General features: G+C 37.4%; 1 long non-coding RNA gene, 1 other non-coding gene and 1 pseudogene across 2 annotated transcripts; 2 read left to right on the top strand and 1 right to left on the bottom strand.

Annotated features, from left to right (window-relative positions):
- Positions 1 to 3,907: 3,907 nt before the first annotated feature.
- On the top strand, positions 3,908 to 6,570 carry LOC122294679. The gene is made up of 2 exons (XR_006237689.1): positions 3,908 to 5,207; positions 5,800 to 6,570. It is a non-coding gene; the product is annotated as an uncharacterized LOC122294679 (long non-coding RNA).
- A 9,933-nt stretch (positions 6,571 to 16,503) lies between these two features.
- LOC122302053 lies at positions 16,504 to 16,607 on the bottom strand. Its single transcript, XR_006240301.1, has one exon. It is a non-coding gene; the product is annotated as a small nucleolar RNA R71 (small nucleolar RNA).
- A 189-nt stretch (positions 16,608 to 16,796) lies between these two features.
- Positions 16,797 to 45,240, top strand: LOC122301809 (annotated as a pseudogene).
- The last annotated feature ends 26,849 nt before the right edge of the window (positions 45,241 to 72,089 follow it).

Genomic DNA, 72,089 nt, shown 5'->3' with positions numbered 1-72,089 from the left:
GGGTAAGGACACAAGGATTTTGGGGAGCAAAGAGTGGCAATGATGCAGCATGTTGAATCCATGATCACAACATGTCAACACCTGTGCCCACCTTAGAGTTGCTTTTGTCTATGGTTGCATCCTAATTGACTTTGTAGAAATTGAGAGGGGGAGCATACCACTGGTCATAGATCAACACAAACCCTTTTGGTTGTTTAAGGCCACCCTTAAACTAGAGACAAGAAGTACTTAGCTCTGTGTATGATAGTTTGGAAGCCTGCATAGGTGGGTGATAAAGTGTTAGAATTGCATAATAAAGTTGGTTAAGTGAGTGGTTAAGTTTATCATAAAAGAATTAAGCACTTAATTATGCAGTAAATTCTAATACTGAACTCTCAATTGATTGAGGTCAATATTTTGGTTACAAAAATTCCGTATAGCCTTTAAAATAGTAAATATTTAAATTATAATTCAAGGCATTTATGGAAGAGAAGAAAATGAAATCTCAAGGGGCACGCCTGGCTGGAGACATTGGCTGGGACAGAAAGCAGCAGTAAGTAGGCTACAACACGTACGAATAGGAACCAACCAATCACAAGAAGGCACAGTGTAAAGCTAAAAAAATAAAATAAAGAGTGCCGCCAAGTGCACGCAAGGGGCAGGGCACGATTGCCACGTGCTGGGATGCGAGTGCGTGAGCTGAGAGCTGAAAGTGCAGGAGGCTTAACGAAAACACACTCTAGAAATAAAAGCAGAATATCACCACCAAACCTGCACAGCAGATCACGCAGAGACGAAAAGCTACGAGCTGGAAGCAGCACGCCTGGCTGGAACGAAATGCGCCTGAAGAAGCAGCGAATCAGCTGCTGCGCAGGAGGATGTATGCACGAAAACATGGGAGCTGGCCGAAAAGCAGAGAATGGAGGGCACATAAAAAAAAAAAAAAAAAAAAAAAAATCACGCCAAGTTTTTTTCGGCTGCATTTTATTTTTCTGGTTTTACTTGTTTCTTTTTCTTTCGATTAGTCAGTTACTTTTTTTTTTTTTTCCGTTCATTTTATTTGCTTAGACTCTTCTTGGAGTTGCAGTTTATTTTTCCATGGTTCAATGAGTTTTGGGCTAAGCAATAATTTACGGACAGCATTATCAATTTTTCGTCTCCTTCTTCTTTGCTTAGATTGTATTTTCAGTTTTAGTTTTTCTTTATATGGGACACCACAGCTTTTTCTTCCTTATCATACGACTAGTTTTTATTTTCTTCTTTGAGTTTTCGTTTTACCGGTAGTTGTTCTTCATCATTTTCTATCTTTTCCGTAGTTTAGTTTTCAGTTTTTAGTTTTCATCGGACGTTGCTCTCTCTCTCTCTCTCTCTCTCTCTCTCTCTCTCTCTCTCTCTCTCCATTTTTCTTAGTTTCTGTCTCCCATGGACGGCATTTTCTTCTTCATCTTTTTTTCCTTTTCTTCAGCTCTAGTTTTTGCTGGGATAGTGGTTGCTTCATTTTTTTTCCCTTCGACTCCCTTTTTTGTTAGTTTTATTTTTGTTTGGCTGGGCAGTGTTACCTCACTCTCTAGATTTCATTTTACTTTCTTTAGCTTTGATTTTCAGTTTTCATTTTAGTGTCTTGGTCGGCGTCAATTCCGTTTCCTCTATCCTGAGATTTAGTTTTCGGTAGTTTATTTAGATTTTTTTTTCTGACCATTTGTCTTGAAAGCAACTCAGAGATTCCATTTGGGTATTTTCTCTCAGATTTTATAATGACTCAATTTAGATTAGTTTTTATTGCTAGAAATTTCATGTGTAGCTAATTTTTAAAGTTTGGTTGTGGAATATGAGATTTGATTTGTTTTGAGTTCTAGTTTAATATAATATTTTGTCGATAAATGTTGATTTCACTATGTTACTAGTCGGATTTGAATTGAAAATATATTACAGCTCTTGCCCTTAATTTGTTGTTGATGTAAAGCACAACAAAAGTTTGAAAATTATCAAAGCTTCTCTCAGTCACTACAACATATATGGCCTATAGCGGCCAACTTATTTTCGGCAATATAAAGTTTGTTGCAAAAACTAACATCTGTTTGCAAAAATTAAGATTTTTCTACAAATATCATGTGGCAGAAAAAAAGAGTATATTTTTTGCCATTTCATTTGTGGCCAACCAAAAATAGCAGTAAATAGTGACCTTTTCCCACAAGATTTAAGACGTCGGAAAATATGTTCCAAAATATTATATTTTGCAACCAACATATATCTATTTGCAATAAAAGATGTGGCAGAAAATTCTATTATCCATTTTATTGACGAATAACATCATAGCAAATGAGGATGTATAAAACATTTTCAAATCTATTATCCCGACTCTCCCGGTCTCTCTTTAAATCCAATCCCCAATGTTGGCACTCTCTTCCTCTTTTCGGTTGGATCTCTCCCTCCCATCTCTCAGTCAAGCCAGCGCTCTTTTAGCTCCCAGTCACAAATTAATTCCCTTCACATCTTCTTTAGGCTTCGCTTGACGTTTCCAACACAAGCCCAACCTGGTGCTTTAGGTAAATATTGCTCTCTCTCTCTCTCTCTCTCTCTCTCTCTCTCACCCATAGATCCTCTGGTTTGAAAAAACCCATGAGATCTTCTCTTCAAATGATACCCACGAGGTGTCCATTGATGGCCGTGGATATCCTCTAAGGGAAGGCAAATCTCCTTGACTTCAAGACCTAATTTTGTTGTTCTCTATTGTTATACAATCTCTATTTGAAGTTCTCATCCTGTTCATGAAATTTCTATGTCATCGATGCTCTTATTTGTGAACCCTTATTTATATTCATCCAATAATTATTGGTTATTGTATATCTCAAATCTTGTTGCTTTTACAAATTTCGTAGAGCTATTTTTGGGTGGTTTGTGTCTAGGTATTGAAATAATGTGTCTTTTCTTTTTATACTCTTGGATATTTTGTTTTGGAAATATTCTGGGATTTATAACAGTTGACTTTATTTTATAGTATTGTTTCTTTCTATATCTAGGCAATAAAAGAACGATACGTAAATTTTCATTTTAATGTTATTGAGTTATGGAATCTTAGTCTTAGGGTTTTATTTTGTGGCATTGAGTTCTAGAATTTCAGGCTCAACAAAATTGGGTTTTTTCCTAGTACAACAAAATAGAAGAAGAGGAAGAATAAATGTGGGTTTCACTTTGTTATTTGATAGAATCATGGAATTTGATTTCACTTTGAAGAGACAAACCGGGTTGTAGTAGCAAAAAATCAGATGCTTGCAGATATGATTTCTTTTTCACTTCTTCATTTTATTGTTTTTTTCTTTTTCAAATAATATGCATATTATGACTTACCTCAGCTTGATAATTTTAATTTAATTTCTTTGCTTCTGGATCTGTGTGGGATATTATAGAGCCCTGAAGTGAACGAAGCAACTAGGTGTCTTAGTTGAATGCTCCAAGAGTATTTGGTTGTTGGAAAGGATGGTCCAGAATATGTTGGTTAAGTTCCTCTTCTTGGTTTTCTCATCCCATAGTTTTAGCATGATGTATGCATAGATGGATAAGTTCCAAAATAGATCATTTTTGTTGATACTAGTTCTTTGTTGAACTAACATGATTCCTTTTGTTTTCGATGACTCCTTTGGGTTAGTTCCTCTTATTTCAATATGTTTCTTATAACTTTTCAGTTATGAATAAAATGGTAGATGATGTTGCTCTTTAATCACTTCAATATATATTGAAACAAGAGGAAACAGATCAGCATGATCTTAAAAGTATAAGAACATCTAGTTATATATATATATATTTATATAAAGTATAAGAGTATAAGAACATCTAGTATAAGAGCATGACCTTAAAGGAAAAAGCATATATATATATAGCAAACCTAATTGCTTTATATATATATATTTATATGTATATTTAAAGCAAACAGAGCATGACCTTAAAAGTGATAGTTAGATGCCATTTTTTTTTAGTTACTTATCACTTAAAAGGTTGGGTTGTTATTGTTACCGTGGACACTTTTTTCTATGTTTCAGTTCTAATTGTATCTTGAACATTGGGTGTTGTGTTATATAGAAATATGGAAGCTTTACTCACTAAATATCTATGTGAACATTTTATTTGATTCTGAGTTAATTTTGATTCTGAGTTATATTCATTTTGGTGGTTCAAATGTCTACCGTGCTACACTTGGATTTGTACCTCAGTGGGGATAGATGGAAGGTTCAAATGTTGGATTTACTCTTAGATAGAGAAGGCAATTATTGGGTTTTCCTCATTCTCATTTTATACTTTTGTAATAATAGAGGAATTATTTTTCCTTTTAATTTTCTAAAATCTCTTGTGCCCTACAATTAGAGCATTTGATGCTAACAAGTGATCCTTACTTTTATTAGAGAAAATTAACTGATGGTATTTTACCTGAAAGTAAACAACCATATTTCTATAAGGTTTTTCGACTGTTGAAACTGTATTCTTATATATTTTCATAGAAATGGTCTTCATTTAAAGGACATCTAGTTTGTTTTCAGGCAAACTATATTCTTATATATTTTTGTTCTATAAAGGTCATCTAACATTATTTTTGGTATTTATATCAGCATCATATTTGATCTTTAATGCAATACAAGCCATAATCCTCATCCCCTATTCACCTGAGGTGAAATATTCTTTGAAATTTCTATCTAGATGGAAATCTAGAATTGTCCTAGTTGCTCTCAAATTAATGTCTTTTTTGTTTATTATTTTAACAGTGAATTAGTTTATCTCTTATGATTTCGTTTTGCTTTATGTCACATTTGTTCATAATGCATAACTAGTTCTGTATTGAAAGTTCTAACTATTGTTTTGCTCGTAGCCTTGAATCATTGTATGTGTTTTTATAGTTTTTCGGCAATAATTCCATCCATTGCTTGTGATCTTGGTTTCATGATTGAGAGGTAGATCTATGCTTTACTTATAGGGAGGCAGTCTTCACATTAGTCTCGTAGGAAGCATATCTTTCATTCTTTTTGCTTTTAAGTTATGTCACTGGCTTTATCTTTTATCATATTTTAACAATTTTAGCAATCTAGTGTTCTCTTTCTGTTAGTTGAATTGATTTTCATATCTTTCTTTTGTGTCGTAAGTTGTAGATTTTTATGTTCTTATGCAGAGGATGCTTATGTTACCTACTTTCCAATATCATTTGATGGTTGCAAAATCTAGGTCCCCTTAATTGAGTAAAGGTACTCTCTACTGGACTCTTTCTTTTGTAGTTATTTTCTAACTTTCCAAAAGGAAGTTATATCTGATTTTTATTTATTGGTTAAGGTTGGTATATTTAGAAGTAGGGAATGACCCTTGAGTGATTCAGATTTTTCATTTAGCAATGTCTAGCACTTTGGCTAACAGTTCTTTTATATATATATATATATATATATAAGTAAAGAAACAAGTTAATGGGGGTGAGAGAGGCTCGAACTCTCGACCTCAGGATAACTCAGAAGCTATAAAACGTACCCGCTAGCCAACTGCGCCACCACCCCGTTGATAACTTTGGCTAACATTTTTGTAATATGACTAACTTACTTTGGCAGTGAGGGGATTTTACTATATTAGATGGGACATGTTCAATGAATTTTTAATGTTAATTATTTTAGAGAGGGGATCCAATGGGATCAAGGCCAATAATTTGGATGTTAGCTTTAGGGAGCTACTCACTAGTACTATATTTATTTGTGACATCTTAATTGGATTTGTCTTGAAGCTTTTTGAACATTTTCTTTTTAAGTTTTGACTTATGTGGTTTTATTTTGGTGCCTTCTTCTCTGGTTGTAGGAAAGGAAAGTAGCATACATGCATATACAGGAGAATGGACCAACTGTGCATATTTATGCTGGTAGAATCTATTTTTTTCAATTGGGTGATTTAATATCTAATGTTTCTCATATCCAACTCTGTATGAATAATTGAAATCTAGTTAACATACTAGTATTTAATGTTTCTCATATCAAATTCTACATCAATAATTGAAATCTGATAAAACATGGCAAAGAACATACATGCAAGTTACAGCAAACAGAGTTACAACTTATATTTAGCTGTTCGATTAACAGACTTTGGAACATTTTTAAGAAACTTGATATTGGTTTCTTTGCACAAGATGGATATGTTGATCAAGAATAATGACTATAAAGTATGCATGTTGCTTTTGTCTTTACTCTAAGTGCTTCTTCTTCAATAACTCTATGCAGAGATTAAGTATGTCTCGATTTAGTAATTACTTCACGACTGTTTGCTGAAATTTTGAGGTCATGTTTTGCCATGCAAAGTGAGTTCATATTTGTGTTGAGAATATGCCAACACAAACATAAACACAGGTTGAGGTAGGAGCAATACACCATGAGAATATCACAAGATTACTGGTAGCTATAGACTTTTTGAAGATCATTCTGGTATCATGATCTTTAATCTATGTAATTTTATTTTATTTTATTTTTTTTAATGGATCAGAGTTGTTTTGATAACATTGAGTTGGTGAAATTGGAAGCAGAGTTTGTACATCTTTGTTTGAAATTGTTATATGATGTTTTGCTGAATTTGGATCTCCATTGCATTCATATATATGTTTTTAGGTGTATATTATGCCATTCTTTTTCTACTTTTGGACTCATTCTCATTTCATCGGTTTTATAGTCTATAATTTTTTTTTTTGGAATTTTTTTTCCTATTTGCAGCAACATGTTGTGGCCACAAATATGTTTTTCTACCAGAATAGCTTATTTTAAGCAATAACATAATGTTGCAATAGTAATTTGCGACAATCCTTGGGTTGAAGAATTATCGAAAAATATTTTTGCATACGCCAACTGATTGTGGAAAATAAAATTCTATGATAGTATCTTTATGTGGATACAAATTATAAGCCTACGATGTATCATGTCTCTTTGCGGAAATTGAGTTTCAGCAGCAACGTTAACTTGCCAATAAAATTATTTTCAACTAAACTTCTCGTCGAGAGTGTTTTTTTTCTTTGATGTCTCTTTGCGGCCAGTACATAATTATTGGCAATGTATGCTGCCAATATAGAATTTTGCAGCGATTATAATTTGTAGAGGAAAAGAATTATCGACAAATTTTTTTCTCAAAAAAACCATTTTATGGCAATATATCAACACGGAAAATAAGTATTTTGAATTATTAGAACCATTTATTTCTGGCAATTTTTGTTCTTATTTGCTACAAATTGAGTTGTTGGAATAAGTACATTTTGTGACAAACTTAAGTTTTGCCAGAGAAGATATTTAAATTGGCATTTTATTATCTGCAATCGTGCAGCCAATCTTTTTTGCCAATAAAAAGTTTTTGCAGCAGTTTTTTATATTTTTTGTGGCAAAATTAGCCCCCGCAAAAAGCAATATTTGTTGTAGTGAGTTGATTGTAAATATATGTTTGGATAGTAAAGTAGAAAATTCCTTAGGAAAATATTGTAAAACTTGAGCATAACTTTTTATATTCCATTTATCAATGCTTTGATTGGATTGTTAATCGAGAAAATTATTTACGAACCGAAACAAAGAGAGGCACATACCCAACCCAAGTGTTTGTTAATTTGCCATTTTGAATAGAAATTCTAATTCCAGCTTTGATTAAATTTTTGCGGAAATTGAATTCATATTTTTTTCTTAACTCATTTTCAATATTTTTCACATCGCATTTCACTTTTTTTATAACAAAAATTACACAAATACTTTGATAACCCTTTGTCCTTGTGAAATACGATCCAGGACTTATCATTGATACAACTTGACACTTCTGTACTTAGAAGTACATTTGAGACCGAGTCAGTGGGGACCAAAAAAATTCTCAAAGACCCAAGTAGTCCTCTTGTACCAAATCTATTTAGTAGTGAAAGATCTCAAAATTTTCCTCAACAGTTAGATAGGCCATAATGTTCTCCAGCATCTCTTTAAATGAAACATCATCAACTCTAGTCTTCTGAATCCTCCTCGAGGATAGGGTCCATACATCTCGAGCAGCCTTGCATGACCAGATAGCATGAGCAACATATTCAAGATGGAGTAGATACATTAAGCACAATGGGGACTATACTACCTTCCTTTTGTGCAGATTGAGCTCAGTGGGAAGCGATTCATTGGCAATTCTCCAAATGAAGGACTTGATTGCATTAGGCACCCTAATTCTCTAAATGTTTTGCCAAAACTTTGGTTTTGATTGGGTCATTGAAGACTCACCTAGCCTATTTTCTAGAATGGACCTTTGTAGATGGTAAGCACCCCTCACTAAAAACTTTGCATTAGCTGAGCATCTCCAAGTTAACAGGTCATGGTTCCAACAATGGCTAATGGGCAGCTTGCTAATTATGCTAGCCTCTTTATCTGAGAAAATTGTATGCATTAGAGGGAGGTTCCACTATAGGGTATTTAGGTTAATTAATGAGGATAGTTTGGCATCTGTCTCAAAGACACTGATTAGAGATTGGAAACGATAGGTAGAAGGACTGGGAAGCGATTTATCATCCCAGATCCTCACACTACTACAATTCTCAGTTTTCCAGATTAAGCCCTCTAATAGTAGGTGCCTTGCTAATAGAAAACTTCTCCAAAGAAAAGAGCCATTGCACCTTGGTCTACCCTAAAAAAAAAAAAAAGGTCAGATTTTGGGTAGTATTTAGCTTGTAAGATCTGAGTAGTGAGGGAGGACTAGTTTTTGATGATTCTCCATTCTTATTTAGCAAGTAAGGCAAGGTTAAAATGTTCAAAATCCCTAAAGCCTAGACATCCAACACTTTTATGTTTACCAAGGGTTTGCAAATTTAGCCAGTGTATTTTAGACCTTTGCTCCTTTTGACCCCATTGAATAATTGTTGTAGTTTCTTGAGGCTTTCGAGAATAGTTTTAGGGAGCTTAAAGATATGAGAATAACTTCTCACCGATTTATCCGACAAAGTCTTTTTATCCGAAACCAATAGATGATAGCCATGTAAGGGCTACATCTTGAACAACACTCATGCGCTGCAAGGGAACCACTCTGTCGAGACACCCCACCTCAACCCTCTCTCTCTCTCTGTCTCTGTCTCTCTCTCTCATGCAACACGGAATACCCCCTAATGTTGCTTGCAGTACTCTCCTTCGAAGTTTATACAAGCAAAATAGGTTTATCAGTTCGATTCTCTGCGTGAGGTCTCTCTCTGTCTCTGCTTGTCTTCTCTCTCTGATCACCGATCCATTTCTTACATTCGATTCTTTGCGAGTGTCTCTCTCTCTCTCTCTCTCTCTCTCTCTCTCTCTCTCTCTCTCTGTGTCTCCCCTTGTTATCTCTCTCCCAAGCAACTCCATGAAACTGAATCAGATGAAGAAGTGTTACCCTAACCTTAGCCCTCCCTCCCTCTCCCCCTCATTCATCCAAAACCCATAAAACCCTAACCCATTGAACTCTCTCCCTCCATCTTGCATGAAACGGAAACCCATAAAACCATAACCCTCTCTCGACTCCTATGAACCAAAAATCTTTAAGAACATAGCCCATGTTCAAATTCTTGTTCTAAATCTTCCCATTTCAATTTTAAATTACCGCACCGAAAAGGGGGAAACAAAATTACGGCTTCCCCCCATACAGATGTTCATCTTCTTATGGCATTGCATGGTGCATGCACGTGTGTTTGTGAAATAGTGTGAAAAGCTTGTGTATTGGCGTAAGTGGTCTTACGGGTGCGTGTGTATCACGACCCCAAGCCGGGATGGGGTATTATCCCAGTGGAGCTCCTCTGGTCACTCGGGAGCGGAATAAACTGAGTGATGTCCCCTGGGTTGTCGCTAGACGACGGGAGCGGGGGCTAGGGGTTGCTTGGCTACGAACGCGCTGGGCGCGGAACCGGGTATCGCTCTACGCACCGACTCCGTGGCCCTTCGCTGGTGAGGGCTAGAGGATGCTTGGCTACGAACACGCGGGGCGTGGAATTGGGCATCGCTCGTTAGGTGTCACATGCGTAGTGGTACTCTGCGGTGTGGCACTAGAGCCAAGGTGTGCGGATGACCCCTAGGGGAGGTCATGGTGCATACGGATAAAATGGATTCTGGTTTGAGTTGGATAAAGGCCAAATGTGACTTTTGGCGTGTTTTTCGGAAAGGATATGTTTTTGGGCCAAATGGGGTTTTTTTTTGGCGTGTGTGGAAAAATTATGTTTATGAGCTTTGTGCATTGGGCATGTTTCATGCATATTGTTTGAGTTCTATGTGTTTTTATCTGGTAGTGTTTGGGTTTTACTTACCTGCGGTACCATTTCTGGTTCCGTAGCTTTTGGTGCAGGTTTTGAGGATGAGGAGGAGGAGGCTAAGCTCGAGGATGCGGCTCCGCCGGGTTGCTGATGTTATGCCTTGTTTCTGTTTTAAAGCCATGTTAGTGTTTTGTAATATTTTATGTATATTTTGAACAGCTTGTATTACGTTAAGAAAAATTCTGGTACTTAGTTGTATGACTTTCGTTATCCGCTGCGTGTATCTTCGTGCACATATGTTGCCTTTGCACACACTTGGCACCCGTCGTTAGGGTGGTGACCCGGGTTGTCACCATCTGGACGTCTCGATTTCCTCGTATTTGGGCGTGGGGATTTGGGGGCGCCACAACACTCCTCCATTGGTCTCCGTTGTTCTACCATTATAGGATAAACTGGTCTGAAGCGTTTCTCTAAAGATACCCATGCAGTAGGTAAGGATGGACTGGAGTACTGACTTAAGTAAGATCTCCTTTCGCACCTAGGATAGCAAATTGGTCTTCTAGCTAGCCATCTTAGCTTTGATTTTGTCCAATACTAAGCCGAATGCTTTTGACTTGTGTCTCCCAGCATACGAGGGGAGTCCCAGTTAACTTTCAAAGGTGCCAAAAGCTTTAATGCCTGCTGTAGCAAGGATGGCTTGTTGGACTTCCTGTCGATTGTTCTTGCTGAAGAAAATTGAGGTTTTCTCTAGATTTAGTCTCTGGCCAGATGCTTCTTCATAAGTGCCAAGGAGTTGATGCTGCCTACTCCACTTAATAGGATTAGCTTTTGGCTGGAGGCTACTCTTCCATCAAATGTAGACCTTAGACACTAGACTCTAACATGCTTTATGACACCAAATTGGAAACAGAACAATGGCAGCCTCTCATATTTGAAAGGGATCAGGAGGCATTTATCACCCTATAACTCTAGTCGCTGAAACTCAATCACTCAATTCTTCAACATAGAGCAAGATCACACTCAAAGAGTGATGAAAACAAGAAAATAATTCTCTATAAATTTTCTCTCACAAGCTCACGAAATGTACTCTCAATAATTCCTGCCAAAAACTCTCTCGAAGAATTATCCACCCGAATCTCCTTAAATATTAAATATGGTAGAAGTTTCAGTTGCAGTAGGACTCTGTTTATGGAGTGGATTTGTTGAGAGATAGTAGTTCGATACGCCATTTAAGCTTCAACAGTAGTGAAGCGTTCAAAAGTGGCTCTAGCATTTGAAGTTTCTCGTGGAGGAGCTGAGGTCTTCCCAGATTGCACCTTTTCAGGTTGAGGCTCTTCCTCACTTGAGGATTGTTCGAGAGAGACTGTAGCAATAAATTTTTTCCTCTTTTGTCTCTTTCTCTTTGAACCTCAATTGGATAACTAAACCAACAAGGTTAGAATGAAAATAACATTGATTAGAATTAGTGGAGTCTGAGGACCACAGAGTACATAACATGATGAAAAACTTGGAATTAGGAAGTGTCTCAACTCTCCACAAAAACCAACCACTCTTATGTTCAAAATTTATGGATAAGAGAACAAACAAAATTATTAGCAAATAAATATAATGGTTTGGTTGAGGTATAAACACAAACACTTGATGGGCACTCATTTAAAACCGAAACGAATAATCCCATAACCTACCAAAATCTAGCCTTTATACATGAATAATATAGACCCATGTGAACATATGTATTAAATGCATACTGAAATAAAAAAAAAAAAAATCCAAAATCCAACTTCACATAGCAAAAACAAAAATCCCAATCTCCATATATATGTGCCTTGAACCCTAGAACTTGAAAAAGAGATGGATTTGAATGAAATAATCTTACCATGAGATAGAACAGTGGATCAAGATAATTGAAACTGGGTGTTGATTACAAGTAAATCAAATGAGATAAAGACGGAATGAGAAGCGGCTAGTGCTCGGTAAGGTAGTGTCGTGTGTCTGTGCATCATGGGGAATGAGTAAGGGAGGTATTTGGATGTATAGGGGGTCTAGGGTGGGTTTGGGTGTTGAGAAGTGTTGAGGAGAGTTGTGAATAGTAATAAAAAGTAGGTGAAAAGTAATAATAAAGTAATGAATAATAATAAAAAGTAGGTAAAAAGTAATGAATAGTAAAAAAAGTAGGTGAAAAGTAATAATAAAGTAATGAATAGTAATAAAAAGTAGGTAAAAAGTAATGAATAGTAAAAAAAGTAGGTGAAAAGTAATAATAAAGTAATGAATAGTAGTGAGAAGTGTTGAGAAGTGTTGAAGAGACTTCAACACCCAAACACACCCTAAGTCATAGTTGTCTGAGTGACTTAATTCACTTAATAGCTACCCGTACGCTACATGGACTCTAGGCATAGAATCCCACTGGGACTTATCCCATAAAAACATAAACCAACTCTCACTAAAGTAGAAGTCTTGACAAAATGAAAATAAAAGATTAACAAAAATTAAAACTAATGAAATATATATATATATATATATATTTATATATATATATATTATATTTTTCCCCTTTTGGTTAAAAAAATTAATCTTTTTCCTTCCTTTCTTTGTTTTTTATTTTTTTTTTAAAATGTGGCAATAGACATGATGCCTAGATGCATCTCAGTTTAAGCATAGTGTTACCCACATAGAGTAAAATAAATAAAATACACTCTTATTTGCAACAATCACAATAGTTGTTCACACCTTATAAGATCATCAATGTCAAAGTTTATGTGTGTATGAATGACCAAACTTATATAAAACATAATAACTTTTTATCTCTTTTTCTCTTAATATTAATATTATTATTATTATTATTATTATTATTCATGAGTATTTCCTTTTTGTAGATGTTTCCAAGAGTGTCTCTCACCTCAAAAGTCAAACTTTATTATAGGATCTAGATATATAAAAGAGTATTTTGTCCAGACACTAGTTTGCACTACACTTTGATATGTCTATTTTTGTTGCTCATTTTTTTTTTTTTTTTACAATGATTAGAGCAACAATTTTTTTAAAAGGACCTAAGGGATAGATCCGTGTATAGTGTTTTTTTTTTTTTTATATGGATCAACCATTGGTGTTTGGTAAGGGGAGATCTCTTTATTATTGTACTAAGTTCAACTAGTAATATTTAATTCAAAGTATGGACTCCCTCTATGGTGAGCATTTGAATGATAAATATGGAACATAATTACAATAAACATAAACATAAGTTCTTCATAGTGCTTGAAAATAAACTTTGTCAAGATGACTCATAGGGTTAGTATACACAAAGTTGACTGCACAAAATAGAGAGATGCATAAGTTCAAGAATTCACTATGTGATAACACAAGTGCTCAAACCTTGACACATGAAGTATGCACCTTCCTCCAAAAAAATTAAGTTAGAAAAAAACTAGAAAAAATAGTATATATGAGTTCTGCTACATACAGTCACTTTTGCGTACTTCTTACACACTTCACTGATGTGATTGGTCACAATAGTTATTTTCTATTAAAAAAATGACACAGTTAATCACATTATTAGAGTGCACAAAAAGTACGTAGAAATGACTACACAAAGAATTTTTGAGTAAATATTTTGAGTGGAGTAGATAGATGCCGTGCATTACTTGACTTGGAGGAAGGGCAGCACCAACTTGAGGCAGCCATCTAAAGATATATATATATATATGTGTGTGTGTGTGTGTGTGTGTGTGTGTGTGTGTGTGTGTGTGTGTGTGTGTGTGTGTGTATGTGTGTGGCTGGACGACAGAAATTGAAAAGGTGAAGAGAAGAGATAAGAGAAGTCGGCTGGAGTGCCATAAATATATTGCTGGATGAAGAAAAGAAATGCTTGACTTGTGAAGAGAAGAGATAAGAGAAGTGTCGTGCTTGAAGTAGAGTGCCATATTCAACAAGAGAAGTCGGCTGAAGTGAATTGTGGTTGGGGGAAGTTTGGTGTCGACTTAATATATAAATATATTGCTGGACGAAAAGAGAAAAGAGAGGGAGTCGGTGGGTGCAAAAGTTGAAAGAAGAAAGTGTGCAGCCGGTCAGCTGGAATTGAGAGAAAAGTGTAGGAAAATCGGTGGTGATTGAAAGAAAAAGGAATTGTGATTGGAGGAGGGAGTTTGGATGACTAGAAGCAGCTATATATATATATGTTGCTGGACGTAAAAGAAAGGGGTAGCAATCGGTAGGTGAGGATTTGAGGGGCAGGTTACGTAAGAGATAGAAGGGAGTTGAGGTGTGTTGGTCATGAGTAGAGAGGGAGAGAAGAGAAGCAGTTGGTGAGAGGTGATTAGCTGGAGTTAAAGGGAGTCGGCTGGAATTATTTTTTTCTTGGAGATGTGTAGGTCGGTTGTAGAGAGGGAGAGTGAGACGTGGAAATCTATAGTGAGTGTCGGCTGGGGATTAATTTTCCAAAGAAGGACATAGTCATGAGACGTGTAGGGAGTTGTATTGTGCTAGAAGAGGTAAGTCGGTGCTTGAGTCTTGATTAAAAGAAGAAAGAAGAAGTCGGTTTCTTAGTGGGAGAGCAAGTCGGTTTCTTAGTTTTTTATTGGTTGGAATAAATTCATGTGTTGGAATTGAATAGAGTAGGGGACTTGTGAGTGAAAGAAAGGGAGGTGTTGTGCTGTTTCTGTTTCCTTGCTTTTCATTCGCAGTGGATGTTTTTTTTTACTTGTGGCATAAAGCTCTTGTATTGATTCATTTTCATTTAGAAGAGACGGATGGAATTCAATCTCTGATTTATTCCTCTATATCAATTGGATTTCAGATTTTGTTGTTTCTAAGTTATTGCTTAGTATTTCTTGTGTTAGTTATTTAATGGAGAATACTTATATGATTTCTATAGTATTTGTAATAAATATGTTTGGCTAAATTTTCATACTAAGGTTAGAGGTGAAGTTTAATGATTTAAATATTGTTTCCGGATCTACATAAAATCCATTTTGCGAGCTTGATCGATTGAAAAATTTTATTATTGGATATTTTGATTATCTATATACTCGTCTTGATTCATTGTGATTTCCGAATATAGTGAATGCTTGAGGAATCCTTGTGGTATTCAAATAGATTTGTAAATGTTTTAATCATCAATCGTTCACGCTCAATCATAAGCGACTATTTTTCTTGATCTTAAATGTTAAATCCTCCAATTAAACAAAATCATTATTCTAGTTTAATTGAAGTAAATCGATCGGAAACAATATCATAAATTATTAAACGGATCCTCGAAACCTTAGTCTTTTTCCATATCAATTCATTTTATCATTTTAGTTTGATTCAGTTATTTTATCAATCTTCATTTGATTGTACATTTCTTTTAGTAATTTCGTTTCATTGTTTGAATTTATTTTCTTTATCACAAAAGTCAATCCCTATGGATTCGATCCTGTAAGATACTACAACACCTGTATACTTGCAGGTAAAACTGCACTAAATTTTTGGTTCATTAATTTGAGTCAAAGTTTAGGCGCAACAAGTTTTTGGTGCCGTTGCCGGGGATTGCAACGTGTGATAATTGTTTTTTAGAAAAGGAAAAAAAAAATAATTTTAGTAATCTTTTGCTAATTGTTTTTCATATTCTTTTTGCAGGTACGATTTTTTACAGAAAACAGAGCATGTAACATTGCTTCCATATTCATACCATTTGGTAATCTCATTCCAATTTTTTTTTTCTTTTTTCTTTTACTTTCTTGCTTGTTTTGCATTTTGTTTTTACTTTTTGAATGTGCTCGATCCTCTATGATGAATGATCTCATGGCAACATGATCAAACGGGTAGATTGAGAAGAGAGGAAATCGTTTTAAGAGAATTGGTTGGTACTTTGTCTGGTAATTCAAAAAATTCTCATTCTAGTACCATGGCTGACAATCATAGCATTCATGACGAACAAGAAAATGAAGAGGCACAAAATAATCCGCCAATGAGAACTTTGCGCGAATATTTGCAGCCTACAAGGACAAGTACTCCATCTTGCATGATTTTTCCTACGAATATGGGAAATTTTGATTTAAGACCGGGAGTAATCCAATTACTTCCCAAGTTTCATGACTTAGATTCAGAAAGTCCTTATTTGCATCTAAAAGAATTTCAAGAAGTTTGTGCAACTTTACAAAACCAAACTATCAATGATGATGTTGTTAAATTAAAGTTGTTTCCATTCTCTTTGAAAAAAAAAAGCTAAAAATTGGTTGAACTCCTTGAGACCAAGATCTATTGGCACATGGCAAGAAATGCAAAGAGAATTTCTAAAAAAGTTTTTTCCTACTCATAGGACCAACACTCTTCGCAGAAATATTATGAATTTTTCTCAAAAGGAAAATGAAACATTTTTTCAGTGTTGGAAACGTTTTAAAGAATTATTGCTAACTTGCCCACATCATGGCTATGAGACTTGGCGCACCATTAGTTTCTTCTATGAAGGTTTAACATCTCAAATGCGTCAGTTTGTAAAAATGATGTGTAACGGTGATTTTTTAAATAAAGATCCTGATGACGCTTGGGACTATTTTGACCAGTTAGCTGAAAATGCCCAATCTTGGGATAACACAGATCGTTCTGATCAGTCAAATAAGCCCAAACTCAGTGCCATGTCTCAAGAAGGTATGTATGTTCTTAAAGGAAATGATGATGTGAATGCTAGGATAGCAAGTCTGACAAGAAAAGTCGAAGCCATGGAGGTTAGGAAGGTAAATCTAGTTAAGGCCAGTGAAAAAGAAGAAGAAAATTGTGGCATTTGTGAGATTAGTGGACACCTAACTCAGGATTGTCCAACAATCCCTGCTTTTAAAGAGGTGTTGCACGAACAAGCAAATGTCATGAATTCCTATAGGAGACCATTTTCTTCTCCTTATTCGGAAACATATAATCCTGGATGGAGAAATCACCCCAATTTTAGTTGGAGGAATGAGTCCAATCAAAATCAAAATCCTCAAGGGTCATCTTCTTCTAGTCCTTATGTGCCTCCACATAAGAAAACCCTTGAGGAAACATTACAGGCTTTTATGTAGGGACAAGCAAATATCAACACTCAAACAATGCAGGCCATTACTGAAATGAGAAGTTCTATTAGCGACTTGACCTCTGCATTGCATGCTCAAGAGAAGGGTAAGTTTCCTGCTCAACCTCAGCTGAATCCCAAAGGTAAATTTGAGGTAAGAAATTCAAATCCCTCTAATTCAAAATTTGAACATGCCAAGTCCATCACCACTCTACGCAGTAGAAAAATAATTGATAAGAGTATTTCAACAACGAAAGTTGATGAGACCAACAACTCTTTAAATTCCAAGAGTGATGGTGAACTTGAGAAGGTTGAATTAGATATGCCTGTGAAAGCCCCAATACCTGCTCCATTTCCCCAAAGATTGCAACATTCTCACAAGTTGGTTCAAAATGCTGATATTCTTGAAATTTTCAAACAGGTAAAAATCAACATTCCTTTGTTGGATGCAATCAAACAAATTCCATCGTATGCTAAATTTTTGAAAGATTTATGCACAGTGAAGCGTACGATGAAGGTGCAGAAGAAGGCTTTTCTCACTGAGCCGGTAAGTGCCATCCTCCAGAACAATTCTCCACCAAAGTACAAAGACCCGGGTTGTCCAACAATTTCCTGTGTTATTGGAAATTTTAAAATTGAAAAAGCTTTAGTTGACCTCGGAGCTAGTGTTAACCTCCTACCCTACTCGGTATATGAGCAGTTAGGTCTTGGTGAACTTAAACCCACCAAGGTAACACTCCAACTTGCTGACCGTTCAATTAAAATACCGAGAGGGATAGTTGAGGATGTATTAGTTCAAGTAGGCAAATTTTATTTCCCAGTGGATTTCATTGTTTTGGACACAGAACCTGTCTTTGATATTTGCACTCAAATTCCTATAATTTTGGGTAGACCATTCCTTGCGACCTCAAATGTTTTAATAAATTGTAGGAGTGGTGTGATGATAATATCTTTTGGCAACATGACTTTGGACTTGAATATTTTCAATATTTGTAAACAACCTGGTGATGATGATGATGTGCATGAAGTAAATCTGATCCAAACTCTTGTTCAAAATAAATTTGATTTTTCAAGTTTTTCTAACCCTCTTGAGGCTTGTTTGGTTCATGGTACAAATTTTGATGATGATTTTGTGCTTGCATCTAGAAATTTTTTGCTAGAATCTACTCCTATAATGGACACTGATAAATGGAGAACACGTTTTGAGAAATTACCACCTCATGATGTCATGTCTCTCCCTTCAAGTGTGCAAACACCAAAACTCGACTTGAAACCTCTACCTGCTGATCTCAAATATGTATTTTTAGGTCAAGTGGAGACATTACCAGTGGTCATTTCATCAAAATTGGATGAAATTCAGGAGAGCAAATTGATTGGTGTTCTCATTGAACACAAAGAAGCAATAGGATGGACCATAGCTGATATCAAAGGTATCAGCCCTTTGATTTGTACCCACAAGATTTATCTAGAGGACAATTCTAAACCCTCTATAGAAATGCAGCGTAGACTGAACCCTAACATGAAAGAGGTTATCAGAGCAGAGGTGTTAAAACTTCTGGATGTAGGGATCATTTACCCTATTTCTGATAGCAAATGGGTTAGTCCCACGCAGGTGGTACCCAAGAAATCTGGTGTGACTGTCGTTAAGAATGCTGATAATGAATTGATCCCAACTAGAGCTACTACTGGTTGGCGTATGTGCATTGACTACAGAAAACTGAATTCTGTCACCAGAAAGGATCATTTTCCCCTACCATTCATGGATCAAATCATTGAACGTGTAGCGGGCCATAAATTCTATTGCTTCCTAGATGGTTATTCTGGATATAACCAAATTGAGATTGCTCCTAAAGATCAAGAAAAGACCACTTTTAAATGTCCATTTGGTACCTTTGCATATTGAAGCATGCCATTCGGATTTTGTAATGCTCCTGCTACATTTCAACGATGCATGATGAGCATACTCAGTGACATGGTAGAGCGTTTCGTTGAAATATTCATGGATGATTTTTCTATTTTTGGTGATTCATTTGATAAATGTTTGACTCATTTGGAAAGAGTGTTGATTAGATGCAAAGAAAAGAATTTGATTTTAAACTGGGAGAAGTGTCATTTTATGGTCACTCAAGGGATTGTTCTTGGTCACATTGTTTCTTCTCAAGGTTTTGAAGTGGACAAGGTCAAAATTGAATTAATTTCTAAATTGCCCATCCCAAAGAATATCAGGGATATCAGATCTTTTCTAGGTCATGCAGGTTTTTACAGGAGGTTCATCAAAGGCTTCAGCACAATTTCTAGACCTTTGTGCAATTTATTCTCAAAGGAAAATTCTTTAGTGTGGACTGATAATTGTGAGTTAGCTTTTACAAAGCTAAAATGTATGTTGATTTCAGCCCCAATTATGCGATCACCTGATTGGAATTTACCATTTGAAATTATGTATGATGCTAGTGATTATGCTGTTGGAGCTGTGTTGGGCCAACGTAAGGACAAAAAGCCTTGTGTTATTTATTATGCAAGTAGAACTTTAAACAGTGCTCAAATGAATTATTCAACAACTGAAAAAGAGCTACTTGCGGTAATTTTTGCACTTGACAAATTTCGCTCTTATTTGATTGGATCTCAAATTGTCATCTTTACTGATCATGTTGCGTTAAAGTACCTTTTAGCAAAAAAAGATGCAAAGCCCAGGTTGCTTAGATGGATCCTTTTGCTGCAAGAATTTGATCTGATAATCAAAGATAAAAAAGGAGTTGAGAATGTTGTTGCTGATCATCTTTCTAGACTTGTTCTTTCAAATTCCATCATGGTACGCTGACATTGCTAATTTTCTTGCTACAGGTGAAATTCCTCACATTTGGACTCAACAAGATAAGAGGAAATTTTTTGTGGAGGTAAGAAAATTCTTTTGGGATGATCCATATCTGTTCAAGTATTGCCCAAATCAGATAATTAGACGATGTGTTCCCAATAACGAATTTCAAAGTGTGATATCTTTTTGTCACTCTGGGGCATGTGGTGGCCATTTTTCTGGAAAGAAAACTGCTTTTAAAATTTTGCAATGTGGTTTCTATTGGCCTACCATTTTCAAGGACACCCATGAATTTTGTAAAACTTGTGAGCGTTGTCAAAAGTTGGGAGGTATTACCCGCCGGAGTATGATGCCATTAAATCCAATTTTGGTTGTTGAAATATTTGATTGTTGGGGCATTGACTTCATGGGACCCTTCCCAGTTTCTTTTGGCAATCTCTACATTTTGGTAGCTGTGGATTATGTGTCCAAATGGATTGAAGCTGTTCCATGCAAAAACAATGATCACAAAGTGGTACTGAAATTTTTGAAAGAAAATATTTTATTAAGGTTTGGAACACCTCGAGCCATTATCAGTGATGGGGGTAAACATTTTTGTAATAAACCTTTCGAGGCCTTAATGCGAAAATATGATATTACTCATAAGGTTGCTACCCCTTATCATCCACAAACAAGTGGCCAAGTTGAGGTATCTAATCGGGAGATCAAAATTTTTTTTAGAAAAGACGGTTAACCCAAGTCGCAAAGATTGGTCTTTACGACTAACCGACGCACTTTGGGCATACCGTACTACTTTTAAAACCCCGATTGATATGTCCCCATATCGACTCATTTTTGGAAAGGCATGTCACTTACCTGTGGAATTGGAACACAAAGCTTATTGGGCAATCAAGCGATTTAATTTTGATGTGGATAAAACTTGCTCTCTTCGTAAGTTTCAGCTTAATGAGTTAGAGGAAATCAGGAATGAAGCTTACGAAAACTCTTGCATTGCCAAGGAGAGAATGAAAATTTTTCATGACAAAAATATTTTTCAAAAATCTTTTGAACCTTCCCAAAAAGTTTTGTTGTATAATTCAAGGCTCCATTTATTTCCTGGCAAGCTTCGATCCCGATGGATCGGCCCCTTTGTTGTAAAAACTGTTTATCCTTTTGGGGCCATTGAGATAGAAAATCCAGAGAATGGTAATGTTTTTAAAGTTAATGGACAAATGTTAAAACCATTTTTGGATGATTTTACTCTAGAGGTTGAGTCCAGTACTCTGGAGGATCCTACTTATCAGAATTAGTTTCTGATTCCTCATTGTATATACCGTATTTGTTTGTTTTGTTTTTCTTTTTTTTGCTTTTTATGTTTTTAACTTTGACAGAAATCTACTCTTTATGTGTGCTCGAATATCTCAGGTGAATTCTTTCCTCTCTGTTTAATCATTTTCGTCTCAATATATGTTCAGCAGTGTTTATCTTGCTCCAATTCATACCTGTATAGCATACATTATCGAACATTCAATTGCTGAACATTGAGGACAATGTCACATTTAGTTGCGGGGAGGGTTTTCTGTTGAAAATTTATTAGTACCTAAAAAAAAAAGAAAAAAAAATCAATCAAATAAAAATTTTAAAAAAAAAATTGTGAGGTGCATTGAAACATAAATGATTTACACACACTTCTGGCATTTTTGTGAAATTTGAGTATCTTGGTGGAGTAGTTGAGTGGAATTATTTTGTAAAGATTTATTTTCAACCTTAAGCATAGAACATGACTTATGATGCATCATATTTTGTTGAGGAGTGACTTGAAACACCGGGATGCGATATTTACAAAAATAAGAATTAGTTTGATTTGTATAGAATGAAGGGCAAGTTTTGAAAGAACATTTTGCACATGCTTATACTTGTAGTGTTCCTCATTAATGTTCATTGATTTAAAACAGCAGAAGTAAATTGCAGGACTACAGAGCCTTATAAAAAAAAAAAAAAAAAAGAAAGAAAGAAAGAAAGAAATTGGAAAAAAAATCATGTAATTTTTCCTGAATAAAGGGCTAGAAACAGTTACCCAAAACTTTGGGGGTTGAATGTTCAACCTTTAAACAGAGTTGGCGTGAAAACTGCTAGTCTCTTAGGCTTTGAGGTAGTTAGAATCAATAATGATTAATCTTAAGGTTGAAAAATCGTATGATAAATCATGCTTATTAGTGAGGAACATACAGAGGTTTAGCCACACACACATATCCGAGTTCTAAGACATTTACCCCAATTCTATGTGAACAATTGTTGAGACTTTCCTTGTGGATACAACTCCTGGTGTTGAGTAGTCACGAATCAAATTTTTGTAAGAATTCAGAATTATGTTTGATTGTTTTTGTTTGAATTTCGAGTTTTATGTAATGTTCATCTCAATTAATTTTCACTATTTTGCTCAAGGATTAGCAAAAAGCTAGTTCGGGGGTGTGATTGAGCTGAAATATTGCATATTTTAGCTATTTAAAACCAATGTATTTTAAATTCTTCGTGACACTATTATTGGTTTTAGATGGAAAAATGATTTTTAAGCATAAATACGAGTTGTGATTTTTAATTGATTGATATCATGTTTATGCTTAATTTTATAATTATGATTTAATGGGACAATATTTCCTCACATATATAGTCTGTTTTTGATAATCTATTTTTCTTTTAATTTATTTTTGAGTGTTATTTCTTTCTTCTTATTTTCAGTTTAAATAAAATTCAAATGAGATCCGGTTGGAACTTTTGACCAAAAGTGCATATTAATTGAGAGGAATGAAAAGAAGGAAGACGTAATTGGGCAGCTACTTGTTTGGCTTAACTTTCATCGGTTGGTGCAGCTAAATTAAGGTAAGGAACATGTGATGGATTGAAAGAGAAGCCGTTTGAAGTGTGAAGACATGCTTGAGTTTTCAACCAAGTGTGAATTGAAGATGGAATTCAGCTGGTTAATTTGATTGGAGGAAGAGGGGGTTTGAGTGGAGTAGATAGATGCCATGCATTACTTGACTTGGAGGAAGGGCAGCACCAACTTGAGGCAGCCATCTAAAGATATATATATATATATGTGTGTGTGTGTGTGTGTGTGGCTGGATGGCAGAAATTGAAAAGGTGAAGAGAAGAGATAAGAGAAGTGCCGTGCTTGAAGTAGAGTGCCATATTCAACAAGAGAAGTCGGCTGAAGTGAATTGTGGTTGGGGGAAGTTTGGTGCCGACTTAATATATAAATATATTGCTGGACGAAAAGAGAAAAGAGAGGGAGTCGGTGGGTGCAAAAGTTGAAAGAAGAAAGTGTGCAGTTGGTCAGCTGGAATTGAGAGAAAAGTGTAGGAAAATCGGTGGTGATTGAAAGAAAAAGGAATTGTGATTGGAGGAGGGAGTTTGGATGACTAGAAGCAGCTATATATATATATATATATATGTTTCTGGACGTAAAAGAAAGGGGTAGCAATCGGTAGGTGTGGATTTGAGGGGCAGGTTACGTAAGAGATAGAAGGGAGTTGAGGTGTGTTGGTCATGAGTAGAGAGGGAGAGAAGAGAAGTAGTTGGTGAGAGGTGATTAGCTGGAGTTAAAGGGAGTCGGCTGGAATTATTTTTTTCTTGGAGATGTGTAGGTCGGTTGTAGAGAGGGAGAGTGAGACATGGAAATCTATAGTGAGTGTCGGCTGGGGATTAATTTTCCAAAGAAGGACATAGTCATGAGACGTGTAGGGAGTTGTATTGTGCTAGAAGAGGTAAGTCGGTGCTTGAGTCTTGATTAAAAGAAGAAAGAAGAAGTCAGTTTCTTAGTTTTTTATTGGTTGGAATAAATTCATGTGTTGGAATTGAATAGAGTAAGGGACTTGTGAGTGGAAGAAAGGGAGGTGTTGTGCTGTTTCCGTTTCCTTGCTTTTCATTCGGAGTGGATGTTTTTTTTTACTTGTGGCGTAAAGCTCTTGTATTGATTCATTTTCAATTAGAAGAGACGGATGGAATTCAATCTCTGATTTATTTCTCTGTATCAATTGGATTTCATATTTTGTTGTTTCTAAGTTATTGCTTAGTATTTCTTGTGTTAGTTATTTAATGGAGAATACTTATGTGATTTCTATAGTATTTGTAATAAATATGATTGGCTAAATTTTCATACTAAGGTTAGAGGTGAAGTTTAATGATTTAAATATTATTTCCGGATCCAGGTAAAATCCATTTTGCGAGCTTGATCGATTGAAAGATTTTATTATTGGATATTTTGATTATCTATATACTCGTCTTGATTCATTGTGATTTTCGAATACAGTGAATGCTTGAGGAATCCCTGTGGTATTCAAATAGATTTGTAAATGTTTTAATCATCAATCGTTCACGCTCAATCATAAGCGACTATTTTTCTTGATCTTAAATGTTAAATCTTCCAATTAAACAGAATCATTATTCTACTTTAATTGAAGTAAATCGATCGGAAACAATATCATAAATTATTAAACGGATCCTCGAAACCTTAGTCTTTTTCCATATCAATTCGTTTTATTATTTTAGTTTGATTCAGTTATTTTATCAATCTTCATTTGATTGCACATTTCTTTTAGTAATTTCGTTTCATTGTCTGAATTTATTTTCTTTATCACAAAAGTCAATCCCTGTGGATTCGATCCTGTAAGATACTACAACACCTGTATACTTGCAGGTAAAACTGCACTAAATTTTTGGTTCATTAATTTGAGTCAAAGTTTAGGCGCAACATTACCTATAGAATCTGTGCTGATTTTTACTGATGTGATCATGAGCATTGCTTTTTCCTTCCATTCCAAACTTCTTAACAAGGTCTCTTGCATACTTAGTTTGTGAGATAAAACTTTCTTCTCTACTTTACTCACCAATCATGCTCATTTTAAACTCGGATTTCATTTCAGTAGAAAAATCATTTGCAAGAGAATCAATTGTTGCTCCAAAAAAAAAATATATCACCAACATAGATTTGAGCAAATAGAAGTTGCTTACCAAATCTTCTTATGAAATTAGCTTGTAAGTAAGCTATTAATCTTTCATACTAGCATGAAATGCTTGTTTCAGTCCATAGAGTGCATTTTTTAACCTATAAACATGTTCATGATAGAGGTGATTAATAAAGTTTTTAGATTGTTTAGCATATACCTCTTCTTCTACTGTCCATTTAAGAATTTAGTCTTGACATTCATTTGATATACTTGAAGTATGGATTCTAAGCAAGTGCAAGGAGAATGCAAACAGATTCTGAATGAGCCATAAGGGCAAATGTCTCATCAAAATTAATCCCAACTTGTGTGTATCCTTGTGCAACTAATATTGCTTTATTTCTCAGAATGGTACTATGCTTATTGGACTTGTTTTTGAAGATCTACTTAGTTCAATGATGTTGTCATTTTCTAGTTTAGGAACTAACTCCCATACATCATTTCTAGTGAATTGACCCAACTTTCATTATTCAATGCTTCCTCAAATTTTTTTGGGTTCAATCAGTGATAAATAACACACAAAAGAAACTTGATTTAGTACTCTTCTTCTAAGTCTCATTCCTTCATCTTGCTCACCAAGTATATTCTCCCTTGGATGATTATGAACAACCCTTGAGGGTTCTTTGTCTTGTGGAGGAAGTGAGTTTTGTGGTGTTTGCTACATGTGATCTTCTTCATTTTGCACTTGTGAGTCCTTTTCAATTGCTTGCACCAACTCCTTCATATTTTCAAGTTCCCTTTTGGTAGTCTCGGCTGAAATGTCATCCACAACAACATTGCCCAATTCTATAACAGTTTTTGTACACAGGTTGTAAACTCTAAAAGCCTTGTTATATAAGGAATAACCAAGGAACACTCCTTCATAACTCTTGCTATCAAAATTTATGTGAGTTTTCTCGATCTTGCAAGATGTAACACTTGCTGCCAAAGACTCTAAAATACTTTATTGTGGGCTTTTTATTTTTCCACAAGCCATAAGGTGTATGCTTGGTGCCGGGCCTCAGGACCACTCTATTTAGAATATGACTTGTTGTGTTTATAGCTTCCCCCCAAAAATATAGTGCCATCTTTTTGCTGCTCAACATAGTTTGGTTATTTCTTGAATAGCTCTATTTTTTCTTTCTACTACTCTATTTTGTTATGGAGTGATTGAAGCAGAAAATTCCTAACATATGCTCTGTTCATCACAAAAAAAAAAAAAAAAAAGTTAGTATTCTCTAATTCTCTACCATGATCATTATGTATTCTAGAGATAGAACATCTTTCTCTATTTGTAATCTCTTGAATAGCTTTTTGGCAAGGTCAAATGCTTCATATTTTTCTCTCAAGAGGATTGTCCATGTATATCTCTAAAATTCATCCACAACAACCATAATATATTGCTTTTCACCAAGACTCTCAGTTTGTGTTGAACCCATCAAGTCCATGTGCAACAGCTCAAGTGGCCAAGAAGTAAGAATATGAGAAACTTTCTTGTGTTGAGTTGTAATTTGCTTTTCCTCTTGGCATGATCCACACACCATTTTCTTTTCTTTAATAGCCTTGGGTAGTCCAACTACAATTTCTCTTTTTGAAATTTTTGATAGATCTCTAAGATTAATGTGCCCAAGACATTGATGCCACAACTCGGCTTCATCAAGTAAGACTCTATGAAAACTCAAACTTGATGTAGAGGAGCTCCATAGTAATTATCTGAGGTTCTAGTGCCCTTTAAAATCCATTCTCTAGACTTAGTTATAGATATTGCATTCATCTTTTGAAAACCACAAAGAAAGATTATCATTACAAAATTGACCAATGCAGAGTAAATTAGCTTTAAGACTACTAACAAATAAAAAAAATTATGAAGAATAGGCAATCCAGATATTTAATACTCACTTTCCCTTCTACAGTGGACTTGCTACCATCTCCAAATGTCACGATGCTTTCATAAGTTGGTTCAATATTCTTGAATAGTATTTTATCTCCAAACATGTGTCTTGAGCAAGCACTATCCAAGTACCAAAGGCAATTCTTCATTGATCTAAGTGTTGTGTGTGCAACTAGATACGACATCTTCCATGAGAATTTTTTGAATGACTTGACTTGGATACAACATGAGTTTGAGCATTTACACCTTGACTTCCTTTGACAAAAACAATACCTTTAGATGTAGTGGCGGCGATTAATGAGGTTGGATATTTATTGCCTATGGAAGTTGTGTGCCCTAAATCAATTCTATCACAAATGGACTTCTAAAACTCAACATTTCTTCCAATTTATGTGTTGCAGTTTTTTGTTTCCAATACTAGAAATTTTTCAATTTTTTTTTTCTAGTGCAGCGTTTTGATCATTTAATCTTGATACTTTAGCATAAGAAATTCTCAACGCTTTAGAAAAGCTATTCTTCTCATTCTCCATAGTAGTGAGTTTATTGTATAGCTTCTTGTTGAGTTTTTTCAGTTTGACCACTTCTTCACATAAATAATTATATGCTTCCTATACACTCAGTTGGTCAGCATCAACAAGTGCTACATCCGAGTCACTATCATCACATTCACTCTTAGATTTTGTTAGCACAATATGAGGAAAATCCTTAACAAAAGTAGAAAAATTTATAAAAGAGTTTTCATCATCAGATGATGAGCTTGAAGTTTCAGAATCTGAACTGTCACTAAGTGTGACATTCAATGTTTTTCCTTTATTTTTCTTAAAATTTGGACATTCAACTCTTATGTGACCATAATCGGAACATTCATGTCACTTTACTTTGTCATTTTTCTCAAATTTATCTTCATTCCAATTTACAGGAATTCTTTACCTCATTTTTTTATTTCCACTAGCTTTCTTGTTAAACATGAATTTTCTAAATTTCCTTGCAATGAGAGCTACGTCCTCATTGTTCAGCTTTTCTTCATCAAAAAAACTCTCGCGATCTTCTTTTATAGTTTTTAAAGCGATGCAATCGCATTCTCTGCTCCAATTGCTGTTTTTGTTTCTGTATTCCTGATTTATCCACTAGGTCAGTCGGGTTGGTTCTTTGCGCCTAGCTTTGGTGTAGCAGCTATATTTCGATTCATCCTCTTTTTCCAAGGGTTTCATAATTGGACATTGAACCCATTTCATATGATGGGGGTTGCTGGTGTATTGGGCGCTGCTCTGCTAAGACTTTCCTTTTCTTGTTTGAGGAAGTGAGGATTCATATGTTTATAAGAAATTGACCAGTTCTTCAATTTTTATTGAATCCAAATCTTTGCTTTCCACAATAGTAGTAACCTTAGGCCGAAATATTTCAGGTAAACATATCAAAATCTTCCTCACAACTATTAAGTTTTCGACTTTTTCACCGATTAAACTTAGAATTTACAATATTGTTAAGCTTAGCATAGAAATCATTAATGATTTAATCTTCCAGCATCTTAATCTCTTCAATTTTTGTGGTTAGCAATTGTAATATAAAAATTTTCACAATTTTTGTTCCTTCCTGTATAAACTCCAAGATGTCCTATGCTTCTTTAGCAACTTCACACATGGAGATTCTTTTAAATTTTTATGGGAATACAACCATGAAAATAACAATCAGTCCCTTGTTATTCTAGTTACAATTGCTAATCTTAGCTTTTGTCCAAGCATCAATAGTTGCCTCAGGTTTAGTCCATCCTCGTTCAAGTGAGTACCATACACGTTTATCCAACGATTAGAGGAAAGCCCTCATATGTACTTTCTAATATGCATAGTTTTTGCCATTGATTGAGTTTCAACCATAGGATTTTCAGGAGAAAAGTGAATATTAGAAGATGAGGTTTTGGCTACTACCAAGGTAGAGAGAAATGAGTCGTTTTTCGGGTCAAGTAAGATAGTTAATTAACAAAGGTTTTGCAATTGACAACTTTCTTTTAATGTGATCTGTGCTCCTATAGAAAATGTTGTCATTGACTACTCTGCCACACTTCAATGGAAAAAACTATGCATATTGGAAAGTACGTATGAAGGCTTTCCTCAATTCGTTGGATGAACGTGTATGGTACTTAGTTGAATGAGGATGGACTAAACCCGATGCAACTATTGTTGCTTGGACAAAAGCTAAGATTAGCAATTGTAATTGGAATAACAAGGGACTGAATGCTATTTTTATGGTTGTATCCCTATAAGAATTTAAAAGAATCTCCATGTGTGAGGTTAAGCATGGAACATCTTGGAAGTTACACATGAGGGAACAAAATTTGTGAAAATTTTAAAATTACAATTGCAAACCTCAAAATTTGAAAAGATTAAGATGCTAGACGATGAAAGCTTTAATAATTTCTATGCTAAGGTTAACGATATTGTAAATTCCAAGTTCAATCTCGATGAAAAATTTGAAGACTCAATAGTTGTAAGGAAGATTTTGAGGTCTCGAACTGAAAGGTTTTAGCCTAAGGTTATTGCTATTGAAAAAAGTAAAGATTTGGATGCAATCGGGTTGAAGAGCTGGTTGGTTTCTTACAAACATATGAATCCTCACTTCCTCAAACGACAAAAGATAAGTCTATTGCTTTAAAAACTGTAAAAGAAGATCGTGAGGATTTTTTTTGATGAAGAAAATCTAAACGATGATATAGCTCTCATTGCAAGGAAATTCAGAAAATTCATGTTTAACAAGAAAACTAGTGGAAAGCAAAAATGAGGTAAGGAATTTCCTATAAAGAAAAATGAATTTGAAAATTGGAATAAATGTAAATTTGAGAAAAACACAAAGAAAAGTGCCATGAATGTTCTAGTTATAGTCGCATAAGAGTTAAATGTCCAAATTTTATTAAAAATAAAGGAAAAACATTGAACGCCACATTTAGTGAAAGTTCATATTCTGAAATTTCAAATTTATTGTCTGATGATGAAAACTCTTTTATGACTTTTTCTACTATTGTTAATGATTTTCCTCATATTTTGCTAACAAAATCTGAAAGTGAATGTAATGATAGTGACTTGGATGTAGCACTCGTTGATGCTGACCAAGAGCCAAGTGTACAGGAAGCATATAATGATTTATGTGAAGAAATGGTCAAATTGAAAAATCTCAACAAGAAGCTATACAATAAACTCACTGCTATGGAGAATGAGAAGAATAATCTTTTTAAAGCACTGGAAATTTTTAATGTTAAAGTATCAAGAATAAATGACCAAAAGGCTACACTAGAAAAAGAACTGAAAGTTTTCCAGGAGTGCAAACAAAAAACTGCAACACAAAAATTGGAAGAAATATTGAGCTTTTAGAAGTCCGGCTATGATAGAACTATTTTAGGATACACAACTCCCAAAGGCAAAGAACATCTAGCCTTATTATCCACTGCCACTACATCTAAATGTATTGTTTTGTCAAAGGAAGTCAAGGTGTAAATGCTCAAAATTATGTTGTATCCAAGTGAGGTCATTCAAAACTTTCTCATTAAAAGAGCAATCTTAGAAAGCCTTAAGAGAGTTAAATATGAAGGTAAGTTTATTCCTACTTGTCATCATTGTGGTATTACTGGCAATATAAAGCCATGTTACTTTAACTTGTATAAAGTGCATAAAAGTGAAGGTGAAAGAAAATAAAAAAGGAATGACAGACTTTAGAAAATCAAGTTGATGATATGAAAATCACATTCATAAGTCTCAAGCTTGGTGAGTTAGCAGAATTTTGTCTTCACAATAAAGAAAATAGCGAACAAAGCGTTGAATGGTTAAAGAAGATGTTGTGTGTCTAGTTACACATACAACACTTAGATCAGTGGAAAATTGCCTTTGGCACCTAGACGATGCTTGCTCAAGACACATGTTTGGAGGTAAAGCACTATTCAAGAAGGGGAATGGAGTATTGAAATACCTGGATAGCCTATTCTTCATAATGTTTTATTTGTTAGTGATCTTAAAGCTAATTTACATAGCATTAGTCAATTTTGTGATGATAATCTTTTTGTGCTGTTTCAAAAGATGAATGCAATGTCTACAACCAAGTTGGAGAATGGATTTTAAAAGACACTAGAACCTCAGATAATTGCTATGGAGTCCCCTCTACATCAAGTTTGAGTTGTCATAGAGTCTTAATTGATGAAGCAGAGTTGTGGCATCAATGTCTTGGACACATTAATTTTAGAGATCTATCAAAAATTTCAAAAAGAGAAGTTGTAGTTGGATTGCCCAAGGCTATTAAAGCCAAGAAAATGGTGTGTGGATTATGCCAAGAGGGAAAGCAAACTATAGCTTAACACAAAAAAGATTATCATATTCTTACCTTTCGGCTACTTGAGCTGTTGCACATGGACTTGATGGATCCAACACAAACCGAGAGTCTTGGTGGGAAAAAGTATATTATGGTTGTTGTGGATGATTTTTTAAGATATACACGGACTATCCTCTTGAGAGAAAATTCTGAAGTATTTGACCTTGCCAAGAAGCTATTCAAAAGACTACGAATAGAGAATGATGTTTCTATCTCTAGAATGCGTAGTGATCATGGTAGGAAATTTGAGAATACTAACTTTTTCTTCTTTTTGTGATGAACAAAGCATACATCAGAAATTTTCTACTCCTATCACTCCACAACAAAATGGAATAGTGGAAAGGAAAAATAGAGCTATTCAAGAAATGACTTGACCTATGTTGAGCAGCAAAAGGATGGCACTATATTTTTGGGGAGAAGTTGTAAACAAAACAAGTCATATTCTGAATATAATGGTCCTAAGACCTTGCACCAAACATGCACCTTATGGCTTGTGAAAAAATAAAAAGCCCACGATATAGTATTTTAGAGTCTTTGGCAAGAAGTATTACATCTTGTGAGATCAAGAAAAATCACATAAATTTGATAGTAAGAGTGATGATAGAGTGTTCCTCGGTTATTCCTCAAATAGCAAGGCATATGGAGTTTACAACCTGCATACAAAAACTGGTATGGAATAGATCAATGTAGTTGTGGATGACATTTCAGTCGAGACTACCAAGAGAGAGCTTGAAAATATGAAGGAGTTGGTGCAAGCTATCGAAGAGGACTCACAAGTGCAAAATGAAGAAGATCACAAGGAGCAAACACCACAATGCCATGCATAAGAACTCCATCAATTCACTAGAAACAATGTATGGGAGTTCTTTCCTAGACCAAAAAATTACAACATCATTGGAACTAAATGGATCTTTAAAAACTGGCCCGTTGAGCATGGTACCATTGTGAAAAATAAAGTAAGACTAGTTGCATAAGGATACACACAAGTGAAGGGGATTGATTTTGATGAAACATTTGCCCCTGTGGCTTGTTTAGAATCTGTCCGCATTCTCCTTGCACTTGCTTGTCATCTATACTTCAACTTATATTAAATGGATGTCAAGAGTACATTCTTAAATAAACTATTACAAGAAAAGGTATATGCTGAACAACTTAAAGGTTTTATTAATCACCTCTATCCTGAACATGTTTACAGGTTAAAAATGGCACTCTATGAATTGAAACAAGCACCTTTTGCATGGTATGAAATATTGACAGTTTACTTATTTGATCATGATTTCACTAGAGGACAAGCTGATAGGACTCTTTTCATAATAAGATCTGGTAAGCAACTTCTATTTACTCAAATCCATGTTGATGATTATTTTTGGAGCAACACTTGATTCTCTAGCATATGATTTTGCTACTAAAATGAAATCTAAGTTTGAAATGAGCATGATTGGTGAGTTAAACTTTTTCTTAGGCATTCAAGTCAAAGTAAAGAATAAATTTTTATCCAACAATCTAAGCATGCTAAAGACCTTGTTAAGAAGTTTGGAATAGAAAGAAAAAGCAATGCTTGCACTCCCATGAGCAGATCAATAAAAATCAGTATAGATCCGATAGGTAAGAACATTGATCCTACTCTTTATAGAAGCATGATAGGAAGTCTGTAGTATATTACTGCTAGTAGACCCGATATAGCCTTTAGTGTTGATGTGTGTGCTCGATTTCAAGCTAATTCAAAAGAATCTCATCTTACAGTAGTAGAAAGAATAATTAAATATCTAAATGTAATTGTTAATTATGGGATTTGGTATTATTCTAAAGACACTAACCTAATACTAGTTGGTTATTCAAATGTTGATTGGGCTGGAAATGCTAATGATAGAAAGAGTACTACTGGAGGATGTTTCTATGTAAGTGAGAACGTTGTAGCTTAGATGAGTAAAAGCAAAATTTAATTTCCTTGTCTACTGCTGAAGCCAAATATAGCTACAAGGAATTGCTGTACACAACTGCTATGGATGAAAAAGATGCTTAAAGGCTATGGTTTTTCTCAAGATATTACGACTATTTATTGTGATAATTCTAATGCTATTAGCATTTTAAAAAAAATCCTGTTTAGCAATCTAGGACCAAGCATATTGACATTAGACATCATTTTATTAGATACATGGTCTAATCTAAAATAGAATCTTTGGAATATGTGCCTACTGAATAGTAATTGGTTGATTTGTTTACTAAACCTTTAGATAGTTCAAGGTTTGAGTTTTTAAGGAAAGCCATTAGAGTGTGATATCAAGTGAGAGAAACCTTGTGTTTTTTGTTGCATTAGTCTAGGATATGCATTTTATTTATTTATTTATTCTTATATTTTTGTTTTTCATTTTTTTTTAAATAAAAAACAAAATATATACTATTTTTTTCTTGTTTATTTCTAAGTTTATTTTTTTGAGGAAAGTGCATACTTGATGTGTCAAGGTATGAGCACTTGTGTTATCACATACTGAATTCTTGAACTTATGCATTTTTCTATTTTGTGCAGTCAACTTTATGTATACTAACCCTATGGATAATCTTGGCAAAGTTCATTTACAAGCACTATGAGGAACTTATATTTATGTTTATTATAATTATGTTTTGTATTTATTATTTAGATGCTCACAATAAAGGGAGCCATGCCTTGAATTAAATAATACTAGTTTAACCTAGTACAATAATAAAGAGATCTCCCAGTGCCAAACACTAATAGTTGATCCATATTAAAAGTCGGTGTTTAATTATTACGGAAAAAGACAAACACCATACACGGATTTGTCCCTTAAGTCCTTATAGGAAAAATTATTGCTCTAATCATTGTGAAAAAAGATGAGCAACAAAAATAGACATATCAAAGGATAGTGCAAACTAGTGTTTGAAGGAGATACTTATTCATGTATCTAGGCCATAGTATAAAATTTGACTTTTGAGATGAATGAAAACTCTTTGTAGCATATATAAAAAGGAAATACTCATGAATAATAATCATAAAAATATATATAAGTGAAAAAGAGATAAAAAGTCATTATGTTTATATAAGTTTGCTCACTCACCCACACATATGAACTTTTGTGACGCCCCCAAATCCCCACGCACAGACACGGGGAAATCGAAACGTCCGGATGGTGACAACCCGGGTTACCACCCTATCGACGAGTGCCAAGTGTGTGCAAAAGCAACATATGTGCATGAAGAAATACGCAGCGGATAACGAAAGTCATATAACTAAGTACCAGAATTTTTCTTAACATAAAACAAACTGTTTAAAACATACATAAATAAAATATTACAAACACACAAATATAGTTTTAAACCAAACTATAAAGCATAACTTCGACTCAAAACTCCGACAGAGCCGCATCCTCGGGCTCAGCCTCCTCCTCCTCCTCGAATCCTGCACCAAAATCTACGGAACCAAAAATGGTACCGCAGGTAAGTAAAACCCAAACACCACCAGATAAAAGCATATAGAACTCAAACAAAATGCATGAAGTGACGCCAATGCCAAACCCATAAAAACATATTTTTCCACGCACGCCAAAAATCCCATTTGGCCCAAAAACATATCATTTACAAATATCACGCCAAAAGTCACATTTGGCCCATATCCATCTTAAACCATTATCAAATTTTATCCGTATGCACCATGACCTCCCCTAGGGGTCATCCGCACACCCTGGCTCCAGTGCCACACCGCAGAGTACCACCACGCATGTGACACCTAACGAGCGATGCCCAGTTCCGCGCCCCGCGCGTTAGTAGCCAAGCATCCTCTAGCCCTCACCAGCGAAGGGCTACGGAGTCGGTGCATAGGGTGATGCCCGGTTCTACGCCCGGCGCGTTCATAGCCAAGCATCCCCTAGCCCCCGCTCCCGTCGTCGCCCAGCGACAACCCAGGGGACATCACTCAGTTTATTCCGCTCCCGAGTGACCAGAGGAGCTTCACCGAGATAATACCTCATCCCGGCTTGGGGTCGTGATACACACGCACCCGTAAGTCCACTTACGCCAATAAACAGGCTTTTCTCAATTAAATAAAAACACACGTGCATGCACCATGTAAATGTCATATCAATGCACAAAAATAATCAACCAACATATATCAACAAAACAAGCAACTCCGTCCTCCATCCATCCGACCCCCGAACTCCTCGGACTCAGTCCGGAATCAACCAACCAGCAGATAAAATTATTGAAAGAGCAATATATATTAAAATGTGAAAATAGGGTTTGGAAAATACTTACAGCGCTATACGGTATTTTTAGAAAGCTTGCGGCGTTGCAAACGGCGGAGAAAAAGCAACATAACAGTGAAAATTCACTGTGGGCATGGGTTGTAAAATAACCACTTTTGAACGGGGACAAACCAGGGCTTGGGATTGATAGGGAATGGTCTAGGGATGATTATGAAGCTATTGGAAGTGGTGGCTGGCCGTGGGTGGCGGCGAAAACGGCGGAGGGAGGCCGGATTTCCCAAAATGGAAAGCTAGCTCGTGGGAGCTGTTTCGGTGGCTATTAGGGGCCGAAAATGGGTGGGTTAGGACGGCAATGGATCGGTGATGAAGTGGTGAAGAAGTGGTGGCCGAAGGTGGAGCTACGGCGGCGGATCGGGGCAAAAACCGTGGGGGCTTCAAGGGCGTTTTCCGGCCATACGGCTGGCTGGATGGGGCTGGGATTTGGTGGGGAGGTGCGCCGGAGGGAGAGGCTTCGACTGGTGGGGGCGGTGTGCCGCATGGCGGCCGGACGGCGGTGGGTCGAGGGGTGAGGTGGTTTACGGCGTGGGAGAGGAGAGAGAGAGAGAGAGAGAGAGAGAGAGAGAGAGAGAGAGAGAGAGAGAGTCGACGCGGGGAGGAAAGAAAAGAAGAAGAAAAAGAAAAGAAAGAAAAAGAAAAAGAAAGAAGAAAAAGAAAAGAGAAAAAGGGAAAAAGGAAAAAGGAAAAAAAAAGATGTAGGAAAGAAATGAGGTCCAATTCTCACTCCGGAAAAACAAAACAAATCCGCCGAAACGAGATTAAAAAACCGTAAAACGACTAAAATAAATAAAACACAACATCAAATAAATTAAAAACCAATTTTAAAACGCAATAAATTAAAATAAATAAACTAATATATTCATTAAAATAAAAACAACCCTTCAGCGAAAATACACGCGAAAGCGGGTCATCACATCCTCCCCCCTTAAAAACAAATTTCGTCCTCGAAATTTGCAAGATCAACCACCAACTTAAAACAAGCTACATAAAAACACATAAACCAGCTGTAACCAAGATTAAGATACATACCTTCATTATACAAACAAGTACGGGTACTGCTCCCTCATGTCCGCTACTCGCTCCCAAGAGAAGTCTTGAGCTAACGGATCTCCCCAAGCCACCTTAACCAGAGGTATCGTCTTGGACCTCAACTGTTGCTCCTTCCAATCCATGATCTGCGACGGAACAACCTCATAAGTGAGATCCGGTTGCAACTGAATACCCTCTGGGTCGACGAAGCGTGGCTCTTGCTGTCCAAAGCTCTTCTTTAGGGATGATACGTGGAAGACATCATGAATATCCCCAAAATATTCTGGCAAAGCAACTCTATAGGCGACAGACCCTACCTTCTCCAGAATCTGAAAAGGGCTGACATACCTTGGATCCAACTTCCTCTTCTTACCAAAACGCTTAACACCTCTCATGGGAGAGACTTTAAGGTAAACCCAATCACCAACTTCAAAAGATAACTCTCTCCTCCTGGTATCAGCGTAGCTTTTCTGGCGACTCTGAGCTGCCACCATTTTATCTCTGATGATCCGGACTTGGCTTTGCATCTCTTGAATTATTTCGGGTCCAATTATCTTACTCTCCCTGACTTCATCCCAACTTTCTCCCATAAAGTTGGAGAAATAAAGTTGGTGCGACCTGCACTTTCTCCCATAAAGTTGGTGCGACCTGCACTTTCTCCCATAAAGAGCTTCATAGGGAGCCATCTGAATGGTCGCATGGAAGCTATTATTATATGCAAACTCGATGAGCGGCAAATGGTTTTCCCAACTCCCTTGAAATTCCATGACACATGCTCGCAACATGTCTTCAAGGGTCTGAATCGTGCGCTCTGATTGGCCGTCTGTCTGCGGGTGATATGCAGTACTGAACTTCAACTTAGTACCCAAAGCTGCCTGCAAACTCTTCCAGAATTGCGACGTGAACCTCGGGTCTCGATCCGACACTATACTCTTTGGTATGCCGTGCAGCCGCACTATCTCCTTGACATACAAGCGGGTCAACTTACCCAAGGAATCAGTGTTATTAACAGGCAAGAAATGAGCACTCTTCGTTAACTGGTCAACAATCACCCAAACAGAATTTTTCCCACTAGGCGTCCTCGGCAAACCCACTACAAAGTCCATTGTGATGTCATCCCATTTCCACTCAGGAATAGGGAGGGGTTGGAGCATACCTGCAGGTCTTTGATGCTTGGCCTTCACTTGACGGCATGTGTGGCATTTCTCAACATATAAGGCAATGTCCTTCTTCATTCCATCCCACCAGTAATTTTTCTTCAAGTCCCGGTACATCTTTGTACTGCCGGGATGAACTGAATAAGGGGCCGCATGAGCTTCTGCCATGATCCGCTCTTTGAATTCTGAATCTTTAGGGACCACTCTGCGATCTCGGAACCGAAGTATCCCATCTTTATCCATGCTATAATGCAACGGCCCTCGAGATTTTCTGACTCTTTTTCTGATATTCAGTAGCTTCGGATCCTTCCTTTGAAGAGTCTTCAATTCTTCAAAATCGGTTACCCGAATATCAAGAACCGAAGATAAAATCTCTTCTTGCTGCGAACTCTCAATAAGGAGCCGTCTCATCCCACAAAGCAAAGAATCCAATTCTGACGGCTCGGCTTCATCTTCCAAGTGCAACTTTCGGCTCAAAGCATTAGCAACTATATTAGCCTTCCCCGGATGATACTTGATCTCACACTGATAGTCACTGATTAGCTCTAGCCACCGCCTCTGCCTCATGTTCAGATTTTTCTAGGAAAACAAATGCTTCATGCTCTTGTGATCAGTAAATACCTCGCAAGCTTCCCCATACAAGAAGTGCCGCCAGATCTTGAGAGCAAAAATAATCGCAGCCAATTCTAAATCGTGCGTCGGATAATTCTTCTCATGGTCCTTTAGCTGACGAGATGCATAGGCAACAACCCGTCCTTCCTGCATAAGGACACAACCCAAACCAAACTTAGACGCATCACTGAAGACTATGAATGGCTTATGCGATTCTGGGAGCGCTAACACTGGTGCCATCGTCAACCTGTTCTTTAATTCTTGGAAACTTCTCTCACACTTATCTAACCAAACAAATTCTGTATTCTTCCGAGTCAAAGCTGTGAGAGGTCCGGATAGGCGAGCAAAACCCTTCACAAATCTTCGGTAATATCCGGCAGGTCCCAAGAAACTCCGGATCTCGCGCACTGTAGTCGGGCGCTGCCATGACAAAATGGCTTCCACCTTACTAAGATCAACAGCCACTCCGTCTCGGGAAATCACATGCCCAAGAAATCTAACTTCTTCCAACCAGAATTCACACTTGCTGAGCTTGGCGTACAACTGGTGTTCTCTCAATTTCCCAAGTACCAGACGAAGATGATACACGTGCTCTTCAACATTTCGGGAATAAATCAGAATATCATCGATGAATACTACCACAAAGGAATCCAGATAAGGTCGAAATACTCGATTCATTAAATCCATGAAAGCAGCAGGGGCATTAGCTAAGCCAAACGGCATCACCTTAAATTCATAATGCCCATACCTCGACCTGAAGGCAATTTTAGGCACATCCTTGTCTCTGATCCTCAGCTGGTAGTATCCTGACCTCAGATCAATTTTAGAGAACACAGCTGCTCCTTGAAGCTGATCAAATAAATCATCTATCCGCGGAAGAGGATATTTATTTTTGATGGTCACCTTATTCAATTCCCGATAATCTATGCACATACGGAGGGTTCCATCTTTCTTTTTAACAAACAAAACTGGTGCACCCCACGGTGAAGTACTAGGCTGAATAAATCCCTTCTCTACCAGCTCTTGCAACTGAGTCTTCAACTCTTTTAATTCAGCCGGTGCCATGCGATAAGGAGCTTTATGCACAGGAGCCGCTCCAGGTTCCAAGTCTATAACAAATTCCATTTCCCGCACAGGGGGTAGTCCGGGCAAGTCATCCACAAACACATCGGGGAATTCTTTCACAACTGGAATGTCTGCCAAAGACTTCTTTTCAGACAGCGTGGACACCATCTGAACCAAGAATGCATCCGCTCCCCATGCAATCTCCCTTCTTGCTTGAATTGCCGATATAATTACCGGCTTTTCTTTCAATTTACTCCTCGCAAATTCCAGACAATCACCATCTGGAAGCTGGAAGCTAATTATCCAACTTCTGCAATTAATACTCGCAGAATATCGATATAGCCAATCCATCCTGAGGATGATATCAAAACCCAACAGCTTAAACACCACCAAATCAGCATCCAAGAACCTTCCCTCAAAATTTAACGGGCATCCCAAAGCAAACTTGGAACACCACACCATTTCACCATCGGGTAGAGCCACTACCATAGACTTCGGCAACGGTTCCGTGACCAAATTACACACCCGAGCAAAAGTGGAAGATACAAACGACTGTGACGCACCGGAATCAAACAAAGTGCAAGCATAAACTCATATAAACGGACTCTTCCTGAACCAAACACATTAACCCATGAAATCTAAAAAAGCAAAGGAGAAACCAAAAATTAAATCCAACTTAAAGTTAAATTAATCCATACCTGTAATTACTCCAGCATCATGGCTCACTGGCGCCTTATCATCCACCTCTCCGGGTGTGACAGCATAAACCCGGGCTTGCACTGCTTGTCTCGGGTTGGTTCTTCCACCGTGTCTACCTCCACGGCTTCCTTGAACTCTGACGGGGCACTCCCGAGCAATATGTCCCACTTGGCCGCACCGGTAACACTGGGGTCCACTACTCAGCTGACACTCGCCCTCGTGAGCTCTATTACATGCTCCACAAATTGGCACCTGTCCTCCCATACGAACACCTAAGGACGTTTGAGGTCGAGTTCCGGTCCACTGAACAAATTTCTGAGGTGAACCCGAGCTGCTTCCTTCACCAGAAAAACTCTGCCTCTTATGTCCTGGAGGGGAGCCCATACTCAGATTATTTTCTCGCTCCACAAGGGTGGCCACATCCACTAATTCCTGAAAAGTGGATATCCGATGGCTGACCACCATACGGCGTATATCAGGGCGTAGTCCCTCCTGAAAACGATCAGCTCGCATCTCCTTTGTGGCGATAAGGTGGGGAGCAAATTGCCCAAGTTCTATGAATCTCTGGGCGTACTGTTCCACTGTCGCGCCCCCTTGGACCAAATTTGAGAACTCTCTTGCCTTTTGCTTCCTTACCGCTGCGGGAAAGAAGCGGTCGTTAAATTCCTTCTTGAAGTGCTGCCAGGTCACAGCAGCAAAAGATCCCAATTCTGATTCCAGCATCACCCTCTTGGTATCCCACCAATCAGACGCGGTACCTTGCAACAGATAGCTGGCGTAGAGTACCTGTTGCGCCTCGGTGCATCCACACACCTCAAATGTTCTTTCCAGGTCTTTCATCCATTTTCCAGCTTGAAGTGGATCCTCTTCTCCAGTGAAGTGTGGAGTTCTATGCACCAGGAAGCGCTCATAGATGCATCCGGCTTGCACCATACTACTGGACCCTCCTGGGTACATCCAAGGCCCTCCCTGATGTGGCCAAGGACCTCCTGGTTGTGGCCAAAACCCTCCTTGCTGTGGACAAGGCCCTCCTTATTGTGGCCAGGGACCCCCTTGTTGTGGCCAAGGTCCTCCTTGTTGTGGCCAAGGCCCTGTCTATTGTGGCCTAACATTCTACTGCATGAACTCCGTCATTTGCCGTATTGCTTCGGCTATGGAGTCATCTCTTGAGGTATTGTCCCGTGGCCCCTGAGTAGATTTCCTTGGTCTCCCCATTTTTTCCTGTCACCACAACCTTTGACCCCCTTTCAGAAAACAAAAACAAACAAAAACAGAACCACAGATCAACACCACATCACAGAAAACAAAAGAAACCAACTTGCAAAAACATAACTAAATAAATAAAAACAAACAAACAAGCTCAAACAAATAAAACAAATTAAATAGCTGTACTTAACATAATTTTTAAAACACAACTTTAAAAACATTCTGGTACTACATAAGGGACATGTCGTTTTACCCAGAGCCAAACCGCTCTGATACCACCTGTGACGCCCCCAAATCCCCACGCACGGACACGGGAAAATCGAGACGTCCGGATGGTGACAACCCGGGTCACCACCCTATCGACGAGTGCCAAGTGTGTGCAAAAGCAACATATGTGCACGAAGAAATACGCAGCGGATAATGAAAGTCATATAACTAAGTACCAGAATTTTTCTTAACATAAAACAAGTTGTTTAAAACATACATAAATAAAATATTACAAAAACACAAATATAGTTTTAAACCAAACTATAAAGCATAACTTCGACTCAAAACTCCGGCGGAGTCGCATCCTCGGGCTCAGCCTCCTCCTCCTCCTCGAATCCTGCACCAAAATCTACGGAACCAAAAATGGTACCGTAGGTAAGTAAAACCCAAATACCACCAGATAAAAGCATATAGAACTCAAACAAAATGCATGAAGTGACGCCAATGCGCAAACCCATAAAAACATATTTTTCCACGCACGCCAAAAATCTCATTTAGCCCAAAAACATATCCTTTCCAAATATCACGCCAAAAGTCACATTTGGCCCATATCCATCTTAAACCATTATCCAATTTTATCCGTATGCACCATGATCTCCCTTAGGGGTCATCCGCACACCCTGGCTCCAGTATCACACCGCAGAGTACCACCATGCATGTGACACCTAACGAGCGATGCCAAGTTCCGCGCCCCACGCGTTCGTAGCCAAGCATCCTCTAGCCCTCACTAGCGAAGGGCCACGGAGTCGGTGCGTAGGGCGATGCCCGGTTCCGCGCCTGGCGCGTTCTTAGCCAAGCATCCCCTAGCCCCCGCTCCCGTCATCGCCCAGCAACAATCCAGGGGATATCACTCAGTTTATTCTGCTCCCGAGTGACCAGAGGAGCTCCACCGAGATAATACCCCATCCCGGCTTGGGGTCGTGATACACACGCACCCGTAAGTCCACTTACGCCAATAAAACAGGCTTTTCTCAATTAAATAAAAACACACGTTCATGCACCATGTAAATGCCATATCAATGCACAAAAATAATCAACCAACATATATCAATAAAACAAGCAACTCAGTCCTCCATCCATCCAACCCCCGAACTCCTCGGACTTAGTCAGGAATCAACCAACCAGCAGATAAAATTATTGAAAGAGCAATATATATTTAAATCTGAAAATAGGGTTTGGAAAATACTTACAGCGCTATACGGTATTTTTAGAAAGCTTGCGGCGTTGCAAACGGTGGAGAAAAAACAATGTAACAGTGAAAATTCACTGTGGCTGTGGGTTGTAAAATACCCACTTTTGAACGGGGACAAACCAGGGCTTGAGATTGATAGGGAATGGTCTAGGGATGATTATGAAGCTATTGGATGTGGTGGCTGGCCGTGGGTGGCGGCGAAAACGGCGGAGGGAGGCCGGATTTCCTAAAATGGAAAGCTAGCTCGTGGGAGCTATTTCGGTGGCTATTAGGGGTCGGAAATGGGTGGGTTAGGACGGCAAGGGACCGATGATGAAGTGGTGTCCGGAGGTGGAGCGACGGCGGCGGATCGGGGCAAAAACCGTGGGGGCTTCAAGGGCGTTTTCCGGCCAAACGGCTGGCCGGATGGGGCTGGGATTTGGTGGGGAGGTGCGCCGGAGGGAGAGGCTTCGACAGGTGGGGGCGGTGTGCTGCACGGCGGCCGGACGGCGGTGGGTCGACGGGTGAGGTGTTTACGGCGTGGGAGAGGAGAGAGAGAGAGAGAGAGAGAGAGAGAGAGAGAGAGAGAGAGAGAGAGAGAGAGAGAGACGGAGTCGACGCGGGGAGGAAAGAAAAGAAGAAGAAAAAGAAAAGAAAAAGAAAAAGAAAAAGAAAAGAGAAAAGGGAAAAAGGAAAAAGGAAAAAAAAGAGATGTAGGAAAGAAATGAGGTCCAATCCTCACTCCGGAAAAACAAAACAAATCTGCCGAAACGAGATTAAAAAACCGTAAAACGACTAAAATAAATAAAACACAACATCAAATAAATTAAAAACCAATTTTAAAATGCAATAAATTAAAATAAATAAACTAATATATTAATTAAAATAAAAACAACCCTTCAGCGAAAATACACGCGAAAGCGGGTCATCATAACTTTAACATTGGTGATCTTTTAAGGTTTGAACAACCATTGTGATTGTTGTAAATAAGAGAGTGTATTTTTTTTTGTCTGTGTGGCAACACTAGGTTTAAACTAAGATGCATCTAGGCATGTTCCTTGCCTGATTATTTTTATATAAACAAAGAGAAGGAAAAAGATTAATTTTTTTATAAAAATAGGGAAAAATATAACACACACACACATATATATTTCATTACTTTTAATTTTTTGTTAATATTTTATTTTTATTTCAGTTTATTTGGTATGTGTTAGTATTGGTTGTTTTAGCTTCTGAAGTAGAAGTCTGGAACTTGTAGGTGTTTATGTGGGAGTTGGTTTATGTTTTTATGGGATAAGTCCCAGTGCAGGGCATGGGTAGCTATTAAGTGACTTAGACAACTATGCCTCAGACCTCCTATACATCCCGATACATCCCTTACTCACTCCTCGTGATACACAGATCCACAACACTACCTTATGCGAGCCCTAGCTACTTCTCATTCCTTCCTTAACTCATTCGATTTACTTGTGATAAAGATTTAGTTTCAATTATCTTGATCCACGGTTCTATATCACAATAAGATTATTTCATTCAAATCCATCTCTTTCTCAAGTTCTAGGGTTCAGCGCACATATATATGGGATTTTGGTTTTTGCTGTGTGAAGTTGGGGTTTGGTTTTTGTTGGTTTGAGTATGCATTTATGCATATGTTCAGCTGGGTTTATATTATTCATGTATAAATGATTGACTTTGGTGGGTTATGGGATTATTCATTTCTGTTTTAAATAAGTACCCACCAAGTGTTTGTGTTTATATCTCAACCAAGCCATGATATTTATTTGCTCATAATTTTTTGTGGTTCTCTTATACATACATTTAGACTACTCTAATGGTTTATCATGTCATGAAATTCCTAGTCCTTAGACTACTCTAATTCTAATAAGTGTTATTTTCATTCTAACCTTGTTGGTTTGGTTATCTAGATGAGGTTCAAAGAGAGAGAAAATAGGAAGAAATTTACTATTACAGTCTCTCCCGAACACTCCTCAAGTGAGTAAGAGCCTTAACCTGAAAAGGTGCAACTTGGGGAGACCTCAATTGCTACACCAGAAACTTCAAATTCTGGAGCCACTTTTGAATGCTTCACTGTTGTTGAAGCTGAAACGGCGTATTGAACCACTTTCTCTCGACGACCTGTCCTAGGAGAAAGAAAGGTGAGCATAAATGATTTCCCACTGATGACTTTCAGCTTATGTCATATCTTCATAGAATGACATTGGGAAAAACTCACTCATCCCTCACCACCCCATGTGTTGAGGTGGTGCGTGAGTTTTATTTGAATATTGCTCATTTTAATCTTAATGATCATAGCCTCATCTCCATTGTTTGGGGAATGCAAATATAGGTTTCTCCTATTGTACTTAGAGATCTTTATGATCTTCTTGAGGTGGAAGCACCACTATATCCATACAAGGGTATGGGAGCCCCCACAAAGACTGCCATGCGCAATCTTTTTGTTGGCCCTAATTGCCCTAAATGGACTGCTAAGGTCAATCAGCTTCCCCTTAACAATATGCTCCCTTAGTTATGCCTACTTGCCAAAATTGTACCGTCCAATTTTTTTCCCATTAGCCGATGTACTGAAATTACACTAGAAAGAGTCTATTTTATGCATGCATTGTCTACTGGGGTTTCAATAGATTTTCCATGCCATGTAATAGATATTATTCAGCGATCACATGTGGAAGAAGAGTTAAATTTGCCTTTTGGCACTTGATCACCAAATTGGCTATAAAAGCCAAACCTCTTAGGGACAATGAGCCCACAATGACGATGGCTGGTTCTATTTCATCCCTTATTGTGGTTGTCAAGTCTGAGGCAGTTTTGACTAAGTAGTGACCCCAAACCACTAACTCTACTTCTTCTCCTCCAAAGCCTTCCATCCCTATTTCTCAATTACTTGAGTAGATCACTCTTCTCTATAAGGAGATTGATAATTTTACTGCAAATTAAGAGGCAAGTCAGTCCAAATTTGAGCATCAGATTACTATTTTATGTCAAATTGTATACAGGCAAATGATTGACTGGTTCAACTCTCATTGGACATGCATCATGTCGTGGAAAATGTCATTGATTATAATGCAGAGGAGTAGATCTCCATGGCTGATTGATAACAAAAAGGGAGAGTAGAGTTTGGGGGGGGGGGGGGGGTAGCAACACAGTAGTAGTAGAAAATTTAATCTTGTTTCCTTTTATTTTAGCTAGTTTGAAATGTAATTTAGACAGTCACAGCCCCCAGGAGATTTTCCCGAGACCACACCTCGGCACGACCCATGGAGGGTCAGGACAGTCACATGGCTAGTTTGCTTGCATGCCTTGGCTCAAACCATGACACGCAGCGGGCGAGCATGGAGGCTACTGACCGCGTGCAGACCATGCGTGCAGGCTTGCGCGTGCCCTTGAGCGTGCATCTGCGCGCATGCATGCGTGCCCCCACACCACCTAGCAAGGCCAGTGGCGTGCCCCCACAGGCACACCATCCAGCGCACAGCTCCAGCCCGTGCCTTGCAGAGCAGGTTAGTGGCATGCCTCGCGGCGTGCCATCCAGCGCATGGCTCCAGCCCATGCCTTGCGGAGCAGGTCAGTGGCATGCCCACCAGGCATGCCATCCAGCACATGGCTCTAGCCCATGCCTTGCAGACTCAGCACCTAGGCCACCAGCCTGGGCTATGCCGTGCACCATCATGGTTTACCTTCAGCAAGCCATGCCCATCATGTCGTGCACCACCATGGCTCACCTTCAGCAAGCCATGCCCACCATGCCGTGCACCACAATGGCTCACCATCAGCTAGCCATGCCGCACCACCCTGGCTCACCATCAGCCAGCCATGCCGCGCACCACCATGGCTCACCACCCAGCAAGCCATGACCACACCACCTGACCATGGGCCAACCTGACCACCGTGCACCACCTAGCCCACCATGGGCCATGCATGCCACGGCTAGCCTTGGTCCATGGCCATTATCTTGTTATTTATTTTATTTATTTAATTTTCTTTATTTATTTATTTTCTGGGGACCTATTGGGGGTTTCCAATTTGTTTTTCTTATAAATAGGACCTCCTTCATTTGCTTTAGCATCTTTTGGCAAAACTCCTAGAAGGAAGACTCTTGTTTGAGAGATCACAAACTGGTGCCTTTGCACTTAGGCTTTTTGGGTGCAATTCGTGAATCCCAAAGAGAGAATCACACTTTGCAATTCGTGAATAAGTGTGATTCAATCTATCTTGTTCTTGCAACTTGGTGCAATTCATGAATCCAAGTTGTGTTTATCAATATATGAGGTTGATTCATTACTTGTGCAATCCGTGAATCAAGTATTGATTCATCTTTTTATGTGTTTGTTCATTCAAGTTCATTAGTATTTTGCTATTTTTCTTGAGCGTTCTTCATTGTTCTTGAGCGTTCTTCATTTTGCACTTGAGTGTTCTTCATTGTTCATGCATGTTCTTCATTTTGTTCATGCATGTTCATCATTGTTCTTGAGGTATTCTTATTGAAGTTGGCTCATTCAATCCGTCCAAGCCCCAAAATCGCCCCACACAAGTGTTAGTCCACTTTCCATAGTGGTTTGCTCCATCTTTCATGCCTTAGCCGCCCACCTTAATTGCCAATCAAGGTTCCTATAATTTAGGAACCCTAGTTGACCCATTCCATACTCCATAGCCAGCCATACACATCATCCATCATATCCCAAGATTTTAGGAGTGTCATATCCAAGATTTGAGGGAAATCATCTTCCAAGATTTTAGGAAACTTCCTAAAATCTCTCCTCCATCAAATTTTGGCCAGCCCTAGCCATTCTCTCCACATCACTCATCTTCAATCCTAGCCACCCATCTTACATTTTTCAAACCCTAAACACATCATCCAAACCCTAAGCCTACCTTCCAAGTGGCGCCTACACCATAGCACTCACTAGTGCCGTGCGCCCATCACCCTTGAACCACACCATCACTCTTCATCTTCCATCACTCCATACACTCATCTTAGCCTAAACACTTAACCCCACCATCTCCAAGTGGTCATATTGACCACCTTTGCACGTGAGCCAAGCAAGAGAGGAACCAAGGTTCGGTCATCACAAGGACACCATCGGCGTGGAGGACTTGGTGTTTTGGGTCTAGACCGAGGACCCTGTATTTTGTTTATCATTTCATTTTATACTACCATATTGGAGAATTGAGTGATTGAGTTTCAGCCGCTAGAGTTTCAGGAGAAAAGCTAATATTTGAATATCACCAAAGGTTCTGGCTTCTACCGAGATAGAGGCAAATAGATAGTTTGTCAGGTCAAATAAGATAGTCAAGTAACAAAGATTTTGTAATTAAGAACTTGCTTGTAGTGATTTTCAAATAATAAAATTGACTTTTTTGGCTTTGACTGCTTTATAGGGTTTTACCTTTAAAGAGTTATTTAAAGAATTTCTCTTCATCACTAATTTTTGTGTTATGCAAATTTGATTATTTACTTTATATGTTTGATTGATTAAAATAATTGCAAGATTGAGATCTAACCAATTTGTTCATGTGAATTGGTAGATATTTCTGTGCATATACAAGGGTACTTGGGTATTTTCACTCTGCAATCTGAATCTCAATCTTTTATGCTATGAAACCTAGCAAAATTCCAATAAAATGTAAGAACGGTTAACCCCAACTCAACTATAACAATTGCTTTCAAGGAGAAAAGGTGAGAGTACTTGTATTGTGTTGAACTCAGCCTAATACTTTATTGTGTTGATTCTTGTCTCTTTCTGTTGAAGTGAGTACTCCGAGGTGGGTTGGGATTCACACTTCCATCTAATTGCCTCAGACGATCTTTGATGAGGTGGCTATGCTTACCACATCGAAAACACCGTCTAGTTTCCCTTATGCTTTTCTCAAAGTGTACTATATTGCATGACTTGCAAGGGTTATTTCGTTGATTGTCCTGAACCTGTCTCTAGCACGGGTTGTTTGCTACCTTTCTTCTCTTCCATGGTTCTTGATTCTCGCTCAAGGGAAACCCCAATGTCTTTGACCTCATCCTCTGCTCCTAAAGTTCAACACTTTTCTTGAGGCTTCACTCGAGTATTGTGGCCTTATCCACTAACTCTGAGAATTTCTAGATCTAGAGGGCCACCACTCACTCATATATCCGTTATTCAGTCCCTCCTCAAATTTCTTAGAGGTGTCAAATTGTGTTAACGAGTCATGTTAGTGTTGTGTCAAAGCATGTCTATTATACCATATGTGTAAACCTAAACCCGACCCGTTAAGTTTATCGTAGTAAAATATTCAACCTTAACGTGACCCATTAACATAATGAGTTATATCGTGTCAACCCGTTTCAATCTATTTAAGTAAATGGATTGAATAGACCTGAAATTAATTTGTTTAACCTCATTAAATTTAGTATAATTTTATATAAATGTTAAAATCACAATATCTATAAAAATTCTAAAACTAACTACAAATCCAAAATTATAATCCAAATAATAAAAATATCAAAATTACAATTCTAAAAATGTTACTTTTAGGTATAAGGGTATAATTGTAAGTTTAACTTTCTTAATAAGTCATAACGGGTTATAACATGTCAAAATAGGTTGACCCGTTATCAATCCTTTAAACAATCGTGTCTTAATAGGTCAATCTATTTTGACCCGAACCATTTAAGACTAAATACAAACCTGCTATTATCGTGTTATGTTCATGTTAGGTTGATGGGTCATGTCACATATTACCACTCCTAATATTTCTGGGTCTTCTCCTCATCAGGGATTAGGTATGAGGCAAAGTGTGAGAGTTCAATAAATCTGGCCACATATTGGTGTACTATCATAGTTCCCTGTACTAAGTTAGCAAACTCACTAGCCCTAGCATCTCTGATCGATCTTGGAAAGAAATGATCAAAGAAAATCTGCCATTAGCTTCCTTGATGGTTCTCTTTGATATCCACCATCTTTTGGCCTCACCTATTAGCTTGAAGGTAGAGTACAATACCTTTTGCTAATCAGTGCAATTTAGGACAAAAAGTATTTCTTCAATGTCTTGAATCCAATCCTTTGCTAGGGTCTGATCGCTCACCCATCAAAAGTGGGAGGGTGCATCCGATTGAGCTGCTCTATGGGGCATCCGCCCTCATCATTTGTCATGTTCAAGTCCCCAATTTTTTGAACAAGCTATTGAGCTGCCATTCTGAAAGACTTATACTTGGTTACACATTCAAAGGGAATGTTTGACGTTATAATTTAATGTAAATGTATCTAATACTAAGATATATTTTTATATAGAACAAATTAGCAATTTATTGTCTTACTCGTTCATTCACATATACTAAACTAGCTTAAAGTAAGCATACCCCTCAATAGTTCCTTCAATTTGAACCACGCCATTTTGATTAAAGCCTACATACAAAATTCACCCCTGCAACTCTTAAACTTGACATCTAGGCAAACTTTCTACTTAAGAAAGTAAGCACTATAGCTGATTATTAATTTATACATTAAAATCTATTGAATTTGAGGCCTAGTATTCAGTCAAGCTAGAGGTGTAAATTGGTCCCACCGCCGGGGGGGGGGGGGGGATCAAAATTTTCGGTCCATCATTTTCCCTAGACCAAACATCCATATGGACCAAACCGAATTGATAGCTATTAGTCTGGTCCAATTTTTAAAAATATTTTTTTCAAAGAAATTAATAAAAAAAATTATTTAAATTACTAAATTAAAATTAAATGAATTATTAATATAGATTATGTAACTAACTCAATAAAAAAAATATTTGATATGGTCAATGATAATAAATTAGATCAAAACTAGTACCGTTCTCTTCCTAAAAAAAAGATAAAAATTATATCATTAACTTATATAATTACTATATAAAAATAATATATTAAATTATTAAAAATATTTTAAAATATATATAGGGTTCAATCCATTCGGTCTGGTCCGGTCTAAAATTTGTAGATTCAGGACTGGACCAAATGTCAATTGGTCCACACATTTTGGGACCGAGATCGATAGGTTCCAATTTCAGTCTAGTCCAGTCCGGTCCAAACCGAACTACTTGGTTTTGTTAGTTTCTTTTGTTCGGACCAAACAGCTTACAACCCTAATTCAATCTTATGTACAACTCTAAAATCTAAACCTTAATTCTTATCTGAAACCTCCATTATCACAAAACCATTTCACTAAATTTACAGCTTTTAAGACCTCAAATTTCTTAGGACATATTCCCGAAAGCTTGTAGATTCTAAAACCTTAAATATCAAAAGAATCATCTCTTACAACCCACAAATTTCTACACCTCAAGTTTGAAAATTATTTTCCAACGCCAATAAATATCCAAAACCTCTAATATCATAGCATACGGAACCTCACACCTTGATTTCGATCAATCGAATGTGCACCTTCAAAATTTAAACCTTAAATCTTATCCAAGTCATTTCCTACAGCCTACTGAATAAGCCTATTGATTCTAAAACCTTAAATTTTATATTCTGCAAAACCTGAACCTGGCTTTGATGCCAATTGTAACACCCCGTCCCAAATTGGTCAGAGAGTTACTTCTTGTCCCTCTAAATCATATCTCACCATATAGAAATAAATACTAAATTTCCAATTACACATAGATTTCAATGTTTTAAACCAACTATTGTAAAATAATTAACTAAAAACACCACAAAATCTTAATATAAATGTCAACCTTTCAACATACCACTTCATTAGAACACGACAAAATTACTTAATAAAATTTGGTAATACTGATAGAAACCTTCTATGCTTAATCTGAAACCTTCTATGCTTAATCCACCATACTTAAATCATCTTACCCACACTTCCTAATCTTGGTCCTCAGTTAAAATACTCAGATTATCTAAAAAATATTGTGGAGATAAGGGGTGAGTTATCAACAACTTAGTAAGTAAAAAACATATACTAGTATGTAAACATGAATATTTACAGAATTTTGAATGCATAGCAAAACATTTCAATTTCAAAATCCAGATAAAAAAACATATTGTCAGAATATCAGAGTGACAATTCAAAACGTTCATATTCAAAAGTGTCTTTTGGCATAACATGAATGAACATCATCATCTTATCATATCATATTAGATCATCATATTAGAACAAAGATCATGGTTAACCCCTATGGTAGGACTGTGCATTATGTGAAAAGCCAAGTAGAGCATAAATTGCCATGATACCAAAGCGATTGCACTTAGAATAGAAATCACTATTATATCTCGTGGCAGGGCTAAAGGTCACTATTATATCCTACGACAGGGTTAAAGGTTACTGTTACATCTCGCGACAGGGTCAGAGGTCACTATTATCACCAGTGACAAGACTAGAAGCCACTATTATTACCCGTGGTAAGGCTATATATCAAAATAAAACAGAATCAAAATCATCGAATCGTGACCAAAAACATAATCAGAAAGTCATGTGAAATGTTTTTTTAGATGCTACATCATATCAAAACCTAGTACTAAACAATTTCATATCATTTTCACATATTTAAAATAGGTTCAAAGCATCTTCACATAACATGTACAAATTTTCAAATGTCATATTCGTTCTTACATAGTCAAAAACAGAATGTCAAAAATTTGCTCATGTCTACACATAAGCAAATTTTTGGATTCTACATCATATCAAAACAGAGTACTTAACAATGTCATATCATTTTCACATATTTAAAATCGTTTCAAAGCATCTTCACATAACATGTACACATTTTCATATTTCATATTCGCTCTTTTTGCATAGTCAGTAACAAAATGCTAAAAATTACTCATGTCTATGCCAGTCAAGACAAAAATACTTTAATCTATTATACATATTTCATGAGTAATGCAGAATCAATAACTGAGGTTATTTTAAATTTCTTTTCATTACGAAAGGTGCATATTTTTCAAAATCAACTTCATTTCATTTTTCTTTTTATGCAAAGTTTAGTATAGGAATCCTGCTTACTTGGACTTTTTAACTTCTCTGAATTTCGTCACAATAGTTATAAGGAAATATCAATCACTACCTATAAAAAAGTTATGTAACTTGAGTAAGTTTCCGATTGAATACTTCATAATTGCACCTAAAATACTTAAATAACATATTTTAATTTCTTAAAAACCTAAAATTCTCATAATCCTAAAATACCATCACTTTCTAAATTCATCGATATCCACTCAATTTATACGAGCAAGACATTAAATTCTAAATTATTTACTACTAAAATCTAACTATAAAAATTTAACACTAGATAATATAATTATATCAAAATCTATTAAAGCAAACAATAAAATTTCATTTAATAAAAATAGATTAGTTCAAATTTAAAGGTTCCAAAATAAAACTACACAGTTACCATTTCCTTCTCAAATTAAATAGTAAAATTTATACCTAACAACATAATTTAAATCTTTTAAATATTTTCTGTTAAAAAAACTAAAGTTAGGGAACTTTTATGAATTAAAAAAAAAAACCCACTTATAAATATTAAGCTCAATCCACTTAAATATTATAATAGTATAACCAAAATACTACCAAGCCAAAATAATTTACAACCCACGTCCAATAAGACACGAGCTGGACTTAGAATAGAAATATTTGGAATTTCGATAATGTGTTTCAAGCATTTTTCTTGAGTGTGTATTTTTATTTTTATTTAATAATTAAGAAAGTATTTTTTAATGATGTTATAATTTAAAAATAATAATAATATTTAAAAATATAAAAAAAATGGAAATAAATAAATAAATAAATAATATGTATATATATATATTTTTTTTACCTTCTGGTTAGATTCTCGGGCTACTTCTCCGAGATTCTCGGGCTAGGGATGTAGCCCTAGTCGAACTCACTTAGAAATACCCATCCGAGATCAAAGCTGGCGCACTAGAAGAAATAAGCCTACCATAATAGACACGGTTTACACCGAGACACTGAAGAAAACCAAAACAAAGTGTGGTGTTATACAAACCGAGAGGTAAAGAGATAGAGAGCCGGGTAACCGCTCACCGAAGAAGGGCTGCACTCGGCGGCGAGGCTGGGGTCGACGGCGACAGAGAGCTGAGAGTAAAAAGGTATCGGCGCCGTTAAAGAAGAAAATGGTAGGAAGGGGAGAGGGGATCGGAGGGAAACTCGGGCTTACCGAGAGAGAGTCTTGCGGCCGATCTGGGCTGTTGGTAGGCTTCCGGCGTCACTTCCTGTTGTTGATTCCGGCGGGGTGGTGGTTTGTGGCCCACGGTGGGGGAAAGCAGGTGCTCTGTTTTGAAGAGCAAAAACAGAGCCTACCGTGTGTGGCAGTTGTTGGCGTGGAGGAAGGGGCTGTGTGACGGTAGTTTTCTTGGCTTCGGGGTGCCAGTGCTCGGTTAGTGGCGTGGGCTAGTGGAGCAGGGGCAGTGCGGCGGGGATTATGGGTCGATGGATGTGGGGCTGGCGGCTCGGTGCCGTGTGTTTGGGTGGCTACAGTTTTTGGAAGGGAGTCAAGGTGGCTGCCGGTTTCACGTGGGGCTGGGCAATGGCAAGTGGCTTCCGCCGTGCAGGGGAAATCTCGGCATCGGGGGTGGTTTCCGTTCGGCTATTGCTGCGTTGGACGGGAGACTGAGCCGTGTGTTGCCTCCTTTTCGCTCGGTCCGTCCAGGTACAGCGATGGAGGGGTTAAACGCAACTTGTGGCTGGTGGTTTGTGGAGATGCAGCAAGGAAGTGGTTGGGCAGTGGCTGGCGACAGTGGGCGGTTTCTGAAATATACGAGAGGGATATGTGTATTTATAGGTGATACAAAATAAACCTAGAGATGGGGGAAGGAGAAACGTGCATGTGTATGTGGGTGGAGTCGTGCGTGGGTGGGAAGTTTCGAAAGTTTTGGACGTTGGGTCTGATTAGAGCATAGGGGTCTGGGTTTTAAAAGAGAGTTTTGCAATTTATGATCTTTATATACTATATTCTATATATATTTTTTATTTCTTAAATTAATTAAATTATTCTATTCATTATTTGTATACCTACATTTGATAAAAACAAAAAATAATATATAGAGATGATAAATAAATATTTTTCTTAAAAAATAGATCGAATTGGCTCGATTAAAGCAATCACGTAATCAATTGCTAAAATAATCCAACTAATCCCATAAATTTTTCAAATCAATTTTTAAATAAAAAGATCTCACTTAGTCCATTAAAAATTCTAACGTAAATATCAATCACAATAAAAATCAGCACCCAAAGATTTTTTTGGTAGGTTATTTAGAAATACATGCTAAATTCTGTTTTCCGAACATATTAACCTAAAATAAAAAGTAAATATATTCGAATGCGGTCTTCATGCGGACCGTGTGTTACGTCTCTCCTCCCCCATTAATTTTCTTCTCACCATTGTTCCTCTCCCTTTCTCTCTCTCTTACATTGAAGCCAAGCATAGTTGTTGCACAGTGATCCGCACCACCAGTACAATAGTGTTAGATCCTCTAAAAAAGTGACACCGAACCAAGTCTCGACACATTCACTGACATGCCTAGTTGGCATCGCTGATGAGCCATCAACATGCCATGACAAGCCCACGCAGCAGCCAACCAATGTCCATGGCTCATGCCATGGGCCATTTTCAGCATGGGCTAGCACTAATCAAGCCGTGGGCCTCCCGTGGGCCCCATGGCCAGAATAATAATATTATTTTATGTTATTTCCTTATTTTAGTATTACTAGAAGTTATTTCCTTATTCTAGTATTTATATAATTCCTTATTTTCTTGTTTTAGTAGTACTAGGAATTATTTATTTATGCTAGTGTTCCTAGGATTTAATTCCTTATTAGGATTTATTTCCTTATTCAAGTACCATTAGGAGTCTTCCCTTGTAAGCCTATATAAAGGCCACTCTAGTCTCATTTTTCATTATTTTTTGATAAATTCCTTTGTATACAGCTTATTTGTTCTTGAGATCTCCTTCGGTGCTTGTCACTTGGCTATTTGGGTGCAACCCGTACGAATCCCAAATAGAGATTCAACACCTTGATGTTTATAGACGGGTGTTAATTCATCTATCAATCTATGAGCAGGTTTATTTCTCTTTTCTATTATTGAGTTTCATTCTTGTTATTTATTATTATTTGCATTTCTCTTTTTGCAATTAGCATTATATATCATGCCTCATATCATCCCAACACCCAGATCTAATTTTCCAAGAAGATCTAGCTTTGTTAGACTATTTCCTTCATCATTCCTTCACTTTCATATCATCCCAACACCATATTAGCCTCCATATAACCTTCCATAATCCTAGATTTAATTCCTTTTATCATAAAACCCTAAATCTACATTAGATCTAGTGCCTTCATATTTCCTATATAAAGCCCTAGCCTCCATAAGGATTTCCTATATTTTAGGAAACCTTAAACCCTAACCTCACTTCCATATTTACCATCATACCCAAGGGGCGCCTACCATAGCCAATTCACACCATTCGGTTATCATCATACCATCACCATACCATCATCATCCTATACACCATATCATCTCACCAAGATCCAATTCACAAATCACAATACCAATCATCCATATTCACTAAATCTCATCACTCAAGTCTAGACTCAAGTAAAAGGGCACACAAGAAGGATAGGCTCATCGGTCATAGTTGGGTGAAGTGGATTTAGAGAACCATAGTGCTTAGGGACTAGACCGAGGTCTCTAACATTAATTGGTGCTTTCATTGAGAGGTGTCCATTTCATTGAGAGCATTGCTTTGCTCGAAGATCAAGAGAAGTCCTTACCATGCAAGAGGGTACATCGGGGCCCGAGAGGCCAAGTGGTTCCCATAGGGACCGAATTGAAGTGCTTGAAGGACAAAGTACACGGATTCATAGTGTCTTTGATGAGATCATGACTACATTGGCCAAATTAAGGATGGCCATGATTGTGAGCAACCGAAACAATGAGGAAAATAGAAGGGCCATTGAAAGTTTGAGAAGAGAAAGGCATGAAAACATGGAAAGATTTGAAAGGAGATTAGCCGAAGGGCATGGCCAAGGGCCACCACCTAATCCCAATAAACCAAGGCATGATGCCTTTGTTGATGGGGTTAAGACAAGTGTTATCGAGTCCATGCATGAGCCACAAGGGGGCGAGTTTAGAAGAGGTGGTCGTGTCGAGAATGACCATGTAGCAGTTGAGAGATGGATCCGGAATCCAGAACAACGCACTAGACCCCCTAGCATAAAGAGAAGTACCACAAGATGTGAGATTTCAAGGGCCACAAAGAGAAGAAGACCATGAGGCCGAATATGCTTATGAAAGAGAGAGGCCTTACAATTATGGAGATCACCATGAGAGAAGACGTGATCACCATGATAGAGATAGAGGACATTATGGGAGATGATATGATAATGAGTTCCATGATGATAGAAGAGGAAACCGGGCTTATGAACGGGGACCAAAGAGGCCAAAAGTGGACTTTCCCAAGTTCAATGTGGGAGATCTATATGAGTGGTTGGACAAGGTAGATCATTACTTCCGCTCCTATGAGGTATCTAGATAAGAGAGGATATCAACGACTTGTTTTTATTTAGACGGAAGAGCAAGCAAGTGGTGGCGTTGGATTCAGGATCAATATGAGAAAGAGAGGAAGAGATTGGGATGGACGGCTTTTGAAAAAGAGTTCCTTGTGCAATTTGGGCCATCCCCTACCATTAACCACCATGGTCAACTTGTCAAGTTGAGGCAAGAAGGCAAAATGCATAGTTACATTGAAAAGTTTAGGCAACTACAAACTCTTGTGAGAGGGTGGTCCAAGGAGGCCCTTGTGGGCACATTTGTGGATGGGTTAAAGCCTTGGATAGCCAAGAAAATTAAGTTGAAGCAACCCTCAAAGAGTCAAGAAGCTATGAGGATGGCGGAGATCCTAGACGAGAGCACTAATATAGAGAAACGTCAATCTAAGGAAATGGGGAGTAAGGTTACTATATCCTTGCAAACCAATGTTCCTTGAAAAGGCAAGGAGGGAATGGGAAGTGCTTCTAAATCTAAGCCACTTGAAGTAAAGAAGCTTTCAAGAGAAGATGTACGAGATAGAATAAAAAAGGGCCTTTATTTTAAGTGTGGAGAAAAATGGGGCATAGGGCACAAATGTAAGTCGGGGCAAGTGTACATGTTGATTGATGAGAGAAGCAAGGAAGAGGATGATGGTTATTTTGTGGAATCCTCTAGCCAAGAGTACAACCAAGAGGAGACCAAAGTGAATGAAAATTATGATGAGGCCAAGTTATCCCTTAATACCTTGATAGGGACCCAAAAAGATACCTCCATGAGGGTAATGGCATGAATAGGACCAATTGAAGTCTCTTTGTTGGTAGATAATGGCTCCACACATAACTTCATCAACTCCATCCTTGTTGCCAAGGTTGGGTTGAATCCGATTGCTAAAGAGCTATTTGAGGTAAAGATGGCTAGTGGGAACAAGATGAAATGTGAAGGGCTAGTGAAAGAAGCAAAAATAAATGTGCAATGAGTGACAGTAGTGGTAGATTTACATATACTTCCTTTGGTAGAGCTAGATGTTGTATTGGGCAATCCATGACTCAAGGGCCTGGGAAGGGTAGTGCTTGATTACAACAAAAGGACCATGGAATTCAAGCTAGGGTTCAAGAAGAATATATGGGTAACTATAGCATCAAAGGAGGCCAAGTCGGATGAGGTCCCAATGTTAGAAAAGTTAGATGGCTAAGGAAGAATAAGGAGAAGGCATGAACATTTTCTCAATTTATCCTTGAGGGCAAGGATGTGCTTGAAGGGAGGGGGAATGTTAGACCCTCTAAAAAAGTGACCCTGGGCCAAGTCTCGACACACTCACTGACATGCCTAGTCGGCACCACTGATGAGCCACCAACATGCCATGGCAAGCCCACGTAGCAGCCAGCCAATGCCCATGGCTCATGTCATGGGCCATTTTCAGCACGGGCCAGCACCAATCAAGCCGTGGGCCCCCCATGGGCCCCAAAGCCAGAATAATATTATTATTTTATATTATTTCCTTATTTTAGTATTACTAGAAGTTATTTCCTTATTCTAGTATTTATATAATTCCTTATTTCCTTGTTTTAGTAGTGCTAGGAATTATTTCCTTATGCTAGTGTTATTAGGATTTAATTCCTTACCAGGATTTATTTCCTTATTCAAGTACCATTAGGAGTCTCCCCTTGTAAGCCTATATAAAGGCCACCCTAGTCCCATTTTTCATTATCTTTTGAAAAATTCCTTTGTGGACGGCTTATTTGTTCTTGAGATCTCCTTCGATGCTTGACACTTGGGCTATTTAGGTACAACCCATGTGAATCCCAATTAGAGATTCAACACATTGACGTTTGTGGACGGGTGTTGATTCATCTATTAATCTATGAGCAAGTTTGTTTCTCTTTTCCATTATTGAGTTTCATTCTTGCTATTTATTGTTATTTGCATTACTCTTTTTGCAATTAACATTATATATCACCCCCCATATAATCCCAAAACACTAGATCTACTTTTCCAAGAAGGTCTAGCTTTGTTGGACTATTTCCTTCATCATTCCTTCACTTTCATATCATCTCAACACCATATTAGCCTCCATATAACCTTCCATAATCCTAGATCTAATTCCTTTCATCATAAAACCCTAAATCTACATTAGATCTAGTGCCTTCATATTTCCTACATAAAGCCTTAGCCTCCATAAGGATTTCCTATATTTTAGGAAACCTTAAACCCTAGCCTCACTTCCATATTTACCATAATACCCAAGGGGCGCCTACCATAGCCAATTCACACCATTCGGCTATCATCATACCATCACCATACCATCATCATCCCATACACCATACCATCCTACCAAGATCCAATTCACAAATCACAACACCAATCATCCATATTCACCAAATCTCATCACTCAAGTCTAGACTCAAGTAAAAGGGCACACAAGAAGGATAGGCTCATCGGTCATAGTTAAGTGAAGCGGATCTAGAGAGCCATAGTATTTAGGGACTAGACCCAGGTGCCTAACAATAGCCAGTGGTGGAGCCATGTTGTACCAAGGTGGCCATGCCCCCAAAACTTTTTGAAATCATATAAGATTTCATGCATAATTGTGCAAATATAGAAATTGTTCCAAAAAAAAATAAAATTATAATCTATCTATGCTTTCTATTTTTTTTTTTAATTTCAATATAACTAGAAATGTCTTTCTCTATTTTTTTTATAGTCCCATAATTTTGTTTAATTTCTATATATTATCTATTTTCAATAATATGACTTTTCTAAAAGTACAATTAAAATTAAATTTAAGAGAAATATTAAAAAAATATTTTTAATAGTGGACTCCACTTTCCTTTTTTAAAAGGAGTGTATAGAGCTTAGATTCCTTGTATTTAGTATTACATTTTACATAAATATCAATTGAAAATTTGGCCCTCTCAACACAATTGAGGGTTGCGCCACTGACGATAGCCGCACCACTTCAACCCTTTGGTTCCTCCACCAAAGCCAACACTCAACCCCCATCTCGCAGAACAATAGCCCAGTAGGAAACTAGCGCAACTCTCAACTCCACCCACATGACCGAAAACCACCAAAACCAGCCCTACGAGTTAACAACGCAACCTCTGCTATTGCCCTTCTAAGCTAGACCATGACTTTTCCTCCAAGCACGCCAAATAAGAAAACGACCTGAATAAACCTCCATCGCCACACGTTTTCCACACCAACAACATTCCTACACCCATAAAACAGAAGCCTCTGTTTTTAAGCATGAAAAATAGAGCATGGGCCATGCCCACATACACCATGCTTGATTATGCCATAGCCAGACCATGGAAGTTAGCCTCACATTGTATGCTTCAACACCACCATTCCTAGCACCCGTACTGGTTGGTAACCACAACACTCAATCACATGGAAGTCCCCTATTTCACTTTATTGATAGCTATGTATATTTCCATATATTTAGCCTTCAGGAAATCAGCACCAATTAGCTCATTTATCATATATGTACTTATTTCCATACTCGTTCACCCATCAAATTCTCTCAGTCTCACCCTCGTCAAATTTTCCAAATGGTAGAAAGCCATGACACGAGCATTCAATGCTAAAAATAAATTAAGCTTCGTTGATGGCACCCCCCCCCCCTTCCGGCGGGGCAAACCCTCTTCACCTGCCTACTCTCAATGGAACCAAACCAAAGATATGGTTCTTACCTAGATCCTAAACTCCATCAGTCCATCCATTGTAAATTCTCCTGAATACCATACTGATCCTCGTGATGTATGGGTCAATTTATCTTCCCATATCTGTCATGGCAACAACGCCAGAATTTATCAACTCAAACAAGCCTTCTCTTCCCTGCAACAAACAACCAACTCAGTCCACGAGTATTATAATCAAATCAAAAAACTTTGGGAAGAACTTAGTCATCTACATAGTAGCACCAACCTCAAGGATCTGCAACAAAAAGTTGAAGATGAGAGTCTTCCAATTTATCCTTGGCCTTAATGATTCTTTATCCTTGGCCTCAATGAGAGAGCACCCTCCTCTTGCATTAGCTAAACTCACTGCCGTTAATAAGCTCATTGGCATCAACGTCCAGGTCATCCTTCTAGTTTTATCATTCCCAGTCATTTTAATTCTCCTTGTATTATTTCTGATTGTGACATTTATGCTCATTCTAAGCACACCATATTGTCTTTTTCTCATTCTCCTAATAAAAGTATTTCCCCTTTTAATCACATTTTCTGTGATATTTAGGGTGGCTATCATATTTCTTCTTTATGTGGGGCTTATTATTTTCTCATAATGATTTTTTCCACACTACTTGGATCTATCTCATGCATTTTAAATCTGAAGCCTATACTCAATTAACACATTTTTTCACTCTTGTTCAAAATCAATTTAACACCACTGTTAAAATTATTAGGACTGATAATGGACAAGAATTTTGTCTCATCAATTTCAAAATTAGCTCAAGGATCATGGCATCATTCATGAATGAACAACATATGTTGAAACTCCTCAACAAAATGGTGTTGCAGAGCATAAACACCGGCACCTTCTAAATGTTGCTTGAAACCTTCGCTTCCAATCCCATCTACCTTTAAAATTTTAGGGTGATTGTATTCTCACTGCTGCATATCTCATGAATCATACTTCTAGTCGCATTCTCCAAAATAAATCACCTTATGAAACTCTATTTGACAAACCACCTAATTATGATCACCTTTGTGTATTCGGGTGTCTTTGTTATACTCAAACTCTACGTGTGTGTCATGACAAATTTTCTCCCCATGCTACTGAATGTATGTTTCTTGGCTATCCTAGTACTCATAAAGCATACAAGTTCTACAACCTTGACACTTAGTCTATTTTTTATTCTTATGATGTCACATTTCATGGGCAACAATTCTATTTCCAACATATTGTTGAACCTCCTCCTCTCTCCACTCCCATCATTCCTCTTCCTATTTTTGAACCTATAGTGTCTCATCCTCCATCCTTTGATTGCCCTCCCACCTCATGTTCCCCACCTCCATCACTTCCCACTCCACCATCCCCACCTGTTTCTCATCCTCGTAGTACCATTACTCGCCCTGCATATCTTCATGTCTATATATGTCCCACCTTACATACGGAGCCCATGGCATCCTCATCTGCTTCACTGGTCTCAGGTATTGCTCATCCTTTGTCTGCTTTTCTATCATATTCTCATTTCTTTTCCTTCCATATTTCTTATTTAACTGCTATCTCCACTTGTATTGATCCCTCTTATTATTTTTAGGCTATCTGCCACTCCCATTGGTGTGAGGCCATATTTTCTTAAATACGTGTCTTAGAGGACATTCGACTTGGACTCTTGAGCCCCACCCTCCTGGTAAGAAGCCCATTAAGTGCAAATGGGTCTTCAAAACTAAACTCAAGGCCGATGGTTTAATTGAGTGGTACAAAGCTCATCTAGTTTCCAAGGGCTATACTCAAGTTGAAGGTCATGATTATCCTGAGACATTTGCACCGATTGCAAAAATGACCACTATACGGTGCCTATTAGCAGTTGCCACCTCCAAAGATTGGATCATTCATCAATTCAACGTCAACAATGCTTTCTTGCATGGTGATCTTGATGAAGAAGTCTACATGAACCCACCACTCGGATATTGCCCTAAGGGGGAGACCCATGTTTTTCACCTCAGAAAATCCCTTTAGGGCCTCAAACAAGCCTAACTAACCAGTATGCTTCTTGATACACGTTTTCATCAATCTCAGGCTGACCATTCTTTGTTCAAGGTTGTCGTCCATGCCATCATCACTCTTGTTCTTGTTTATGTTGATGATATTTTAGTCACTAGTAACGACATTTCTTAGATCGAGGTTTTCAAAAGAGTTATCTCTACTCATTTCAAGACAAAAGATCTTGGTTCTCTGAAGTACTTTCTTGGACTCAAACTTGCTCGGTCTCCTAGTGACATCTTCCTTAATCAGTGCAAATATGCTTTCGACATACTTTCTGATAGTAGACAACTTGGTGCCAGGACTTCTTTTTTTTCCTATGGAACAACACTTGAAGCTCAGTACTCAAGACGATGATTTACTTCCTGATCCTTGCCCCTACTATCGCCTCGTTGGTTGTTTCATCTATTTGACTATTACCAGACCTGACATTGTTTATATAGTCAACATCCTCAGTTAGTTCATGCATGCCCCTTGAGTTCCTCACATGACTGCAGCTATTCGGGTTCTCCACTACATAAAAGGCAGCCCCAACCAGGGCATCTTCTTTCCTTCCTCTAACAGTCTGATCTCCTATTACTTTATTCAGATAGGCACTCATCCAATCTCTTGGCGTACCAAGAAATAGACTACTGTGGTGCGCTCTTCAGTTGAAGCAGAATAACGAGCTATGGTCGTCACCACCTACGAGCTCACCTGGCTCAAACAGGTTAAAACTAATTTTGGTATCTCTCATCCCAAACCTTTCACCTTACATTGTGAAAATCAGTTGGCTCTCTACATTGTCCACAATCTTGTGTTCATGAGAGCACCAAACATATTAAAATTGATTGCCACATTGTTCATGATAAGATTTGTTCTGTCTCCTCAAAGCTATTCATACTTCTTCACATGATCAAGTTGCCAACATCCTCACCAAAGCTTTAGGTTAGGATCTTTTTTCATCATTTTTCACCCAAGTTGGGCATTACGAATCTCCATGCAACAACTTGACTGGGAGTGTTGTCAGCTATGTATATTTCCATATATTTAGCCTCTAGAAAATCAGCACTAATTAGCTCATTTACCATATGTACTTATTTCCATACTCGTTCATTGTAAAGTCTATTTATTTGTAGATCACTACAAAGAAATACAATAGATTTAAGACAAATTATTTTTTCCTCTCTTTGTTTTTACACACTTCACAAAAATAGAGAAAACACCTTTGTGTAAGAGTTCTTCACAAGTTGCCCAACCCCCATGAGCATTGCACCGTTAAGCCACTACCACCACTACCTTGAGTCGCTATTACTCACCGAAAAGTAAGACTCCCATGTCGTACTAGCCACTGCTGCCATGTCCCTCAGTGTCGCATGACCTAAGCCCCTCGGTAAGGCTCTCTCTCTCTGCCATGAGTAACAATTCTCTCTCTCTCTCTCTCTCTCTCTCTCTCTCTCTCTCGCTCTCTCTCTCTCTCTCTCTCTCTCTCTCTCTCTCTTTCCCAATGCTCTGCCACCACACTCACCACCTTTGATCTTAGCCCTGCCACCTTTTCATCGCTCTTTGCCTCTCTCTCGGCAAGTTATCGCATGGCCCCTTCGTGCCTAAGTGAGCATTTCGTTATTCATGAGCCAAGTGGTTGGTTTTGTTAGTCTTTGGCTTTCCCATAATACAACTACAGCTTTAGAGTTATTATACCTGTTCCATTTTAAATCCTTTCTTATGTAGTGTTTCATTTTTTTTTTCGAAAATAGACTTTAATTCATTCATGAAAGAAGTTACAGCTGTGACTAATAAGTACGGGTAACAAGCCCCGACTACAAGCTAACTGCTCATCGGTTATAAGTTTTCCCGTACACAACTTTCATTGCGCCGGACAATGTCTAAACTTCAAAGCTCTCTAATGAGAAGACCATTCTGAGATGTGAGATTCTGTAAAATAGAAGTGTTCATCTCGACTTATCTGCGAGAAAAACTCATTCCAACCCTCATCCTCTAAAGGAGGATAGGGACTCACAACCCTCCTCCTCCAAAAGAAGAAAGGGACTCACAACCCTCATCCTCCAAAGAGGAGAGGGACTACTATTTCAATTTACTTTATTTAAACCTAACGGACATAGTAAAATAAAATAAAGCAACACTCGCAAAACCCTAACAAAAATAATAAAATAAACACTATGGCGGCATGGCCCACCAACCAACAGGCTGTGAGTGCCTGACACAACAGGCTGTGAGTGCCTAACCCACGCCGTCTGCCCACTCCCATTTTGACCGTGATTGCCTGACACAACACCCATGTTCTTCTGCTTTCAGCACCTGCCCACTCACATTTGCTCCCTCTCCGTTTGGCACTCTCCCAAAGCCCAGTGCTCAGCCGCAGGGGTTGTTCTCCCCCTCAACTCATGCTAACACCGATCACCACACTCCAAGCCCGTTGGAAAGGTCTGCCCTGTGAGCTCCAAAATCATAAAAATGTACCCCTTGTGCCGCACCAAAGTTGCAGAAAAATGTCATAACGACGCTGCCTAAGGTGCTGCTTCCAGGGCTCTCGACGGTTCATGAATCATGCATCACCTCAACCCCGTTCGCCGGCTGTCTTCATGTTGTCCAGCCCATCCCAGAAACAAAAACAGAGCATTACCCATGCACATCAGCATGCATTCCTCTATTTTCCTTAGCCAAAGATAGAGCATTTCATGGCCAACACAGAGCCATCCACCCATGCATTCCGTCCAATTTGAGCCTTCCAAAACATGCATCTGAGTGCGCCACCACCCATGGCCAACTCACTCCAAGGCCCTCCACCACCATCGAGCCCGATCGCCACGCCCATTCACGTGTTATATTTTGGTGACAGACTCAGAGTCAGCCAGCAAAACCCATCCCCCCCACCCCCATCATGCAAGACCTCCATGCCACAGCCAACCAAGACCCTCCACCGTCATCGTGCAAGGACCCACGCCCAGTAGCATGTGTTTTTTTTTTTTTTTTTTTGGGAAGGGGGGGGGGGGGGAAGCCTCAGATCTGTGCATGGCGATGGGCTTTCAAGCCTCCATAACCACATCCACCATTGCCTTATTGACCCACACAAATACAAAAAAAACAACCCAAAGTAGAGAGCTTGAGGGAAAGCAAGAAAGAAAGAAAAAAGAGGAGGGAGGGAGGGAGGGAGGAACCGAGGCTCCCACCTCCCTCGGCTTGGTTTATCTGTTGTGTTTTCTAGAGAGATGTAGGAGTGTCTCTCTCTAGAATATAAACGTATTTGAGTGGTACTGCTTGTTATGTAGTGTTTCATGAAGCATCTTGAAGACCTGGTAAAATATAATTACGCTTGTGCCCTTAAGTGAACATGACAGACGTTGAACCAAACTCAACTCATCTCAAACTAATTATCATTGGGACTCACTACCTTTTCAATTTTTCAAAAAATAGTTAAACACATCTCAACCTACTTCACACATTTTAACCTAAAAAGTTAAACTCATCTCAAACATAAAAGTTAAGCTCATTTCAATAAGACCTACAAAATAGCACAAGTCAACTCAACTCAAAATCTCATCTTGATATGTTTTAAGCTTCTCATTTGTGTGGTTTGGGCTTGATGTAAATTGGGCTTGTATTTGAGTTGGATGGTATGTTAAGATATTATTAAGTTAGGCAATGTCTTTTTATTTTATTTTTATTTTTTGTAACTGATATACTTTCATTACATGAAACATGACAGTGCTTTTAGCCATTACAAGGGATTTTATACAAGGATTAATATTATCAGTGTCTATTATTTCATTACAAAGTACAACAGCTTCTTTTACTATTATATTTGCTCCAGTATTAGCTTGTCTTTTGACATGTTTGATTTTCCATCCTGTATCACCAAGTATGTTGTGAACATCCTCCAATAAGCATCCAAACTTCCCATTTTGCTTGCCTTGATTTAAAATAGCATTAACTTGAGTCACCTTTAAACATGAATGTGGCCTCGCTTGTTTTCACAAATTGGATGAGATGAGTTGAGATTAAAATTAAAAGTTGAATAAAATATTGTTAGAACATATTTTTTTAATATTATTTTTGTTGTGGGATTTTAAAAAGTTGAATTGTTTATTTTATTTTGAATGGAGATTTGAAAAAGTTGTAATGATGAGATGAGTTGAGATAGTTTGTAAAAACAAACCAAGACCAAGTTCTTTGCTAAAGAAAGTAGTTGAAATCAGTCCTCTTGCTTATGCTATTGTAGGATGTGCACAACATTTTAGCTGCTACATTAAAGTGGCAATTACTTCCCCTTCTTGATCCTGTGTCACTATTCCAACACCAATTGTATTAGCTTCAAGTCTGACAATAACATCCAAATTTAGTTTAAGCCAATTTGTTGGTGAAGCTTCCCATTGTATAACCATTTGTTGATTTGAAGAAAATGGATACTATTTCATTAGACTGTTTGTTTGCTTCTTGGAAATATTCATATGCATGTCTAGCTCTATTGAAAAGGGCAGAGGGATCAAAAAAGTATCTTCAAATACCAGTTTATTTCTCGTAAACCATTAGTTTCTTGTTATTTCTGCAAACATAGCTATTTCCTTACGGCTTTTTGGATGCTATGCAGCAAGAAAATCCAAAAGGCCTTTATCAAAGATGATGATTTTTGAAATATATTTATGCAAATACTTCATGTACTTAGGCATGTCTTTTAAGTTGGGCTTGAGTTATATGTTATATATATTTTATATTTATATATATGTACCTTAAACGGGCTGATTTATGATGGGTTATATTTTTTTAAAAGTTGGACTGATTTTCAGACAAGCACTATAATATTTTGCAGTGGGGTAAGCAGAAAAAAGAATTTTAGGTTCAGAATATATGGATTACTTAAGCATTTTAGATTTTTTTAAATGTTAAGTATGTACTTAATTAGAGAGTCTCACATGATTGAAAATTGATGCAAGTTACGTGCCTATTTATAGGCTGTGACAACTAATATTCAATTGGCACTGTTGTAAAAAAATTCAAAAAAGTTAAAAATTCTAGGTAGGTGGGGCTCCCATGCTAGATTTGTAAAAAAGAAATGTATTGACGTTGATTTTATGAAAAGCATGCATATTTTGTTATGAAAAGAAGCTTGAAAAAAAAAATCGGTCATTTTATCTACATTACTCATGAAATCTGTATAAGAAGAGAAAAATATTTTTTGTTATAACTAGTGTAGAAATAATCTATATTTGACAATCTATTCCCAGTTGTATAAAACGAGTGAATATAAAAATTTGTGCATGATTATATGAAGATGATCAAAATTTGTTGTGATCTGAATCTATTCAATACTTTGTTATGATATGGTGTGACATCTGAAAAACTCTATCATGATATTCTGTTTCTATTATGTTTTGACCTTACCACGTGTGTAAAACTGTGGTCTCTATTTGGGTTGGTACTAACTTTCTCTGCTTCTGGTGTACCAACTTTGGAAACAAAGTAGTTTTCTATTTGGTCTTTCTAGTATATACACTCGAAACTTTGAGAATAATAAGGGAAACATTTCACATTCTGTTTCTGCTTAGTTGGCTCTCATGGTTTACATAACCCTACCACGGGGGTTAAACATAGAGTTATGTTCTAAAGTGATGTTTCAGTTATGCCCAAAGAACTTTTGAATATGAATATTTTTGAATTGTCACTCTAATAGTTTTGATAACTTGTTTTATTTTGCATTCTGTTACTGGATCATGTTTACACATTAGTATATGTTCTCTGCTTGCTGAGTTATTGATAACTCACCCTTTATCTCTATAATATTTTTCAGATATTTTGATAGTTTAGCTAAGGATAAAAAATAGGAGCATGGATAGGATTATTTGAGTATAGTGGCTTAAGTATGAAGAAGGTAATTCAATTAGTGGAGAGTTCTATTCAGTGGATTTATTTTTTGTTGTTAACTTGGTATTTTTGATAGTTGATGTTTATTTCAAGATTTTAAGATTGGCGGTGTCTTAGATTAATTATATTGGAATAGTTGATTTGAAATAAGGAGTTTTATGTGTTATTGAGACTCCAGAGTTTACATTTGTATTGTGAGATGTGATTCTTAAGTAATAAAAAATAACCCTCCGATCCATTGGTGTACGTACGGGGCATTAAGGCTATTGGGGCTGCTATTGCAGTAACGACCATAAGCAAAACAAAGACAACTAATTTCGAGGCCATGTCTCGTAATTACCAACGGAGTATTAGTAGAACTCCAGTTACGGACAGTGTCTTGCTCTAATATTACAAGTGACCTGCACGAACTCTGCTTATGCATGCAACTGGCCATTTTATAGGATATGAGTGGCCAACTAGCAACTGATTTTCTGACTTGAATCATAAATAGATAGCTACATATGCACGCGTGGAGAAGGAAAAATACAATTTGGAGGATCCGCAAACGAAGGGATAGAACTATATATCCTATTGTCACACATTCACTTCTAAAAATCAAAGTATGTCATGAAGCTAAGCTTCAACATGGTCATCTTAATTAATTTGCACGCCGTCAACATCCTTTGTGCTCCTTGCCCCAAAATCGAGGTAACTCATTCCTTCCAAAAGTTTGTAGATGGGTCCATTGCTCTAAAGTGTGAATTGAAAACTCGTTACTTCAAAATATTGTGGATAGGTCCATATATAATGCTAGAGCAAATCCACGTTTTTGTCAACTTTTCTTTTATCTCATGTTCAAATCACAGCAAGTTGCTTCCGGGCCTCCGGCGCCTTCAGGCATTCGCAGTGGAATATATAGACAACAATAGGCCACTTGATGTGAGAGTACTTCCGGTACTAATGCTTTTGATCAATATCATGACTTCTATAAGCATTGGTTGTTTGATCAACGAAGCACATCATACAGTAAATGTTGGTGAAATTACATAATAATGTAATGAAAATTATAATAAAGTTAAAATTGAAACGAAGTCAGTTTGAACTGAGGCATAAAAATCTCATTTTCTTTAAGGAGATTCAAGTCCTCTGTAGTGTACAAAATCTCAATTTAATCGGTACAGCAGAACTCCTCTTAACTTGACTCCTCCAAAATACAATAGCCCAACTGAACAACTTTGCACAAGTGGTTGAGCCCAAAGCTCTACAAAAAAACACCTCTCTAGCTATGATCTGGAAAATCTCTCAAAAATATATATACAATTTATATACCTTTCTCATTCTTCCATAATGAACGACACACTGTTTTTCTTCTAAAAAGAAATAACATTACTCTTGATTCAAAAACACTACTCTGGACGCCAACCTCTATTTACTTTTTAAAGGAAGATAGACGTTAATACCAAGAGATCCGGCCGCTGACAATTCAAGAGAATAAAGGCAATAACGTTTAAGCAATAAATCTCATAACATCTAAAAACTTAAAGAGTTTATAACCGAAGATTTTTCAAAAAGCTCGGCTAAGCAAATGAATAAAAAGATAAATAAAATGAATTGGAAATGAGGATGCTTTTTATAACCGCAAGCCAATAAAAGCAGCCAACGTCAATGTTAAAAACCAAAGTTAATGGAAGAGAAAAACAACGGTAATAACCTCATTGAATAAAAAAGTTATAAAGAAAAACTATTTATTAAGAAAAATACCAACATTCCCCCACTATTTTTTGGATTTAAAAATAATTTTTTTTTTTTTATAAAAAAAAATCTCACTAAAAAAAAAACTTTTTTTTTTTTTTTTCAATATGGAAAATTTCTTTATTCCATATGTAAGGAAGACAATGTTGTTCTATTGAAAATTGAAGAGAGCAATGCGAGCATCAAATAACCGGCCTGCTTTGTCAAATCTCCACAATCATGATCTCATTCTCTAATATTATCCAAAAACCTTTGTCAGTTTTGAGAATTAATCATAAACTAGTGATTGCAACATATCTATTATTGATATGACATAAGCATGCTGCCCAAAAAAAAAAATAAATAAATAAATTAAAGAACAATGCATATAAAGACATTCTATGCTTTATTCTCAATACTACTCAATTTAAGCATTCCATCACAAGCATAGCCCTTACCCACAAAAACTCCATTTTTTTAATTGCAAATTGATTAGATTCCATAGTTTGTTTGAAGCCCGCTTTGTTGAGTAAAAAACTGGACATCAAATTCTTCCTCATGGACGGAGTAAAGAGTACATCTTTAAGCATTAATATACATCCAGAGGTGAATCACCAAGCATCAATACAGGTCACCACTCCCAATGACCTTGGTTTTACTTGAATCACCAAGCATAATAGTCTTCTCTTCTTCAAAGGGAGTAAAATTTTTGAACCAATTTTTATCATAGCAAACATGCCTATTGGCACCAGAATCTGCCCACCACCCTTTAACAAATTCAACCACGTTAATGTCTGTAATCATAGCTACAAAAGGTTCGTCAATTATTCTAACTTGAGGATTAGTTTCTCGCTTTCGAAACTAACAAATTCGAGCAAAGTCCCCACTTTTGCCACAAACAAAACAAGCTTGATTTTGTGAAGGGGGCCATTGGTTCTTATCATTTTGGCTTTGAAAGCCCTTTTTATGAGGGCTAACAAATTTTTTGAAATCTTTTCTTTGCAGCTTCAAATAACTATTTCTCATATTTTGACTTTTGGGCAAGCTATCATTTTCAGAAATTTAAATTTACCTTTGTCATGGAATCCTCATTACCATTTTGAAACACCAAAGCATCTTGGCCTCTAACTTTCTCTTCTACGCAAATACATGCGATTAAGGTCTCCAAGGAAGTCTCATTTTGTTTATAGCGCATCGACTTTTAAAACTCTCTCCACGCAGGTGGTGGCTTGTCGATAATGCCACAAACAATTAGATTGTCTCCAATCTTGATGCCTTTGGATCTAACTTCTTCTATAACCATTTGAAAATCTTGAGCTTGCTTTGTGACAGACTTTCCATCAATCATTTGATATCAAAAGAAACAACTCGCTGCATATTTCTTCGCTCTGACTTCTTCCGTATCATATTGGCTTTGTAAAGCTTTCCAAATTTTCTTTGTATAAGTGTAAGAAGTATTATCGTAATCATAAAATTGATCAGCAAGACATTTAAAAGATAGCATTGGCAGTTATACTCATCTTTGGTATATTTTTCAATCTTTTCTTCGTGTGCTTTCACTTGTGCTTC

This window comes from Carya illinoinensis, chromosome 2 (assembly GCF_018687715.1).
Source record: "Carya illinoinensis cultivar Pawnee chromosome 2, C.illinoinensisPawnee_v1, whole genome shotgun sequence".
Taxonomy (NCBI): Eukaryota; Viridiplantae; Streptophyta; class Magnoliopsida; order Fagales; family Juglandaceae; genus Carya; species Carya illinoinensis.
The sequence above is the reverse complement of the archived record's forward strand: the minus strand, read 5'-3'. Positions and strand labels throughout refer to the sequence as shown.